Source organism: Schistocerca gregaria, chromosome 7 (assembly GCF_023897955.1).
Source record: "Schistocerca gregaria isolate iqSchGreg1 chromosome 7, iqSchGreg1.2, whole genome shotgun sequence".
In the NCBI taxonomy this organism is placed as follows: domain Eukaryota; kingdom Metazoa; phylum Arthropoda; class Insecta; order Orthoptera; family Acrididae; genus Schistocerca; species Schistocerca gregaria.
This window is the reverse complement of record NC_064926.1, coordinates 201,736,469-201,808,557: the sequence shown is the minus strand read 5'-3', so window position 1 is coordinate 201,808,557 and position 72,089 is coordinate 201,736,469. Positions and strand designations below refer to the sequence as shown.

The window sequence follows — 72,089 nt, the reverse complement described above, 5'->3', positions numbered from 1 at the left end:
ACCACATTCCATTATCCTCGTTTTGTTTTTGTTGATGTTCATCTTATACCCTCCTTTCAAGATACTGTCCATTCCGTTAAACTGCTCTTACAAGTCATTTCCTGTCTCTGACAGAATTACAATGTCATCGGCGAACCTCAAAGTTTGTATGTAATGCATGTAAAAACATTCCCGACGTTATTATAGCCGCACGATGGGAAGTAACAGACTTTGAACACGGAGTGGTAATTGCATTTGTTGTTGGATGGTTGTTTGGGAAAGGAGACCAGACCGCGTGGTCATCGGTCTCACCGGATTAGGGAAGGATCGGGAAGGACGTCGGACGTGCCCTTTCAGAGGAACCATCCCGGCATTTGCCTGGAGTGATTTAGGGAAATCACGGAAAACGCAAGTCAGGATGGGCGGACGCGGGATTGAACCGTCGTCCTCCCGAATGCGAGTCTGGTAATTGGAGAGAGAGGCATGGGACATTCCACTATCGGAATCATTAGGGAATTCAATCTTCCGAGGTCAACAGTGCAAAGAGTGTGCCGAGAATACCAGACTACGTCTCATCACGGATAACGGAGTGGCCGAAGGTTCAAATGGCTCTGGCGACTAAGGGACTTAAGATCTGAGGTCATCAGTCCCCTAGAACTTAGAACTACTTAAACCCAACTAGCCTAAGGACATCGCACACATCCATGCCCGAGGCAGGATTCGAATCTCCGACCGTAGCAATCGCGCGGTTTCAGACTGAAGCGCCTGAAACCGCTCGGTCACAGCAGTGGCCAAATGCCTTCACTTAGCGACAGAGAGCAGCCGCGTCGTGTACAGCAGTCAGTCTTAACAGACAACCAAGACTGAGTTATATAACAGCAGAAACATTGCGGGTCGTACGAAGAACGTATCTCTTAGGACAGTGTGGCGAAATCTGGCGTGGTCATATTGGTTGGACCCCAGGTAACTGGAAAACCGTGACTTGGTCGGGTAAGTCCCGATTTCGATTGGTAAGAGCTGATGGTAGGGTAGGGTAGGGTAGGGTAGCGCAGACCCCACGAAGACACGGACCCAAGTTGTTAACAAGGTACTGTGGAAGCTGGTGGTGGCTTCATTATAGAGTGACTTCTGTTTACATGGAATGGAATAGGTCCTCTGGTCCAACTAAACTAACCGCTGAATGGAAATGGCTATGTTCTTCTACTTGGAGACCATTTGGAACCTTTCAAGGACTTCATGTTCCCAAACAGCGATGTAATTTTTATGGATGACAATGAACAATGTCACAGGGCCACAAGTGGTCACGACTCGTTTGAAGAATATTCTGGACAGTTCGCGCGAATGATTTGTCCATCCAGATCGTTCCATCTAAATCCCACAGAATGTTATGACACTCAGTCGAGAGGTCCTTTCAGGCACAAAATTCTAAACCACCAAGGACGACTATAGAGGTAACACGCACTCCGTCTTCAGGCCACAAGTGGCCCATCGGGACCATCCGACCGCCGTGTCATCCTCAGTTGAGAATGCGAATGGAAGGGGCATGTGGTCAGCACACAGCTCCCCGGCCGTTATGATGGTTTTCTTTGACCGGAGCCGCTACTATTCGGTCGAGTAGCTCCTCAATTGGAATCACGAGGCTGAATGCACCCCGAAAATGGCAACAGCGCATGGCGGCCTCGATGGTCATCCATCCAGGTGCCGGCCACGCCCGACAGCGCTTAACTTCGGTGATCTGACGGGAACCGGTGTATCCACTGCGGCAAGGCCGTTGCCATAGAGGCAACATGGCTCCATATTTTTGCAAGGGACATCCAATGACTTGTTGTGTCGGTGCGACGTCGAGATGCTGCAAATAGAGGCCAAACTGTATTTTAGGTGGTGTCTCATGACTTCTGTCACCTCAGTGTAATATAAACATTAATTTCAGTTTGTTCCATGGCTTACTGCATGGCTGTGATATTATCTGCAGATTTATTCTTTCGCAGAAGTTAGTTATGTGATCCATAGATCACATTGGAACATGTCTATGAACAAGACCTGAAAAAAAAGTATATGTGCTCGGCATTTAACGGTGGTTTTTCTCTGTAAATGCGCAGTGGACCTTGACGCTGTGAGGTGGCTTGCATACCTCAATGACAGGGTTGGCTGAACTGTAGATACGACCACTATGGAGGGATATCTCTGAAGAGGACAAGCTAACTCATGATTCCCAAAGAAGAGCAGCAGCCTTTTCAGTAGTTGTAGGATCTAGAGCATGGAAGACTGACTGATATAACTCATACCTTTAGTCAGCACGGACCTCCCCCCACCCCCTTCCTTGGGTAAAATATTCCTCGCGTAAATTAGGTCCCCATTTAGATCTCCTGGTGTGGGTTACGCAGGTGTGGGGCAACATCTGGAAAAACAAAGCTGACATTATAGAGGCTAGAGTATGGAATGTTAAATCCATCAATCTGGTTGTCAGGTTGTAGGATTTGAAAACGGAAATGGATATGTTGAAATTAAATTCACTCATGCTTATAGATTACGGATAATGCTGATACATGGTGAAACAACGCCGTGGTGGGCGGTTTGCGGGTTTAAATCACCTCGGGGGATGACCATGCGGTGCATTTGAGCTGCAGTCGTCGCACGGTGGAACTGGCAGCAGTCCACATACGCAAAGGGTGTGTTGGTGCATGTCAGAGTACAGTTCAGCGAGTAAGTCTGCAGACGTTTTCAGATGTGCTAATGGCGACTGTGTTTTGAAAATGGCTCAAAGAACACATATTGATGGTGTTATGAGGGGTAAAATACTAGGGCGACTGTGTGTCTTGTGGTGTCTTGTGGTGTTCTACACTGTAAACGTCCCGTACTATAGCGCCTGGCCGGCCGGGGTGGCCGAGCGGTTCTAGGCCCTACAGTCTGGAACCGCGCGATCGCTACGGTCGCAGGTTCGAATCCTGCCTCGGGCATGGATGTGTGTGATGTTCTTAGGTTAGTTAGGTTTAAGTAGTTCTAGGGGACCGATGACTTCAGAAGTTACGTCCCATAGTGCTCAGAGCCATTTGAACCATTTGAAACTATAGCGCCTGGACACGTTTCCTGACCAGTCAAACGGGGCAGGTCGTAGCACGGGCTCTCTGTGTGCCACAAAGTGTGATCTCGAGATTACGTCAACGATTCCAGCAGTCAGGAAACGTGTCCAGGCGCTACAGTACGGGACATCCACAGTGTAGAACCTCACAAGAAGACCGATATCTCACTATCAGTGCCCGCAGACGGGCACGGAGTACTGCAGGTAGCATTGCTTGGGACCTTACCTCAGCCACTGGAACAGCTGTCTCCAGACACACAGTGTACACACGAATGAACAAAAATGGTTTAGTCGCCCAGAGACCTGCAAGGTGCTTTCCGTTGACCCCTGGTCACAGGAGAGCCCGTAAAGCGTGGTGTCTAGAACACAGTACATGGTCATAGAAACATTAGTCCCAGGTTATGTTCACGGACGAGTCCAAGTATAGTCTGAACAGTGACTCTTGCCGGATTTTCATCTGGCGTGAACCAGGCACCAGCTACCAACCCCTTAATGTCCTTGAAAGTGACCTGTATGGAGGTCGTGGTTTGATGGTGTAGGGTTGGATCATTATTGGTGAACCTACACCCCTGCATGTCTTTGACAGAGGAAATGTAACTGGTCAGGTGTATCGGGACATCATTTTGCACCAGTATCGGCCCCACCGAGCAGCCAACGTGGAGGAGTACCTTGAAACAGAAGATATCAGGCGAATGGAGTGGCCTGCCAGTTCTCCAGACCTAATCCCCATCGAGCACGTACGGAATGCTCTGGGTCGACTTATCGCTGCACATCTTCAAACCCCTAAGACACTTCGAGAGCTCTGACAGGTCAGTGTCTACTGGTGCAAGAATGGGAGGCTATACCCCAGCAGCTGCCCGACCACCTGATCCAGAGTATGTCAACCCGTTGTGCGACCTGTGTTCATGTGCATGGTTATCATATCCCATATTGATGTCGGGGTACATGCGCAGGAAACAGTGGCGTTTTGTAGAACATGTGTTTCTGAACTTATCACCAATACCGTGGACTTACAGATCTGTGCCGTGTGTGTTCCCTATGTGCCTATGATATCAGCCCCAGTTTTGTGTTGTGCCACGTTCTGTGGCACCATATTCTGCAATTATCCTCAATTTATGAGCATGAGTGTATGTTGGTAATTAGTGAAGTGCAGTGGCAGGAAGAACAGGATTTTTGGTCACGCCAGTAGAGGGTTATGTACACAAAATCATATGCGGGTAATACATGAATAGGTCTAACATTGAATAAGAACATAGGAATCCGAATATGCTACTGTAAGCACCGTAGTGGATGCACTACCATAGCAAAGGCAGACACAAACCCAACGTCCACCACAGTAGGACCTGTAGAAATACTTGAATAACACAGGATATAGTGAACTGATGAACGGATGAAATATAAAAATGAGGCTAATGATACAGGCGAAAAGGAATATACATATCTTCAAATGAAATTGAGAGAAAATATAATCTGGCTATGTCGGACTGGCTGAGGAAAAATTCTAAACTGTAGAAATTGTACGATTATGGGTAAGATAATGCTGCCTATAGAAAATTAATGAGATCTATGGAGAATAGGGAAGCAGCTACATGAATGTCAAGAGCTCAGATGGCAATCCAGTTCTAAGCAGAAAAGGGATAGGTGAAAGGTGGAAGGAGGATATGGGCTCCCCATCCAGGCCTTGAAAGCCCAATGGAAGCCGACCAGCTGCCATGTCATCCTCTGCCTTGCAACATCACGCGGATGTGGTTTGGAGGAGCTCGGGGTCACCACACTGCTCTCGCACCCGTTTTGCAGACTCTTCATTCAATTGGCATCACAAGGTTGAGTGCACCCTGTACCTGTCCTCCCTCCAGGAGTATACAAGGTGAGACAGCTGCCCCTACCGAACAGTTAAAAGCAACGTGCAACACATTCAGAAGCCACATTATCATACACTACCGACGGGTATGCATTGGACAAATGTATTATACTAGAACTAACATGTGATTACATTTCCACGAAATTTGGGTGCATAGATCCTGAGAAATTAGTAACCAGAACAACCACCTCTGGCCGTAATAACGGCCTTGCTATGCCTGGGCATTGAGTTTAACAGAGCTTGGATGGCTTGTACAGGTACAGCTGCCCATGCAGTTTCACCACCGTATCACAGTTCATCAAGAATAGTGACTGGCGTATTGTGACGAGCCAGTTGCTCGGCCACCACTGACCAGACCTTTTCAATTGGTGAGAGATCTGCAGAATGTACTGGCCAGGGCAGCAGTCGAACATTTCCTGTACCCAGAAAGTCCCGTACAGGACCTGCAACATTCGGTCGTGCATTATCCTGCTGAAATGTAGGGTTTCCCAGGTATCGGATGAAGGGTAGAGCCACGGGTCGTAACACATCTGAAATGTAACGTCCAGTGTTCAAAGTGCCGTCAATGGGAACAAGAGGTGACCAATGGCACACCATACCATCACGCTTCCGATGTGCGTTCACCGCGATGTCGCCAAATACGGAGGCGACCATCATGATGCTGTAAACAGAACTGGATTCATCCGAAAATATGACGTTTTGCCATTCGTGCACCCACGTTCGTGGTTGAGTACACCATCGCAGGCGCTCCTGTCTGTGATGCAGCGTCAAGGGTAACCGCAGCCATGATCTCCGATCTGATAGTCCATGCTGCTGCAAACGTCGTCGGACTGTTCGTGCTGATGGTTGTTGTGTTGCAAACGTCCCCATCTGTTGACTCAGGGATCGAGACATGGCTGCACGATCCGTTACAGCCACGCGGATAAGATGCCTGTCATCTCGACTGCTAGTGATACGAGGCCGTCGGGATCTAGCTCGGCGTTCCGTATTACCCTGCTCAACCCAGTGATTCCATATTCTGCTAACAGTCATTGGATCTCGACCAACACGAGCAGCAATGTCGTTGTCGACCTTTATCAAAGTGGGATAAGTGATGGTACGCATTTCTCCTCCTTACACGAGGCATCACAATAACGTTTCACCATGCAACGCCGGTAGCTGCCGTTTGTGTATGAGAAATTGGTTGGAAACTTTCCTCATACCAGCACGTTGTAGGTGTCACCACCGGCTCCAAACTTGTGTATCCTCTGAAAAGCTAATCATTTGCATGTCACAGCATGTTCTTCCCGTCAGTTAAATTTCGCGTCTGTAGCACGTCATCTTCGTGGTGTAGCAATTTTAATGATCAGTAGTGTATGCTCACACTCTCTGTGGAAGACTGTTAGTCCTACAGTAAAAAAATGAAAAGGACCTTTTTGTAGGAACTATAATGAAGGTAAATTTTGCACTGGGATACATTTTCGCTGGAGGCCACAGTTTTCGATTTATTGAAGAAAAATGTGTTTGAAGGTCACTTTTGTACGTTTTTCTTGAATAATTCAAAAAACTAAAGCCTCTAGCGAAAACGTATCCCAGTACAAAATTTAACTACATTAATTTTCCTACGAAAAGTTCCTGCACATTTCTTCAGTAGAACTAATAGTTTCCGTGTAGCGACAGAGAGAATATGAAAATCTCGCGTATAGTACTTGGAGGCGTTGTAGACTGTATTAAAGCCTCATGTAGTGGCACCTGAATCGTGTTGTATAGTAGGTCTATACAGGGCGATTCCGTGATGATGATGCAAACTTTCAGAGACAATGGGTAAAGTCAAATGTATCAATTTGAGGTAAGAGATCCTGGACCGTGTCGAAAATAATAAGCGAAAATCGTTCTGATACCTCTGACAGTGGAATACCTGTATCAATACCGTTGGTGCTAAAACAGCAGGCTAGGCAACTTTCAAAGGTGGTAGCATGGGCCAAAATAATTTAAAAAATCTGTGCTAAATATGGGCTCTAAAATGCATGCTTTGAACACCATGTGCATTTGTTCATCTTCTAAATTATGGAACACATCTCTCTTACTGGAAAATCTTTAATTTCCACCGTTTCGGAGGAGGAAGTGTTGATCAAAACAAGAAAAAAAAGTCCAGTAAATAAGGGCTCCGAAATGCGTACCTTAAGATCTATGTGCACTTTTTTCCGTAGCAGAGACGTTCCTCACAGTACCAGATATTCAGTAGAAGATGTGTGTTTCACAGTAGCAAAGATGAACAAGTACTCATAGCTCTTAATGTATGCCTTTTAGAGTTCTATATTTATTGGACATTTTTTCTTGTCTTGGCAACAAAAGTTCTGCCGGCCGCGGTGGCCGAACGGTTCTAGGCGCTTCAGTCCGGAACCGCGAGACTGCTACGGTCGCAGGATCGAATCCTCGGGCATGGATGTGTGTGATGTCCTTAGGCTAGTTAGGTTTAGGTAGTTCTAAGTCTAGGGGAGTAATAACCTCAGAGGGGACTGATGACGTCAGATGTTAAGTCCGGTAGTGCTCAGAGCCATTTGAACCATTTTGGTCGTGGCCCGCGTTATGCTTATTGTGCTGCGTGTGAGACATACTTGATCAAATTCATAAAATGTGGTGATGCAAACTAACAATGCAGAACTGACTGAAGTTTACCAGTGCAATTTCGATGATAAACTGAAATGTCAAAAGGTTTCAGAAATTATACTGTCCGATAATTTTCTGAAAAGTGCTACACTTCTGAAACTTTTTTATCGAGTTGCTGAATTACACTATTAATTCCAGGTGGAGTCTGAATCATATCAACAGCATTTTCGTCATACTGCGAAAGATGGGTCCTTACGTCCAAGCCAAAAGTCAAAGAAAAGCAATGAATTTTCTGAAAATGGTAAGAAGATATTTAGAACATGTAACGTGGATAAATATTCCGAGTCTCCCAGATTTTTCTTTGTCGACTACAGGACTTTCGCAAGTAAAAAGTCATTCTTTTTAAATTTTGGGCCTAACTTGCCTTGATGTTCCAGAAGGCAAAGATAAACCTGCGGAGATAGTAATCCACTGATAAGTATCACTGGCATTGTTGTATACGAATGTATCATAGCATTCATCAACTGCACGAGCGCCTTATTGATTGGCTTTATATGGAGCTTTTATGGGAAAAGAAGAAACTTCGTCTTGAAGTCAGCTACGAATTTCTCTGCAGTATCACCAATTAATGACATCTTCTCTAGACTTTTTCTTGAGGTGAACTCCGTAATTTTGCCACTTCTTTTTCTATATAATTTTCTAAATATACGCAGGTTTGAAGGGAAAATAAAAGGCTTCTTCACATCTTCTATGAATACCTCTAAAATATTCTTTCACAAGTATTAGAGTTTCATTTTGGCACACATTTCATAGTTAATGTAAAATTTTCTTGCATTTATACAATTCAGATTAGGATTTTACGAAACTAAGCAGTCTATGTGCACTGCTTAAGTGTAAGCGTTTTTTCATTCCTTCGTTTAGCCAAAAAATTTACAGACCTTCCTTTTTCTCTGAGAGCTATGCGGTACAAGTTTCTTTGGAATTGGTAGGTACTCCATTTTTGTTCTGGACTTCAACTAGGACAGCAGTCACCATTTGAACCACAATTCACGGAGTTGTCCGAGTTTTTCCTGTTGACTCTAATATCTCCAAAACAAAATGTCGACATCAGTGGAATGAATGTACAAGAAATTAACTAATAAATAAAACATTTATAGATCTTCAGGGGAAGTAGGTGATTTCGATTACATACCACGGAATTCGTATTTTATCTTTGGAAAGTTGAAAATATTAATTGGATTACAAGTTACTGTGAAACTCTAGAACTTGCACAGATACATGTTATTAGCTAGCATATACCAAGACATCACAAAGTAAATTAATTCATTTTTATCTCCATTGTTAACATTTAGCTGTACCGCAAAGGCAACTGCTATTTATTACGGATATGAAATGAGTGGAAAATTCGAGAGAAAAATTACTGTGAGCAAAGTGTCAGAGAAACTATCAACGGAAACAAGTTCACTTTACGAATTACGATCGCGGTGTGCAGTGTGATTTGTTTACCGACGTACCGTCAACCAAGGACATGTGCTCGCCATGTTGGGTACGCATAGCCTAGTACAGCTACAGCAGGGGTGTACATTTCGCTAGCTGCCTGGCGAACTAAGAATTTGCCAATTTTCAACTTTTTTTTACGCACGTGAGTGTGTCTTAGCATTTAAAATTTTGACACTGCTTTTATTTCAGTGTACTGTTCCAGTATAAAAAAATTTCAGATTTCGACGTGTAGGACTGTAAAGTTCTGTTGTTACCAGGCGATATTCAGGCGGTTGCACATGACAGCGTACTATGGTCAGCCAACCGTATGTAACTGCGGCGAGCATCGATTTGGCGTTTTGGCGTGGCAGAAAGCGCGTCTTGTATAGAATTTGTTGCCGTAACCCCCCCCCCCCCCTTTCGAGGAAGTTCGGTCGCCTGGTACGAGTCCTTGTAGTTGTGACACCACGAACCCAGCGCCCCAAGATCGAGAGCCGTCACCGCTAACCAAAAGACCACGAGTCGCCAGAAAGTGTCCCTTACCTTTTTCGGCAACTTTGTCTTCCAGGGCGATCTCGTCTCGTTCTACAGAGCGTGACTGTACGCACGATTGACCGGCAAAAGTTTATCATCTGGTCGATCAAATTATTATTCAACATCCTTGTGAAATATACTGCCAAAAATTCTTACGGTTGCACAGGTGGACAACATGCCACTTTATTTTAGCTGTACGTCTTTCACTGGGAAAAGTGCATATCGCCAGTCAGAATGGACGTCTCGTGTCCCGTGGACTTAGGCGCCACCTCTGCCCCCGCATCTACGAAAGTCTGATTTCATTCCATCTTGACAATGCCTGTATCGGCTGGTGATCGTTCCCACTATTCTAACAGCAGCAGACCACCCACAGACCCTAAAAAGGGCATTTATAGCGAGTGGTCCTTCCTTAGAGTGCGGCCATTATATTTTGGCAACGTTATGTCTAAGGGCGAATCCATCACAATATATCTTGGCAACACACAACTCTGTTGGGAAATCTTCGTCTGCTAAATGCGATAAAAAGGATTTTGATGTATAAGGCAGACAGTACATTTCGCCCCACAAATGCTTTCGAATAGCATCAGAAAGACCGTTTCTAAAATACCTGTCAGGCCAACTAGATTTATATTGACGGTTATTTCCTGCAGGACATCCACTATTCCAATGTAGTCTAACATCTCCTACTAAGGAGGCTGCCTACACTGCGCTTGTCTGTCCTCTTTTAGAATACTGCTGCGTGGTGTGGGATCCTTACCAGATAGGACTGACGGAGCACATAGAAAAAGTTCAAAGAAAGGCACCACGTTTTGTATTATCGCAAAATATAGGAGGGAGTGTCACAGCAATGATACAGGGTTTGGGCTGGACATCATTAAAAGAACGCCTTTTTCGTTGCAGCGGAATCTTCTCACGAAATTCCAATTACCAACTTTCTCTTCCGACTCTTTTGTTGACACCGACTACATAGGAAGGAACGATCACCATCATGAAATAAGGGAAATCAGAGCTCATACTGAAAGATATAGGTGTTCATTCCTTCCGCGTGCTATACGAGATTGGAATAATAGAGAATTGTGAAGGTGGTTCGATGAACCCTCTGCCACGCAGAGTATGCATGTAGATGTAGATGAACATTGCACGAATAGGGTGAAACTCTAGATGAACAGAACCAACCATCAATGTTTCTGTGCCTTACATCTGCAACGTAAGTCTATTTGCCGAAGTCGGTGTTTCATACCCCAGTGATGGTGGTTCCAACCAGACATGTTACGTGACTACTTTACCCTATGCCTACTTCTTCGGTTCTTCAGCGCGCATGTAGCACTGTACGTCGCACCAGAAATCCAGAACTTCTCATCATAGCTGTAGTACAAGGTCTCACTGATCTAGTACCCTAGTTGCGCGTATGACACATACCATCGGCAAACTCTTTCTTTGTTTCTGCTCTCCGCCTGTGAAACAGCTACCATGCGCACTGCGCTCAGTTCATTATCCTGTTGCATTTAAGAAATAGCTGAAACACTTCTATTTCCCAACCTCTGCTGCATTTAACAAAAAATGTCAATGGCAAACAGAAATTGCTTCTATGTACATCCCAATTAAGGCACCCTCCTCTCAATGTTTCTCAGTGAGTCACGCAACTACATTCCTGTATTATTTTTGTCTTCTTTACTGTGCTTTTTATGAATGAATAAAAACTGATTCCCATCTGCTGTTTCGGTTATCTGTTTCATATTTATTTGTAACTGTGTTATTCTAAATTAGCATCTGTCACAACTGATGTACTTTAAAATATATGGAGAATGCCTGGTGTGGTGTGAAAGATTTCATATCCCTTACATTACCAGGATAAATAAATCAGTATATCATGTCTGGAGAAAGACATGTCTTTCTTCTCTGATACGTACTTGTACTTTGTAGCTAATTTCCTCATCATCGACGAGGTATGAAACCTTAAGCATCATTCTCTCTTTCGACAGGTCGGTAAGGGATCGCCAGAATCACTATAACATATCTGACAGATCTATTTTGTCTAAAACTGACATGGTGAGACCGTGGCTGTGTACAATTAATGTAGGTTGATTCTTACAGAGAAGAAAACAGCAACCAGCCACTATTAATACTGCTATTTATTTAATTGAATAGCGCTGTTAAACCGGTTTCGAACTGAAAAGTTCATCTTCAGACGGCTGTTCACAATATTTATAAGACGCGCTTTACATAATTATCAGTTTTTGATATTTATGCTTCCACTGCAGCGAAATATTCTTGGTTTGTTGGTGCCCTATGGTAGAAAACAGTGTTATGAGCGTCCTACGTGAACATACTAACCTCCAAACGATGAAATACAGAGTAAACAAATATGTGAGGTTAAGTGTTACAGTACTTACATCGAAAATTCCGCGAAAATTTTTTGCGAAGTTGCAGGATTGCATTTTTTCAAATATTGTATAATATATGCGGCACTTATTTGATTTGCAAATGACCATATTGTGCAAAGAAACACACACACACACACACACACACACACACACACACACACACACACACACACACACACACAACCCAAAAAGTATTTGCACATGTGTTGACACAAAGATTGAAGGTTTACAAACACAACAGTGCCAGAGATGTTCTCTATCAGAGATATTCCAATATACAGATTGTTTGATTTCACAGTATGTTATTAAAGAACAGACATAACATAATGAAAATTGAAACACAAGGAGCTTCTATTACAATATAAACATTGCTTAAATTTGACAGTGGACACATTTTTTTCCCTAAAAGAATCAAGGTGACAGTACAGGTATTTATATTACAAAGAATAAATGTTACATTGTGAGCATACCATATTCTGTGATCGTCAATTACAATTAAATTGGAAAAATGTGGTGGCAAGTTCGTATGAATGTTACTTACATGGCATTGTATAAATACTATGCCATAAACAGGCAACAACAACATATACATGAGGTACATGAATAATGTGACAGTAGTATTCAATTAAATAAATAGCAGTATTAATAGTGGCTGGTTGCTGTTTTCTTCTCTGTAAGAATCAACCTACATTATCTGACAGATATATTACTATCGACAGTGTCATATGCCTCTACTCAAAAAGACTTTGTGAAATGATTTAGAACTTAATCCCGTGTTATGCCACAAATATTGTTGGTAAAAATTATGTATACCACTAGTATTCAAACCAGCTACGTCTGCAAACATACCGAGAGAGCTTCCGCAGTGGCTGACACATTAGATTCGCAGTCGGCAGGGCAGAGGTTAAAATCACCATCTAGCCAATTAGATTTAGGGTTTCTGTAGTTCCCTTAAATCGCTAAAGGTAAACACAGCGATGACTGCTTGTGCTGCATAATTCAATCAACAATGTCAGACAATAGTGGAAGGATAGAAACCTGTAGTGACTAGGGAGAAATCACAATGGAAGTCCGACAGACTTCAATTTTGTGTCCACCTCTATTCCCCATATATGTAATGAGCTCCCACTTCTTGTAGACAATACTAGTGTTGTCATACGTCCCGTAAGAGAGAAGGTAACAGATGAGGGTTTCAATGATGGCCGCACGGGGTAGCCGCGCGGTCTGAGGCGCCTTGCTACGGTCAGCGCGTCTCCCCCGGTCGGAGCTTCCAGTCCTCCCTCAGGCATGGGTATGTGTGAGTGTGTGTGTGTGTGTGTGTGTGTGTGTGTGTGTGTGTGTGTGTGTTTCCTCAGCGTAAGTAAGTTTAAGATAGATTAAATAAAGTGTAACCCTAGGGACCGATGAGCTCAGCAGTTTGGTCCCATAGGAACTTACCACCAGGATGCTAATGATGTTTTTTAAAGATATATTGTGTGGCTCCCTGAAAACGGATTCTTCCTTAATTATCATAAAACATACGACTATCATTTCCGTACGAAAAATAGAGTCGTACAACAATTGATGTAGAACAAGTACAGGATTCAGTAAATAGGATAGATTGCTGCGACTTTTTCGGTGTACACACTGATGACATTGAAACGGGACGAAACACATTACTGAGCTTCTCAAACAATGAAGTTCAGGTATTCTTGCTCTTCGTATAATCGCTAGTCTTGAAAAGAAACAAATTAACCTCCTAACATATTTTGCATATTTCCAGTCAATAATGTCTTCCGAAATAATTTTCTGAGGTAATTCGTCAACTAGAAAAAAAGAAATCAGCAACCTGATGTAAAGTATGTCTTCCTCCGAATTTTTCAAGGTTAAATAAGTAATACTACACCTACATCTACATACATACTCCACAAGCCACTACATGGTGCGTGCCTGAGAATACCTTGTACTACTACCAGTCAGTTCTTTTTCTATTCCACTTGCAAATAGATCGAAGACAAAACGATTGTCTATACAACCCCTAATTTCTCTTACCTTCGTGCTCATTAGGCGGAATGAACGTTTAAGGCAGTAGAATCGTTCTGTAGTCAGCTTCAAATTCCGATTACCTGCATTTTCTCAATATTGTTAATCGAAAACAACGTCACCACAACGATACAGGAAACCCATCTGCGTTTACGAAGCATCTCCGTAATACTTCAATATTTTTCGAAACTATCGTTAAGAAATCCGGAAGCCCGCGTCTAAATTGCTTCGATGCCTTCCTTTAGTCCGTCCTGGTTCAAAATGGCTCTGAGCACTATGGGACTTAAGCACTGTGGTCATCAGTCCCCGAGAACTTAGAACTACTTAAACCTAACTAACCTAAGGACATCACACACATCCATGTCCGAGGCAGGATTCGAAGCTGTGACCGTAGCCGTTGCGCGGTTCCAGACTGAGGCGCCTTGTCCGTCCTGGTGTGGACCCCAGATCCTGGAGCAAAACTCTAGAATGGATTGCACTGCTGTTCTATACACGATCTCAATTACAGATGAATCATACTTTACTAAAATCCCAATAAACCGAAGTCCACCATTCACCTTACATTCCTTTCATGCTCGTTCCATTGTATATTGCTTTGCAACGTTACTCCTATATATGCAATCGATGCGACTGCGTGAAGCAGCATGGCGAAGACACTGTACAAGAACCTTAAATGTAATCATTAAGCTCCTCAAAGAAGCAATTTTCAAATCAGATATTCAGCAACAGCCTAAAGACTTGACAAATAATGCAAAACAAGAACCATTTCTTGAATAATTAAAATTCAGAATGAAAGAACACAATCAAGAGAATAGAAGAACAACGCACAGAACTGCTTTACACTAGATCAAGCCAAAGAATTACAATTTACAATGACAAAACAATATTTTCTGATAAAACATCAGTGCTCATGTCCCCAGAACAGCAATCGTAATTACGTAAGACTAACGCCCAAATTCACAGAATACCTCGAACAACAGGGAATTACATGCATTGAGAATTTAATAAAATAACGCATTCAGAATGACTAGCTAAGAGTCGAAATCTGGATTTGCACAATAAAATATAAAAAGGACGACGTATTGGTGCACTCTATAATTTATAAGTCACATACAGTCGCTGAGTGTATCCAGTTTCCGAATGGAAGGTAACCTGATACCTCGTTGCGTTCAGAAGCCGCACGAATTGACACAGTGAAATGGGCATCACATTTAACAACATAACCGTGACTAGTAATTTAGCCCTCAAGATAATTTTATCGTCCACATGCAAATGCATAATAAACCCACGTAAACAAAATTTCCTTCACCAAATACTCTAGCAACGACTCAAATATGTTACCTACAAGATTTACAACCCGGAAAACCGAACACAAACAAAAATAGTCAAATGCATATCAAGAATATGGACAACTTTGCACAGACACACTGCTCATTTACGCTACCTAGAACTAGAACAGCTACCGACATGAATAACTTAGAAGTGTACATCCTCGATGCAGCGAAGCATCCTAAATAAGTTAATAATGGCAAATGTTCGAGTCCACATTGTATATGAACTATGTTCCTTTCAGAGTATGCTGATACTGTGGCTTCGTAGTTAGCAATCATATACAACCTCTCGCTAGACGAAATATTCGTACCTAAAGAATGGAAAATTGCACATGTCATACCAATACTCAAATAAGGAAATCGAAGTAATCCGCTGAATTACAGATCCGCATCACTGTAGTCGATTTGCAGTTGGATTTCGGAACATATACTGTATTCGAACATAATATCGCTCTCGTGAAAGAGAATTACATCTTTATTATCACGAAGTAATGCGTGCTATTGACACGGGACCACAATTTGATTTCATACTTCTATATTTCTAGAAGGCTTTAGACACCGTACCTCACAAGCAATTTATAATCAAATTGCGTGCCGACGTAGTATCGTCTCAGTTGTCTGACTGGATTCGTGATTTCCTGTCAGAAAGGTCACAGTTTGTAATAAGTGACGGAAAATCATCGAGTAAAAGAGAAGTGATATCTGGAGTTCCCCAAGAAAGTGTTATAGGCCCTCTGCTGTTCCTTATCTTTACAAACGATTTAGGAAACAGTCTGAACAGCCTTCTTCGATTTTTTGCAGATGATGCTGTCATTTACGGTCTATAAAAGTCATCAGATCGAAACCAGCGGCACAATGATTTAAATAAAATATCTGTATGGTGCGAAAAGTAGCAACTGACTCCGAAGAATTAAAAATGTGAACTCATCCTCATAATTACCAAAGGAATCCGCAACATTTCCGTTTTGCGATAAATCAATTATAATGACCGTAAAACTCAACTAAATACTTAGGGATTACAATTACGTACAACTTAAATTGGAACAATCACATAGATGATGTTGTGGGAAAGGCGAACCAAAAACTGCGTTTTTTGACAGAATACTTAAAAGATGCAACAGATCTTTTAAAGAGACTTTCTACACATAATTTGTCTCCTTTTCTGGTTTCTATTGAATGATATGGCAGTCATACCAGACAGGATTAACGGAGCACATAGAAAAAGTTCAGAGTAGGGCAGCTCGTTTTGTATTACCAAATGATTCAAATGACTCTGAGCACTATGGGACTTAACATCTTAGGTCATCAGTCCCCTAGAACTTAGAACTGCTTACAGCTAACTAACCTAAGGACATCACACGCAGGCATGCCCGAGGCAGGATTCGAACCTGCGACAGCAGGCGCGCGGTTCCGGACTGAAGCGCCTAGAACCGCTCGGCCAACGCGACCGGCTTTTGTATGATCGCGAAAGAGGGCAGAGAGAGACACGGATATGATTCGTGAGTTGAGGATGTGGTCATTAAAACAAAGGCGTTTTTCATTGTGATAACATCTTATCACGAAATTTCAATCACCTACCTTCTCCTCCGAATGCAAAAACATTTTGTTGACGTGGACATACACATGGAGAAATAATGATCGTAAAAAGATAAGAGATATCAGATCGAGAGCGGAAAGATTAAGTGTTTGTTTTTACCGCGCGCTTTTAGAAAATGGGACGGTAGGGAAATAGACTGAACGTGAATCACTGAGCCCTCCGCCAGGCACTTAAGCTTGAACTGCAAAGTAGTCACGTAGATGTAGATCTAGTGCCTCTACTATTACTGCTACGATAATATCGGCTGCACAACAGGTAGACTTAAAAACAAGTTGGAATATACCCTGTGAAGCAACTTATGTACAGCACATACAAACATTGAATGACGTCCGTGGCTTGTGGTCTCGTAGCAGCGTTTTAGCTTCCCGCGCACGGGATCCCGGTTTCGAATCCCGGCGGTGTCAGGGATTTTTTTCTGCCTCGAGATGAGTGGATGTGTGTCTTTCAACATCATTTCATCCTCACTCGCAAGTCGCCGTAGTGGCGTTGAAGAACTTGTGGAGCGGCGGCCGAACCGCCCCGCGAGGGGTCTCTAGGCCACTCTCATTATTATTACAGCAAAAGATGCCGCCCTAGTTCATGCTCTCCAGGGACAGCAATGAACAGGCTACCGTCCACCAAGGCACCGGATGTCCCGCTCTCGGGGTCGTTGGTTCGTATTGTCTGTCGCCAAACATCTCTCGGCTGCTGAGAACCCTCTTAGTCTGTGCTCTTCCGTTGCTGCAGAACAAACTAACTTCCAGTCACCGCGGGTCTTCGCTCGTTATTTCCGGGTGGCGCTGGTGATACCAGGACGAGAGAACTGCAGAGGCCTTGTAGCCAACTGCTGAACGGGGCGGATACTGCTCTGCGCTGCCACAAAGGCCAGATATACCACTGTAGCCACGTAAAACGATCCGAGAACAGAGTACGCAGAAAGATTCTAACCGAAAGGGACCGGAAATGAGTGTCTAGCCCTGTAGGCGACAGTCGGATTCAATCCAGACAGGAAATGATGCTGTCATTGAACGTACGTCCGCGCCAACCAGTTTCTGGGATTATTTGATGATCTACAAACACGCCATATAAAACGTCGAGGCCATCTTTTGCTTGAAATTTCACATCTCTCACGCACACCTTTCGTTGGATGAAATTGCACGTTTCGATATTACATCATTCTCGAAGGCGAAGAAGTAGTATATACATGGTGTCAGCAATAGTTAATCGTTACGTTAATGTCACAACGGATCTGATAAATAGTAGAAAAATGTTTTCAAATATTAAAAATACAAAATATATTCATGCTAAAACACTATTTACATTACTCACATATGGGTACATCGTGTCTCGTCATCCGCTGTGAACTACAGCCAAGTGAAAACTAATCGTAATGCTACATGGTCTTAATTCAAGACGGTCACAAGAGGGTGCTAGTGTAGTAATATGTCTGCCAGTTATCTGTGACTTCTACATAAAATTTTTAATAATTTCGAAAAGTGCATTGTATATTGTCACTTTCATTTTTCGTACATTTAATTGCATTGTGACAACAGGTGGTCCTCCATCACAGAAGAATAGATGGCATTACTTATGAAGACAAAACTCAACATGAGAAATAAGAAGCAAAAAATACCTCTCTTAATGCAAACTACTTGTATTTACAAGTGCATAGGACATAACGAAAATATCTGAAACTATGTATATTAATAAAAAGAGTGAACTAGCTTCCAGCTATCATATTATAAATGAAGATAGTGACATTGCTGTGAAATATATGCAACACAGTGAACTGCCTAATCTATTGTTCATCATGGACAAGTATCATGAACTTATTTAAATTACATGAATTCTTCATGTATCTCAGTGGGTTTACACAGGTCACTGCACATAAATGTAATTGGGAATGTACTAGTCCCATGGTTGCTTTGTTAATTATTGAAATCTTCTGCATTTCACCCTTCCCTTACCTCGTTTACCCCTCTCCTCACTGTTGGCCCCTCCCCCCTCTTCAATCTTCTTTCTTCTTTCTTATTGAATTTACCTTTACCTCACCTTCTCTCACCCCTAACACCGATCCTTATTTTACCCCACCCCCACTCCACCCCCATCCTCTCCCCACCCAAACTCCCTTTTCCCGCTCATAATGTTGTCAACGACGAACTACATATAGTAGCCAGTGTTTACAATGAGGCTAGGCTGTATAGATTTAAAGAGTAATGTCACCAACTTTATATCTGCGCTACTACATTACACCCATGAACGTCAAATGAAGAACTACACTGTTACATAAATCTGTAGGTGAACGATGTAAAGTGATGCTACTCATTTCATCACTGCATTTTTTGCAGCTGCATCATGCCACATGCTTTTGTATATAACTGTAGGTGAGAGACATATCGTGAGCTTTGAACTTACTATACACATACATGTTGAATTTTGTCTCCATAGATAATTCCACCTACCAGTTTTTCATGAAACTCCACTTAGTTCTTTTGATAAACGTCACGTAGAATACGGAAGCCGATGCGCAGCGAGCAGTTTTCGTCCAAAGAGCTGGGCAACTTCATTCGTTTGTTCAGAAGGGTAGGCCGAGAACCACATTCACCTTTCGGCCGGTAGGCAAAGACAGAAGCGCTCGCCCTGCAATCCTTCTCAAACGATTTTACAGAGACTAATAAATAAGATATTTCATTTTTGCTTTACTTGTAGCGTTAAGTGCCAGATTCCTTATGATATGTCTATCATTTAGTTAACTGTCCTAATTATTGTGACATTTACGTGAAAGTAAGACACTGCGCGAAATTCGAAAAAGTTCGCAATGAAAAATAGGGTTCGCTATGATTATGCGTCTGGTGCACATTACATAATATGCTGCTGATCGTTAAATTTAGCTAACATATTGAATTTTTTCTTAGACTTGTTTGGAGGTCTCTATCTGTCACCGATAACGAGAAAAATGGTCTGACATAGTGCACTCATTTGCAATCGCACCGCGCCAGCGATAAAGCCACAATGAAATATCCACATCATTCCTCATTTCATAAACAATTTGAGATATCAAAATAGGCTTTTGGCAAATGATAGCACACAGAGAGGAGAATGAAATTACAATGAAATGAACACCCTTAGCAGCTTACAGGCGTTGACATACGTCAACGGGGACAGATGAAAATGTGTGCCCTCATCGGGACTCGAACCCGGGATCTCCTGCTTATATGGCAGACGCTCTATCCATCTTTTTTTTTTGTAATCTCATTTTGTTCGTTATTGTTCGTTTCAATTGTTCGTGGCGGACGTCACCTGACGCCCATTGAAGTTCGTTATTGATCCATTCACTCAGGTTTTTTTTTTTTATTACAGAGGGCAGCTAACCCTCTGACCGAACACGCTGAGCTACCGTGCCGGCTAACCATCTGAGCCACCAAGGACACAGAGAATAGCGCGACGGCAGGGATTTATCTCTGGCACGCCTCCCGCGTAACCCACATTCTCAACGTATTGTCCCGCAGTACATTCGTAATGCCCCCGCCCATTATACTCATTATACGCGGCGCGTTGCCGATTCCCCTAAGAGTTCGGGCACTGTTTGTGCATGCGCACACAAGAAGAAGATGGTCAAGTGGCCGGTGAACCTTAACTATATATATACTAAGATGGTATCTGTTCTTTCGGACATTATATACTTTGTTATTCCACTGACTGCAGACTTATCCGGTGAAAGAATGTAATTTGTAAGGGCAATTGTTAGCTGGTGAAACGATAAATGCTATAGGGTTTGGAACAACATTAGTGAAGTCAGTACTCGTTTATTTTGTATCAAGGATTTGCTTTTACATAAGATGCTGACCTTACTTTTCCTCAGTTCCTCACTTATTAAATTTAATAAACCACTGTTTCAGAATTCTATCGCAACTGCGTCGGTACAACATGTTAGTTAGGCGAGACTGTGTAAACTCCACTGTGTTTTGGCAAAAGAAGCCAATTTTAATATCGCAAAAAGAGAAATGTGTAGGTTTCACTCAAAATTCCCCACTAGTGACTCTTCTCTGAAAGTTACAAATGGTTAACAAATTGGGCGAAAATAAATCGCTGCATTTTCGGCGGATTTCTTTTTCGATACTAACAGAAGAATAGGTGACAGGTCTTTTTGAATGTTCAATTTGCAAGTGTGGGCGTGTAGGAGCCCAGCTTAATATTTACGAAAAATGTGAGTGTATGCCTCAGTTTATAACGGCACTTCCCCTACAGCGTTCTGAGCACCGCCCCACCACAACAGCTCTCCCCATGCTTCCCCAGCCAACTGCGCATCTAGCGGTGACGGATTTTTCGCGCGCTATACTGCGTGATTCACGAACGATATGCAAATATTTCAATATGTTATTCTACAAGTAAAACTAAAGAAAAAAGTTCATATGAACATAGGTTCGCAAATGTTTAGTTCGGAGTTACGGCTAATAAAAAATTTTGGCTGAAATTTAGCAACTTCGCTAATATGAAACCATCACAAAACTGTACGAGGTTAAAGCAAAGCACGATTTCTATTTATTTTGTTGTTATTGATCTGGTGATTAATGAAACAGGGCCCAGACGTGTATCTGCAGTGGTTTTCCAGAACATCCTCCCATAACATTCCAAATACTCCACTAATGGTTCGTGCATTCCGGATCCTCCGAGTTGGATAATGTACGTGATATCCATTAACTGCAGCCGGAGCATTGCCATTACATTTTCCATAAATAAACAGCATATTACCGTATTCCTCTGTCGTAAATTTGAAAGACATCCCTATTTCATAGATCTAGAAACTACAACAGTTACTATGTGTTATTACTTTCTTTCACTGAACAATACAGAAAACTATCAAATAGCTTCCGGGAATTCAGCCAGGTAACACTTTCAGCGACCGCCCGTATTTCGGCGGGAGAACATCCCACAATATTCAAGGCAAACTACAGCGGACAGACGACGTATATGCAAATCTAAAACCTCTGTTCTCGGACTGAAGCAGGAAAGATAACACACACACCGAACACTAGTGCCACCAAAGATGACCAAAGTCAGAGCTATCGATAGTGAGACTATGTATTCGCAGGTGAGGTAGCATTGACTCTGTCCCTCAGTTTGTTGACAAGGGAGAGAGCCGCATTCCAAATAGAGTTTAAACAAAAACCTCCATCCCTGTTAACGAGGTTTCTCGATAATTTAATCTCAACTGCATTCCTAATAAAACTGTCCCAATAGCTGGATGTGCATGTCAATCTCTCGGTGTTATTATATAACATGGGGTGACCAGTTGCAATATTGTTGTATTAATTTGATGTGAAAGCGGTGCTGATAGACAATAAAAGCGGGTTAAAAGCTGTGAGCTATCTGAGGAAGTTAACCTTGCATTACTGAGCAACTGTTTCACCAGGTATCCAGTCTAGCTTACCAAATTTCCAACCACACTAACATTAATTATAATCTTTTAATAGTCATACGAAAATCGGTGATACATATATAAAAAAGAGTTTAAATAAAAAGAAATAAATCAGTTTATATTTGGAAATTTATTTTAACATTGATCATTGAAATTTCAGCATGTTAAACTTGAGTCATAACTAAGCTGGTGCCTTATTTAGGATTGTGAAAATGTGAGTTTGTAATCTTACTGAGCACATCAAATATGGAGCCAAGATTGGGAGACTGCATACAACACTGCATTCATAAAATAACCCACGAAGAACGTTGAAACATATGCAAGAGGAAATTAACCACAACCAACCGATTCAATTTTCACCCAAAGAAGTTACGTTCGTAGCGCAATCCTGTCCGTCCTGTAATTACCACACACTGGTATACTAAATTCATACTAACTCTCTGTGAAATCTTCCCGAAAAGAATAGCAGAGGACTACTTTGATGATTACACCACATGCTTTACGTGGTCAACTTGATTTACACAAAGAGTGCAATCCACAATAATTTTGATAATTAAAATAAATTAGATCGAAAAGCAATTTACAAAAGAAATACCTCGAACTGGTTACTATCGTCTTACTATTAACTTGATGGGTCAAACAATTGTATAAGCACGAGGTACTGGTCTCACAAAGTACACCCCACGTGGGTTGAACATAAAAAAGTTGCTACATTGAAAAATATTGTTAAGACGAGACGTTATAATCTCACACACATTCGCATTCAAGATTGATGATCTTAGTTAGCGTTACAGATCAACACGTGGTTCCACTTTACTCACAAAGTAGTGACAAAGCAACTACTGGAAGATATTCTGAAGTTCACACTCGAAATACACTGCGTTGCAATTTAAGATAACATTTGATATTTTAGGGTTAAACCTGAAATAAAGGTGATAAAATATTCGGTTAGGCTGAATTTAAGAAATCCATTGTCCTGCGGAATTAGCAGACACGCGCTTAGCCGGAGATCTTACCACTTCAGACGCTCCCCGCGGACAGACTGACCTGCTGAGCTCCTACCGAGCGTGCTTCACAAAATCAAACGGAAGTGACCAGAGAGGCAGCTTCCTATACCAACAAGACAAGGGACGGACAGGGCCATACTAGGAATAGAACCCTCTTTGCTTCTAGAAAGCGTAGCTACCTGTTCCGACGTTGGTCCTACTGTTCTCTAGCAGACAGGATTGTCTGCTACCCTCAAGCATGCAACTAGAAATACATTTGCTCATTCATAGTCTCACACAGAAGGGAAGGGGGATGACAGTATCTTATAATATACAGTATATAAAAGAAAGCGGATATAGGTTCCGTATGAGACTGTGTGACGTGAGTTACATATAAACTGTGTTTTAAAGTGTAGTAGTGTGACAGATCGTTCTTGTTTATGTGTAAAAGTAACACGTTCCACTACTCAGTCTCCTTCTAGATAGTCAGAAACGCCACAGTAAATTTAGAAGAGGAATTAATGCCGTAAATGACAACAGATTTAAGAAATCAACATGAAATGAATCCAACAGAGACCTTTCATAACCCCAATGCTCCGGGAAAAGACTGTGCAGGGAATTTTCTGGCCATGCTAGGACATTCCCAAGCAGACTTCTCACACCCAACTTAAACCAAAAATGTAAAGAAAAGGCAAAAGGTCACCAGCTACATGCTAAAACACAATAATTTTAACACATCTTTAGAATCTACCAATTTCAAAGAGAGAAAAAACAATCTGTGACACCTATTTAAAAGATAGTGTAGACCTAATTTGGTCAGCAAGTAAAAACAATGGTCCTGTGTCACTAATATGAAAACAATTTCTGGTTGTTACCCTTATGGAGTTTACCAGTATTTGCTCATTGCAAGAGCCAACTGATCACAGGAAGATTTATGACTGTTCGTTAACAAGTAAAATTTATGAAAATAGCAAAGGTGCCACAGCAATTTAAAAAAATGAAAATAACATCAGTATTATAAAGCAGAACATTACAATGTACAATCCGCAAAAGCAAAAAATAAATAAAAAATAAAAAAATAAAAAATAAAAGACAAGAGAAAAAAATATGTTATACAAAGTGGTTATCGCAATAAAATTGTATATCTTATAAAACTAAAAATTTGTAGAATTAAAATAACTTTGTGGCACTAATTTAATCACTCTACTGTATTTCAGTTAGTTAGCAAACAATGATTAATGTGTCATTATACTGAAACTACAATTAATTATGTGATTGTTACCCTTAAGGGGTTCCTCACTATAAATATGCCGCATGCAAAGGCTAATCGATCACAATCCAATTAGAATGAATAGCTATCTGACTGATAAACGAAGCAATGCCACAGGAATGAATTTACGAAACAAAATATCACAAATCTAATACTCACACAAGGACAAACACTGATCAATAAAACAGCTCTAAAAGTACAATAGTCAACGTCTAAAAAAAAAAAACACCTATAAATAAAACACCCGCAAAATACAAGAGTCAAAGTCGAAAAAAACAATAAATAGAACACCTGCAGAATACAAGAGTCAGTCTAATAAACACCAATAAATCGAACCCCTGCAAAACACACGAGTCAAAGTTTCTCTGACAGAACACACTTATATGCATTGGTCTAAGAAACGTATAATCACTTTCACTGACACACTCAGTAGTTCCACTGTTCCGAGGCACAAAATAAGGGGGTTGGGGGGTTCGTCGCCACAGCTTCCAGTAGGGATTTTTTGTCCAGCTGTTGCGTGCAGTCCCACCGTCTCTGCCCCCTCATGAAGTTTCTCTTGGTGGCCCGTGTCACGTACATCTCGATTTGGTTTGTGTTGTCAAATTCATGCGATATCCTCATTTGACACGCCAGGTCGATATTCCTGGGCAAGGATGACACTTAATGGCTCTTCTTTGTGCCACCCTTAGCGACCAGAGAACATCGAACCATGAATCACTGTCGCTTGACAGTGGGCATCCGTCAGGAAATGTCGATAGGCGTCGTTGACGTCTGCAAGTTTCTCTGGACACTACCTGTCAAAAGGCTCCACGCCCCTTTATCACCTGTCTTCTGTCGTTTCACCGCGGCCGTCTCGTCACGGTCGCGTGCGTGTGGTGCGTTGCCAGCAAATGGACTTCCGCGCGGTGGACCGATCGGCTATCTCAGGTCATCGCTTCCACGGAGGGTCCCACTGGCGCGGCCGGCCATTAGCTCCGGGTGCAAGGGAAAGTGTTTGCCGCGTACCCTTCTTTTTTGGTCGACCGCGCTCCCGAAGTGGCCCGGTTGACAGTGTGTCCTGCTGGGAAACCCGCCAGTTTACAACTAGACCTCCTCCTCGCTGCTCCCGCTGTCTCGTAAGAGTTTAGCCGGTTCGCTTTCTCGTTCTCAACTGCATTCACAGAAATTGTTCATCATAGTTACGTGATTACAAAATGACATACATAATACCACTTTCACAATTTTTAGAACAAAAGTGAGACTTATTCTGTTTTTGTTTTGTTTTGTTTTTCCAAATAAAAAAATTAAATGAATCGACAATATAAAAATAAAAGTAAATGACTTGACAATATAAAAAAGAAAAGTGAAATGACTTGACAGTATAAAAATAAAAATTAAATGAACTGACAATATAATATTTAAATCCACGTCACTAATGTGGTTCACTTACGTTTTAATAAATCAAATGCTGCTTATTAATTCACTAAAATGAATAGGATTATGCCTTGTGCAAGTATAGGTCAGGACAGCATACGGTTCACATGTTATTTACACACACACATGCACATCTGTTGTCTATTCTACAAACTAACTACCCATGCATTACTCAAAATTTTACTTCAATCCACTACTAGTTAATCCAACAAGCTACTTCAATGCTACTTCAACACAGTGTTTATACCACTACAACATTGTTCTAATTCGTCCTCTTCCTGACGCTCGCGGCATATGTCTTGTTACATGATAAATATGGAGATGGAGACACTTTCCTTAAACATACACAGTAAAAAAAAAGGTTATTTACACGCCAAAACATTTATACCAGTTGACACACTTGAAAAGAGACTCACAAATATACATTTATCATACTCATATATTCACACATAAAACAGTAAGACAATTTCATCTAAAATTACTTTATCACAAGAATTAATCACACAGATGACTCTGAGAAGGTAAAGATATTTTCATTATTCAGGTTATACTACATTTTCTTACCCATTTCGTTCCTTCTTTAAGTTACCTTTCGCTTCCAAATCAGTTATTTCGCCTGTGGTGGTCATTCTGGATTCATTTTTCATGAATGGCAAAATTGTGGTCACCTCTATTCTGTAAAACAGTTTCATCTTAACATATTGAACATACAACATACACAAAAGATCCGAATCCTCCTGTAGTTTAACTGACAAATGTTTTGCTTCATCCTTATTACATTAAACCAAGCTTTCCTTTGGTCCCATAATCAAAATTATTTAAATCTTCCTCTACCTTCAAGAGGGAAATTTCTTCAGTTCAACCCATGTAGGCTGCAGTGCATCCCGCACCAGCGAGAACAGTAAGCTGTAATGCTCACAGCATCAGCAAAACACATAAACGCCGCTTTTCTAGGACAAGTATTAACGCAGAATAATTTTTCAGGCTCTGGCTCAACATCAGTCAAGACTACAGAAAGGATCCATACTTCTGTTCCATTCCCCATTTGCTGAAAAACTGCTCGTATTTGGCTACCACAATAATATTTCAGGGCCACGTAAATTACGCAAACCACAATTCTTCTTTCACCTTGAACAGAATCAATATACTGACGAAATCCATAGACAGTACTTTACATAATCAGCTATAAAGAACAAAAAAGACATGTATCATCAGTATTAACATATCGTGGCGTATTGGGAAGCCAATGGTTAAACAATCGTATTATTGCATCCTGTTTTTAAGATTCTAAACTTACTCATTCCTTTCTCAGAGTTCTCCTACCTTAAAATATTCATACAGCACGCATACTATAGTAAGAGATCCTCATTTATACTGACAGATATAGAATAGTAATAAGATAGATAGTAGCATTGAAAGCAGAAAATAGGAAACAAGTCTACTAACAGCTGGGGACCTGGCTTTGCCAGACCCATAATACCCACAGATCGGATATTCCCCTGAGTTTTGCATTAATTCACCACAGATCTTGCTTCCCCCAAGAGCGACTCTTTTCAATTTACACAAAAAACCATAAACAGCATTTCACTCGTTCACAAAGAAACCTTTTATCTTCACATTTGAACCAACCTAAATTCTAATTGCACAAGAAAAGAAAAAAAAACACGAACATCACTTCAATCAATCACATAGAAACATCTTTATCATTATTTTTACCAACATATTATTCAAAATGCATATGTCACAAATGTAAACTAATCAGTTCTTTCTCCTCATCGTCCTCTCCATATACCCATGTACTCATTTGCCATGTCGCTCATTTGTTCCGATTGGGCGCCTTCTGCGCTGATCGTTTGCCATTGCCGGTTTTGTTCATTTTCATTTGCTGGATTATGTCTAGGGTGGGCCGGCCGAATTTCAACATCATGTGGTGCTCCGCCTACAGTCCTATTCCCACCGTGTTCACCGTAGTATCGATTCTGGTTGCCGTAACTGTTGCGTTCAGGATCCTGTCCACGTCCTCGATCATTTCCGTTGTTCCACCTGTGTTCGCGACTGTTACCCCAGTTTCTATACGGCCGGTCCCGATTATTGTTCCGCTCGCGTCGCGACGAGCAGTCACGCCGTTTATTAGTACTACGGCCACGACTGCGGTCGCGCTGCTGTGCCCCGTAATAACTTTGTGCCTGATTAGGCGAGCATTCTGCTGTATTATATTCCAACTCTTGGAGAAGTGACTTAAACGTTTCCACGTCCTCTTTGTATCGTCCCGCAAAAATGACGTGGCGCAAGTGCATCGGCAATTTGGTGATGCATATCCTAATTAGTTCCGCAGGCCCGTATGGGTCGTATAGAAATTGATTTGCCTGCAGCATGTGGTCGAATAGGCGTGCTGGGCTGCCGAAACCAGACTGGTTCAAATTTGGCAGCATAATTATGCCATGCTTGACCCTATTTTGTGCCGCTTCCGACCAATAGGCGGATAGAAAGGCTTGTCGAAACTCCCGAGTGGAGTTGCAGTGACGCGCTGCCGACCTCATGCGAATCGCCCGCCGGTTCGGCTTCCAAATAGCCACACATGTATTCTATCTTATGTGAACTTGCCCAGTCAGGGGGAAGACAGAACTCAAATTGCTCGAGCCATGCTCGTGGATGTATTCCTTTTTGCGAATTTCAAAATATCTCAAACTTTCTCACCGCATTTCCTCCCGGCGAGGCCCTTGAATGTTTCTATTTTTCTCATGTCTGTCCCTCATCATACATTCTTCCCTGTCGTCAAAATCTCCCTCGTGGCCCGAGTCCCTCTGCATTGTTCGTACGGCTATTTTTGGTGCTATTGGCGAGTTCGGAATCACACCCAATACGGCTTTCCAGATGCGCCACGCGTTCTTGTAATTCGCTTGTTACAGTTTTGTGCCGCCTGTTCACTTCGAACTGTCCCTTCTGAAATCTAAGAAGCGAACGCACTTCTCCGGTCTCTGCGACCGCTACCGGTGTAGTATAGTTATCGCTCTCCGTCACCTTCATCATGCCTACGATGTCCGCTAACGCGGCAATCTTATCATGTATTTGTCTGTTGTCCTCCGCCCCAGTCTGCTCCAATTGTTCTACTTGCTGTTCGAGTGCGTGAATCGCTTGACTGTTGTCCGCTACTATGTTGCCCACGGACGCGGGACAATGCGTTTCCGCCTGCTGGACCCTCGAGAGTACCTGCTGGTGTTCTCTTTGGCATTCTTCTCTCAGCGCTTGGAAATTCCTAAGTAGCTGTTCTTCGCTCTCTTTCGATTCCGCATCGCGACTCGGATTGCCCTGTTCTAAGGCTTGCAGACGGTCATCGATTTGTTCAAATGTACGGCCTAATTCTTTCATGATATCACTTTTTATTTCACTTGCCAGATTGTTTATTTTTTGTGAGATACCATCGGACACTCTCTGTATCGACTTGTCGACTTTATTTGTCTGCTGGATTAGTTTTTCGTCTATTTGTTCGCCTAGCTCCCGGATCGATTTTTCAGATTTTTGAGTCATTTGTTCGCCTAGCTCAGGCATCGATTTTTCAGATTTCTCTGTCATTTGTTCGCCTAGCTCACGGATCGATTTTTCAGATTTCTCTGCGTTTTCTTTATTTTGTTGCAATAGGGCTTTCATGAGTTCTGCCAAATCAATTTGGTTAGTTGGAGGCAAATTAATTTCTGGCTCTGATGTGAGCCCGTTCGTCCTGTTTTGCATTTCCTCTGAAGTATTCCCCATTGCATTTTCGGAACCGTCCGACGAGTTAATATTCGAAATCAGATTATCCCCTTGGTCCATGTTGCTTAAGTTGTTGGACTGCCTACTTTTAGCTTGGTTACGTGTCAGCATTAGTTCAATTTACTATACGCGGTACGCAACACGGGTTTGAACCGTCTATCCAAATGCGAGTATAGTGTGCTAATCAGTGCGTCACCCCACTGTGTAGCTCCCTAAGTTTTGTCCACATCAGGCTACTAGTGTGCTATTCACTGCAGCGCTGTTTGCGGCGACCTGCTCGCCGGGAATCGGCGCAGCTTGCGCACGTAGACACTTTGGCGATTGGAGGACGCTTGGTGGTAAACAAATCTCTGACCATTTTTTTTTAAGTCTTATGGGACTTAACTGCTAAGGTCATCAGTCCCTAAGCTTACACACTACTGAACTTAAATTATCCTAAGGACAAACACACACCCCATGCCCGCGGGAGGATTCGAACCTCCGTTGGGACCAGCCGCACAGTGCATGACTGGAGCGCCCCAGGCCGCTCGGCTAATCCCGCGCGGCAGAGAAAATGTGTGGGACTATTCGACACAGGAATGAACACTCCTGGAATTGAGCTGCTCGGGGGAACAAAATGGTAAGTTTCGAGATACAGCGCTTCTAAAGTTTCAGTTGATCTGCAAATCTGAATAATTTTTTTGAACAGTCCTTTTATTCTATAGTGATTCTAACATCTTCCTTCTACTATATAGACATAAATGAAAGTCAGAACTGACTAAAACAAATAAAATATACAAAAATTATTACATTACCATTCACCATTAACAACACATAGTGATAGAACATTACGTATTAAATTTTACAGTAAGTCTTCAACACTTTACTGAAACTGCAAAATCATTCATCACGCTCATTACTAATGTCTTTTTCATCTAAAACTGTTGGCTTTAGTGACAGGAAAAATCCATTGTGGGCAGGTGGTATGTAATTTAGGAGCGAAATGACGTCAGTAACTTCCTTCTTTTCAATAAGCCTTGGCTTATTGTATTTAAGTCGAAGCGTAGGAACTGGTTCTTGCCTTCCAAGTTTCCTGAAGCTTATTTCATGCCAAATGTCATGGCAAAATGTCTCGCTGATGAATAAAGATGATTGATATTCGGAGGTTACCTTCCACCTACATATTTTCCTTAGGTTGACATCTCGATCATGAACTGTCTTCTTTGTGAAGACAAACGCTTCTTTAGAGTGTCGTATTTGATAGAAATCCTCCCTTTTCGTATTGCATACAAGCCGACATCTTGATGATCTCGCACCACCGATCTGAACTGTACACATCTTGTACTTGTCGACGAACGTAATTTTCAATTGTACTTCAGGAACATAATGGGATGTATATGCACTTACCATTATGTTCGTGAAACGTACTAAAGACAGTATATTTACAAAATTAACATACCTCTGAGTCATCTGAATCGTGATGACTGTATTCTGGATCCCTCTCGAAGATATTAGTATCATTGGAAGTATATTCCTCGTCTTCTGCCTGTTCACTGTTGCTATGTTCTCAGAAATGTTTTTTCTTGCCGCCATTCTCTCTGTCACTTACCATTATGTTTCGGCAACAGATGGACAGTGGCGCTTACCATTAAGCTCCTCCCTGACATATGTTGAATGAATTTGGAACTACTAGAAAGGTCACTGCAACGTGCATCCCACAGGTGGTGCCATTAGCCATCTACCGCAAAATACACGGCGATGGCGCTTACCATTGTGTTCCCACGAGCAGCTCAATTTAGTAGCTCTGTCGTATCTGGTCATTAATGAGTGGCGCCAGCTAGCTAAGACATACATGAAGGAAGTTATTGACTCACTTCCTTGCCAAATTATGGGTGTTATGAAGGATAGAGGTGGCGCTTCACAGCACTATCATGATGTCTCCAGGTGCCGGGGGAGCACTGTAGTGGAATTTTTTTTTTCCTCGTGTGGTAAATGTACTGCTTCGTATGTAGAGTTCCTTCATTGACATTTTGTTTCAGGAGTGAGGAACGCTGGTTCGTTCAGAGGATCGCAAACGACGGCAAACGTCTGGAGGGCGCGTTCACAGTACCTGGCGTCGCTGCACGCTGCACAGCTGCTGCAGGCCCACTTTGGCCTCGCGATCGCCTGTGACGTGGCTGCTGACCTCTTGGCAGTGCTGTACCACGTCGACTTGCTCGTCGGCAAGATTGCAGGCGGATGGATGTTGACGCTCACGCGGAATCGAGCCCTGCTGCTGGCTTACGCTCTGCTGCGACTCGCGCTGATCGCGGAGTCGTGCTGGTCGGCGGCCTCCCGTGCTGACGACGCACGCTGCCTGCTGACTCAGCGAGGAGCCGGGCAGCTGCCGCGCCTGCGCTTTAGCGCCGCCGGATTCTTCTCTGTAGACAGGGCGCTGCTCGTCTCACTCCTCAGCATGGTCATTACCTACGGTACAGTCCTGTACCAGATCCGTTCTCTCTGAAACGTCCCCTTAAAACAATTATACAACACTGTGCTTAAACTGAAACACAATATTTTTAGCGCAAAGCAATCTGACTTTCAAAAATCCCTACGAAAGAATGGCCCTGACTAACAATAACCTATACCTTTCACAAATCACTTACCTCACAAAAATCTTCGTTACTCAAGCTACTGCAATGCAGCGAGCGCCACTACTGCCAGCTAACTAAAAGATTCAAACTACTGAAGGCACTAACTACTGATAGGCATAGTTGGCAAATGAAAGATTTTAATACAGAACGAACAATGTATTTACCTTAATAGTCACAATATATATATCAGTTCATGACACCAATTCTTACAAATTTCAAAACTCCGCCATCTCTCTCCCCACGTCCACCACTGCTGGCGGCTCACCTCCAACTGTGCAACGCTACGCGCTGTTAGCATCCAGCTGCCGCTGCCCGACACGACAATGGCAGACAACAATGCAAACTATCCACAGACTGCGCACAGCACAGCCAGTGATTTTTCATACAGAGCGCTATGTGGCGTTACCAATAAGAAAACCTAAATAGCCTACTTACAACTCTAACCCACGCCAACTAGGCTCCATTATAGAAAAAAACCTCCATGAAAAAATCTCTTTCATTATTGAACTCGGAAACGAAAACCGCCAATTACATTATTTAGACTTGACGATTACAATCGAAGACAAGAACATCACTTTCAATATTTTTCGAAAAGAAATGTATACTGACCAAATCGTGCCCGCTTCCTCTTTTCATCCACAGTCTCAAAAAAAAGGCCTTTTGTCATTCTGTCGTCCACCGAGCCACCTCTATACCACTTTCAACTGAAAAGTTTAATGAGGGAGATTAATTTCCTTATAACCATAGCACTCAATAATGAATACAGGGTGATACAAAAAGGTACGGCCAAACTTTCAGGAAACATTCCACACACACAAAGAAAAGATGTTTGTGGACATGTGTCCGGAAACGCTTAATTTCCATGTTAGAGCTCATTTTAGTTTCGTCCACCTACGCTCAATGGAGCACATTATCATGCTTTCATACGGGATACTCTACCTGTGCTGCTAGAACATGTGCCTTTGCAAGAACGACACAGCATGTGGTTCATGCACGATGGAGCTCCTGCACATTTCAGTCGAAGTGTTCGTACGCTTCTCAACAACAGATTCGGTGACCGATGGATTGGTAGAGGCGGACCAATTCCATGGCCTCCACATTTTCCTGACCTCAACCCTCTTGACTTTCATTTATGGGGGCATTTGAAAGCTCTTGTCTACGCAACCCCGGTACCAAATGTAGAGACTCTTCGTGCTCGTATTATGGACGGCTGTGATACAATACGCCATTCTCCAGGCTGCATCAGCGCATCAGGGATTCCATGCGACGGAGGGTGGATGCATGTATCCTCGCTAACGGAGGACATTTTGAAACATTTCCTGTAACAAAGTGTTTGACGTCACGCTGGTACGTTCTGTTGCTGTGTGTTTCCATTCCATGATTAATGTGATTTGAAGAGAAGTAATAAAATGAGCTCTAACATGGAAAGTAAGCGTTTCCGGACACATGCCCACATAACATATTTTCTTTCTTTGTGTCTGAGGAATTTTTCCTGAAAGTTTGGCCGTACCTTTTTGTAACACCCTGTATACGCCTAACATAGTGGGCGATATCGTAAAAAAGAAAAGTGCAAGAACTACCACGCTCAGCACCTCATGCACTGAAATTAACAAAAAAAAACGTCTTTCTATTGCTTTCGTAGGACACATTTCCTATCAGATTCAGCGCATGCTTCGCAACAAATAGAACTGCAATGTTGCCTTCTCTACTAATAATAATCTGAAGAGAAACTTCATTCATAATTAGAAATCCATTCGCTCCCCTACAGAAAGTTCTAGCGTTTATAAGATCATCTGTGATGCCTGTTCCTCCTATTATATAGGGCAAACTGGATGTGCTTTCACCATCAGATATAAAGAACATCTTTTGAGAAACAACGGCACCAGTCCCCTAAATTCATCCTTCGCCGATCACATCTTAATTACTGGACACGTGCCTAAAGCCATAGGCGATAACAATATTCTGCATACCGAAAAGAATCGGCGTAGGTTAGATGTTTTAGAGGAATTGGAGATTTTCAAACGTCTCTCTCGTCATGATGACCTCATTATCAACCGACAGTTGCAACTGCGAAATAAAAACTTTTTCGACTGTATAAAGCCATTGCTTGATCTTTGATTCAGATTTCCTCATGCATTTTACCGAAATGTTGTTTTCCTGTTACATCTTTGCTGTATGTCATAACTGAGGTTTTTTACGTTACAAAACGTATCTCTGTTTAAAGCAGATAAATATGTAACTTCATCCTATTATTATTAGTACTTACGTTATGCCTGAATCAGCCGCATCACAATTTCATGTGTCCAATTTTTGAATGTACAGTTGCCTAGTTCTTTCTGCGGCTACTAGATGGCGCTCGTAGCAACACCATGTTTACTTGCCTACACTTTCTAACGTGGGCACCTCAGTCTTGTTGCAACCTTTCTTCACTCAAGTACGAGCAGCCCTTAGCGGCTCGCCATCTCATTTACAACTATTCAAGACTTCGCCTTTACGGCTTAGACCTTTTTTTAAAATGTACGTACTGCATCTCTCTCCAGTCAGTACAAACTTTAATTTTATTAATGTATTACATACCTAATATGTTTTAGAACAGTTAGTTTAATTCTGAAGACGACGCTCATAGTAGCGTCGAAACCTGGTCAATTTTGACTTAATATTTGTGACCAGAATTTGTGCCAGAATTTTAAACATTGCTCGGCAAAGCGAACAGAAGACCTGATCAGTGTGGCAGCACCGTCGTGTTTAAGCCAGAAAAACAGAGAAGGGAGATTATTATTATCACTGTATGGCGCTACAAAACGTACACTCATACACTGATGAGAAAGTACTATGACCAGTTGCATAATAGCGTTTTGGTCAAACACAGAGCGAGTTGGCACAGTGTACAGCATACTGGCCTCGCATTCGGAAGGACCATGGTTCAACTCCGCCTCTGACTATCCAGATGTAGGTTTTCCGTCATTTCCCTAAATCACTCTATGCAAATGCCGGGAAGATTCCTTTGAAGGACCACAGCCAATTTCTCTCCCCATTCTTGACACAATCCGAGCTTGTGCTCCTCCTCTGATGACCTTGATGTCGTCGGGTTAGTAGACCCAAAACTTCCTTCCTTCATGTTGGTCACATTTGGAACGGAATTCTGCATTGCATAGATTACACAAATCGTTGGTAGGCTTTTGCGAATTCTGTCGTACCAGACGTCTACACACAGGACACTCAATTCTTATAAGTTACTGGCCAGTGGTTTGTGTGCACGGAGCTGCTACATAACAAAGTTCTAACTATTTTCCTTCGGGTTTAGAGCAGGAAAATTTGGTGTCCATTAGCGTGAGTTATCCAGTATGCTCCTCAAACCACTGCAGTCAAATTCTGGCCTTGTTGCACGGTCTGTTAGCCTCTGAAAGATACCATCGCTGTCAGGGAAGATATCAAACATGGAGAGATTCAGGTAGTTCACAATAATATTAACATAGACCGAAAATGTACGTTGCCTTTGATTACTCCCGCTGGTCCAGAGGTAGCTCAGATGAATGACCCCACGGCATAAAACCGCGCTCCCACCAGCCTGCATCCGTGCTGTGGTGCATGTTTCGAACAGCCATTCACCTACGTGATGGCGTAACCGGCCACTACCATCGATTTACTGCAACAAAAGGCGTGCTTCATCCCGTCAAGCGATACGTTTTCACTCACCCACGATCCAATCTCGATGATCCCTAGCCCACTACAGTATTAGGTCAACATGTGGATCACATAGGAGTCGTCTGCTGCGGGTCTCGATATTCAACAGTATGCGCGGAATGGCGTTCTCTGCAACACTTGTGCTCGCTCTCGCGTTGTACTCTGTCATTCGCCCACATGCTGTCACCTACTCTGATTTGTATCTGAGTTCTATACACATCCCTGAAAAATGGGAGAACGGCTTCTCGACGTCTGTTTCACAATGAATGCATAAATATCGTGTGAACTCTGTACGTAAATCAGAATTTGCGAGTAGTCAGTTTAATGGACGAGGGAGACAGTATTGCAATGTGCGATAAGTTGGAGATTTCAGACAGTTAGGAATCGTGTCCGGATGGCCGAAGCAATTAAAAAAATGGTTCTGAGCACTATGGGACTCAACTGCTATGGTCATCAGTCCCCTAGAACTTAGAACTACTTAAACCTAACTAACCTAAGGACATCACACACATCCATGCCCGAGGCAGGATTCGAACCTGCGACCGTAGCAGTCGCACGGTTCCGGACTGCGCGCCTAGAACCGCGAGACCACCGCGGCCGGCCGAAGCTATTAAGGTAATCACTCATGAGAAGCGGTAAATCCGGGTTCGAGTCCAGTACCGCACAATTTTTCAATTTTCGCCCATTACATTTCCACAATGTGCCGTGCGGCTGGAAATCAACAGTTCTCACCCTTTCTCTTGCCTTCCCATTCCTTTATTTTATATATGCATTCTCAATAGATCATTTCTCATATCTTTTGTCCCGTTCAGATGCAGTTGACTGAAACTGTTTGATTCTGGTAAGCGTTACATTTAAGGCAAAGGCCTCAGGCACGGCCAACAGATTCGACTCCTACATTGTAAGTCGCTTGTGTACAACCCAAAATGAATGACTTTTAGGTATTTTGGCTCATCACCCATCCCCTCCTCTCCATTCTTGAGAAAACTTCTCCTAAAGTTTATGACAAGCAGTCAACTCAGAAATGGCGGAGCCGATAGATAATTGAAAACTGAGCATATTTCATCATATATGTGGTCTGAAAATGCATATTTCGTTGAAATCGAGGAAAGAAACTTTTTCGACTGGTGCTCATGTACCCATAAGGTATGCGCTGTTGGATGAAAGCGCTACTTATGTACCGACCAAGGCTTTCGGCTATGGAACAGAGAACATATGCATCAAAATTAAGAAAAAGGTTTTTTTTTTTTAAATGTAAACCGAATTTGTTCCCCCCTCGAATCTTCGAGAGGAATAATGTAGCTGCGCTAAGATTGGGTTAGTTAGATTTTCCTGGTGCCGCGAATAAATTAGAATGTTGCAGAATGGAACTGTTAATGGAACACGCGTTCTTCACTCAGCTGCCAAACGCCTCGTCGCGACACCAGCGGTGCTTTTGTTGATGGAGGTCGAAAACGTTTCTTTCCTCAGTGTCTCGGAAAATACGCGTTTGCGGAACCAACATGTATGTTGACGAAAAATGCTGACTTTTCACTTACCTGTTAAATTCAATGTCGATTGTGCATCATCAAGAGTAATTTCCTCAAAAGCGGGGGGTTGTTGAACCAGAATACCTTAGTCTCTCATTTTAGGCTGTGGAAAAGCGAACTTCCAAGAGCGAAGCGAATTCATTGGGCTTGTTGTAAGGTTTCGAGGTCACAACAACAACTGCGTAAGCTGTAAACATTTTTGGTTTAATGATGCAATCTTATCACAGAAATACACGCATTTACACAGTTTACAATGTGACAATGTCACGACAGTTATCGAACGAACGTACCTCATCCTCAGAAAGTGAAATAACGCTAAACATAACAATGGGAAATTTTAACTGGAAGTTTCTTTACAAAATTATTCTTAGGATTATATAATGATGGTGACCAGTACTACGATAAATCATCCAATTCCGGTTCAATGTTCGCTACTATTTAGTAGGATGACACTCAAGTATATGGAGTCTTTGTAACAAGTTGAGCAAAAGATAATGGCTTTTCTCGACCAATAGGAGCATTCCTTTTATTTTGTGGAAACTGTCTCTGCCAATCGCAAGGGTCCTACCATTGAACTGCGTCGAAATCTTGGAACTTTACTCCTTCCTAGTTCATTTCCGCCAATCGGACGTTTTGTGCCTGCCACAGACGCCTAAAAGTTATATGCACACATCACATGTGTACCAATCGTTGTTCACATGATCAACTGGAATTCCGAAACGCAGTTTTCTGAAGCTTCTTTCTGTCCTACTTCTGGTGGCCCATTACTTGCTCCCCAGAATGCATCACCTGTCCGGTCGCTGACTCCCGCCATGAGACACCCCCTAAGAGTTTTTGTGGTGTGGCTTCTGCTTCTGCCTGCACTTGCTTCCACACAAAACCCTTCCTCTTGCTGTTTGTTTCACCTTCTGCTCATTGACACTCATTATATAGGAGCGGTGTGTTAATGCCGTCGATTGAGTGTCTCCCTTTTGCACTACATACTTACATGCAAATCTTCTCTTGGCCGCCGAAGTTAGTTAGGTGTCATATTCAGCTTCCCGTTACGATGCATAAAACTCTAATGTAAGGTGCGAAATTGACCTTCATTTATTATGCTACCTTACACTGTTAGAAATGAATCCTTATGCAATGCTACTGTCTTAAGAATTTGTACCCTGGCAGCTTTTCTTTGGTGATTTTGAGGGTCAATACTGGATAGAAAAGGCAACCACTGAATGCAAGTAGATCTCGTAGTACCAGTAATGGTACTCATGATCTCATTCAGACACTTATCTTAGTCGGATGTGCACTAGTTTTCCATGCGGGGCATGATGGTGGTTGAGTAGACAAATGAAGTTGCAACTTTGTGTAGCGTATCTCGGTGTGCTCCCCATCTGTTTCCTACTATTTCGTGGAGTAGATTTATTCTTGAGCCAAACTTCCTTGACAGGTTCATGCTGCAGAAATGACAGTATCCGACAGAGAGTGAGACCAAGATTCTTGGGGATGCAGTTTTTGGGAAACTTCGGCCCTATCAAAGAAATGTGTAACTTACTTTGTGCCTTATTATTATGGAGGTAGAAGACTGTTACCTCTGGTTTATTTGTCTTTATTTGGAGTCTCCATTTGCGATACGGGAGGCAGTAGCAGTGAACACCCTAGTATTCTTTCAGGTGGGGCACATATTGAAAGTCAACACATCATTGTACTCAAACCTTAAAAATTAAATAGCCATTGGCAGTTTTGCTTATCAATTATCAGCTTAAAAGCATTCATTCACATTGTAATACGGGAGAATCCACTTTCAGTTTGAAAAAACTAATGTCCGTTTTAAAAGCTTTGATTCTGGCACTTCACTCATTCGTAAAAGTCTAACGTAGCATGCCGTTCTTTAATATTAGTCATCTCGATATCACATGATGAGTCATTTATTCCGGAAGTTTTTAACATAAAATCCAAGTGGGAGAACATTTTTATAGAAGTTTCCTAATTACGTGGAAAATCAGTATGGTACTGCAAAATCTGTGAAGTTTTCGCTCAGTTGATTTTTCGTGGTACTGATCAGAATGTTGTAGCAATTTCGGCCCTATCAAAGAAATGTGTAGCTTCCTTTGTGCCTTTTTATTATGCAGGTAGAACGCTGTTACTTCTGGTTTATTTGTCTTTAACTGGAGTCTCCTTTTGCGATACGGAGGCAGCAGCAGCGTACACCATAGTATACTTTCAGGTGGGGCACACATTGAAAGTCAACACACCAATGTACTCAGACCATAAAAATTAAATAGCCATTGGCAGTTTTGCTCATCAATTATCAGCATAAAAACATTCATTCACATTGTAATGTGACAGAATCCACTTTTAGTTTGAAAAAACTAATGTCCATTTTAATTCTGGCACTTCACTCATTCATAAAAGTCTAACGTAGTATGTCGTGCTTTAATATTATGTCATCTTGAAATTACATGGTGAGTTATTTACTCTGGAAGTTTTTAATACCAAATCCAACTGGGAGAACAGTTTTTATAGAAGTTTCTTAATTAGATGGAAGATCAGTATGGTACTACGAAATCAATGAAGTTTTCACTAAGTTGATGTTTCGTGGTACTGATGAGAATGTAGTAGCAATTGCCGACTAACAATTAATTTATCTGTATCATCGACGAGATATTTATTGTGTGTACTTTCCATTTTGTTCTTAAGGACTAATATTTAAATCTCACTCCAGTCAGCACTGGCTCCTTCCAGCATTAATTTACATAATTTGCGTTCCATCGACTTATTAATCTTCAAAATTCTCCTTCCACGATTCATCGCCTATCTCTTTCACACTACCAAAAAATTAGTAGGAAGATATTGCACTTGCCTCCGAATACATTATCCATGATCACTTTTATATCCTTACACTGAGGTATATCAAGCTGGCTGTTCCTGCGAATAAATAAATAAATAGTTACGTGAACAAGTTAGTTCACGTTTTTCCAGGTCAACCATTTGCTTTATCGAGTAATGTGTTCACAAATTGCGTATTTGTCAGATAATGATTTAAGAAAACATACAAAGGTTGCTTAAAAGCACGGACACGTGTCTTGTATAATTCTGATATTCAAAATCTACTTCTATCCTGGAACCGACGTATACAAATATTGTATGTACATCTCCTAGAGCGAACTGAAAAGTAATGCATCTGAATGTTCTATGTGAGAACTCTTACAGCTTTTTAAATAAAACAGACTATATTAATATTCTACATCTTTATTATTCACGTCAACATATTTACAGCCCTCTGCCACTAGAAAGCTGATAATTGTAGCGTGTAACATGGCGGACTGTATGTAACTATGTCGGTGCGTGAGATACAGACTGCTGTAATAAAGTTTCTAACCGTAGAAGAATTCGTCCACACATGGAGCACACACTCCTTCAGCATGATAATGATAGACCACACACGAGCTCTGCGCAATCTGTAACAATGCGACGCCTCGGATTCAATGCCATCGATTATCCTCCTTCCAGTCCAAACTTGATCCCATCCGTTTTGCATCTGGTTCCAGAACATAAAGAACATCTTCGAGTTCTCCAGTTACATAGTGATGAAGCATTGCGAACAGTGGTAAGATTGGGCTCAGTCAAGGAAGTCTAACGTTCTACAGTGACGGTATCAACAAAATGGTCTCTGGATGGAAGAAATTTGTTCGTCGTTAGGCTCATTATGCCGAGAAAATAATATGTAGACATAAGGCTAAAGATGTAGAATGTTAATAACGAGCCGGCCATGGTGGCCGAGCGGTTCTAGGCGCTTCAGTCTGGAACCGCGTGACCGCTACGATCGCAGGTTCAAATTCTGCCTCGGGCATGGATGTGTGTAATGCCCTTAGGTTAGTTAGGTTTAAGTAGTTCTAAGTTCTAGGGGACTGATAACCTCAGCTGTTAAGTCCCATAGTGCTCAGAGCCATTTGAACCATTTGTTAATAACGTTTGTTTTATTTAAATATTTTGTAAATGTTTTCACACAAAAATTCTGAGATAGTACTTTTTAGTACGCCCTCGTACATCTACATCTCTACTCCGTAAGCGAACTTTTAGACTGTGGTGGAAGGTATTTCCAACATCACTTTCATTCACCACATTTCCTGTTCTATTCGCTTATAGCGCCCGGTAAGAACGACTAAGCCGCTGTGTGAGTTTCAATTTCTGTTATCTGAAGAAAAACAGCAACTAGCCACTTTTCAGGTAGCACTATTTACGTCAAGTCGCGTTTCAGGATTTCATCCGTCTTCAGTTGGTGTAATACATTTATTTCCTCATCAGTACATCCCTCTGTCGACTGCGGTTTGTACGCTGCAGCTATATTTTATTCTGTAACATGTAATTTCTTTTTTTCACATTTATTTGCGTAGCACACACAATTTTATATATACAAATGGACTGGTACAAAGCGAATTGTTCGCTATATGAAATAGTGTTATAGTTTTAGGAAATAGATGTCAACAATTGTTTCTGTGTTAAATAAAAGTATTTCGTTAGAGTATGTGGACGTAGTGTGAACTCCATAAAATATTCGCACACTTTAAAACAGCATAAAATTTAGACAATGAATCTTCAACGTATTGTTTCTTGTGTAACACTTAAATGAATTTGGAAATTAAATGCTTGATTCGTGTGCAAGGCTACAATTCTTTTATTTATTTGTTTTATTTACCTTCTAAATACGCCCTTCTTTTTGAAAGGTACTAATATCATATGTTTCAAGAACCAAATTTTCACTCTGCAGATGAATTACGATACAGTTAATGGTTCTTAAACTGTGAAACTGTGTGCCGTAACGGTATTCAACACCAGATGTAGATTATACCATACAAAACTCCATAATGTCTCTAGTGCTTACTTGATGCTGTTGCTATGTTGCAAAGTGTGAGAGCTTTTTGTCAACCATTCGCTTTATCGAGTAATGTGTTCACAAATTGCGTATTTGTCAGATAATGATTTAAGAAAACATACAAAGGTTGCTTAAAAGCACGGACACGTGTCTTGTATAATTCTGATATTCAAAATCTACTTCTATCCTGGGACCGACGTATACAAATATTGTATTTACATCTCCTAGAGTGAAATTTTCGTTATTACTTCTGTGTCTTATCGAAGGTGTATGATTATGCTACGACCATAGTCAATATCGTTCGCTAAGGAAACCTTCACAAACCATGTTGAGATTCCTGACGGAAGTAATTTGTGTTAGAGTATCTAATGATCCTTATCACGTCATTAAACAAATACATAGGAATATGTTACTGATTTCAAACAATAATTATTCGAAGTCGTAACAATATGGAAAGAAACAGAAATTCTTCTCTAGCTAGAAACGATTATTCGGAACATAATTTCTTACGTCATAGCTAACTGTCATATGATCTGTGATGCAGTTATTGAGATATCAGTATTACTTGCATCTGATCGGTATTAGATTCGTCCATAAGTTTTTGTTATGCATATTGGTGTTCTGATTGCTTTGAGAGTTTCCGTGAACTGTCATTTTTTATTTGTAGCTCACGTTTGCTATTTGAGTTTACATATCGTTGTTTTGTTTCCTGGAGATCGTGTTTTTAGCTGTGAACGCTAGAAATATGAGTAACAGGTGGAGAAATCAGAACATTTCCTGTGGTGTCACCGCCAGACACCACACTTGCTAGGTGGTAGCCTTTAAATCGGCCGCGGTCCGTCAGTATACGTCGGACCCGCGTGTCGCCACTATCAGTGATTGCAGACCGAGAGCCACCACACGGCAGGTCTAGTCTAGAGAGACTCCCTAGCATTCGCCCCAGTTGTACAGCCAACTTTGCTAGCGATGGTTTACTGCCTACATACGCTCTCATTTGCAGAGACGACAGTTTAGCATAGCCTTCGGGTACGTCATTTGCTACGACCTAGCAAGGCGCCATATTCAGTTACTATGAATGTATTCTGAACAGATAATATTGTGCATCATGTAACCGTCAAGAGCGACGTTCATCATTAATGGATTAAAGTTAAGTATCAAACTAATTACGTCCGCTTTCTGAATTCTCATTCCTTGTCATGTTCCAGAACTCACGTCAGTATAGTTCTTACCTCCTCACGCCAGCGTGCGTGAGCTAAAACGCGTGCATTTCGGCCTCCACTAGTAACACGGTGTTGGCTCTTCTGCTAACACACAATTTCCGATATATTCTTACGTTTGAGTTCAGTAGTGGAGTGAAAACAGCGGATTCAGCCAGAAACCTTTGTGCAATTTATAGGGTAACGCCATTGGTCAGAGCACGACAAGAAATAGTTTTGGCGTTAGTGACTCTCCAATACAGGAATATTTTCGGGGATTAATGATTGTTTAACCGCATTAGTCGACAATAATCCATGTCAGTGTACTCGAGAACTGGCAAATGTGATTAACAGCGATTACTCGTGCATCGGACGATCGCATGCTCCAAGTCAAAATCACAGAAATTTGCGGGTGACCATATGTGCACCTCAGGAGGCCCGTCATCAATTGGCTAGTGAACAGCATCGACCATTCCTATACTGTATCGTTGCGCTTCAAGAGATATGTCTTTATTCTACACTAATGACCATTAAAATTGCTACACCATGAACATGACCTGTTACAGACGCGAAATTTAACCGAAAGGAAGAAGATGTGATATCCACATGATTAGCTTTTCAGAGCATTCACACAGGGTTAGCGCCGGTGGCGACACCTACAACGTACTGAAATGAGGAAAGTTTCCAACCGATTTCTCATACACAAACAGCAGTTGACCGGCGTTGCCTGGTGAAACGTTGTAGTGATGCCTCGTGTAAGGAGGAGAAATGCGTACCATCACGTTTCCGTCTTTGATAAAGGTCGGATTGTAGCCTATCGCCATTGCGGTTTATCTTATCGCGACTTTGCTGCTCGTGTTGGTCGAGATACAATGACTGTTAGCAGAATATGGAATTGGTGGCGACATCGCGGTGAACGCACATTGGAAGCGTGTATTCGTCATCGTCATACTGGCGTATCACCCAGCGTGATGGTATGGGGTGCCCTTGGTTACACGTCTCGGCTATCTCTTGTTCGCATTGACGGCACTTTGAATAGCGGACGTTACATTTCTGATTTGTTACGACCCGTGGCTCTACCCTTCATTCGATCCCTGCGAAACCCAACATTTCAGCAGGATAATGCACGACCGCTTATTGCAGATGATGTACGGGCCTTTCTGGATACAGAAAATGTTCAACTGGTGCCCTGACCAGCACATTCTCTACATCTCTCACCAATTGAGAACGTCTGGTCAATGGTGACCGAGCAACTGGCTAGTCACAATACGGCAGTCACTACTCTTGATGAACTGTGGTATCGTGTTGAAGCTGCATGGGCAGCTGTACCTGTACACGCCATCCAAGCTCTGTTTGACTCAATGCACATGCGTATCAAGGACATTATTACGGCTAGAGGTGGTTGTTCTGGGTACTGATCTCTCAGGATCTATGCACCCAAATTGCGTGATAACGTAATCGCATGTCATTTCTAGTATAATAAATTCGTCCAATGAATAGCCGCTTATCATCTGCATTTCTTCTTGGTGTAGCAATTTCAATGGCCAGTAGCGCAACATAAGGGAAAGAAAGTAATGGTTGAGTCGAAACAAAACGGCAACTCGCAGTAGAAACACCTGTGCGCAGCTACAAAAGTTAATTATCCATAAAAATTTCTGGTGTGTAGCCGCATATATTTGGCTTCTTCTTCTAATAATTCGGCTGAATACCGTCGCTCATATGCGTTATACGTAAATTTGCTTTACGACAATAAGAACCATTTACAAAATTAGCTGGTCTCACATTCTGTGACAACTGTACTACAGTCATAAAACTATTGCAGATAACAGATCGCAGTTATGGAAATACAAGGACGCAAAAGGGCAGCAACAGTTGAGAAGGGGATATGTAGCCTGTCACTGATGTAATTTAATTCGTACATTCGCAAGCTGTGAAGGAAAGAAAGGAAGTTGGAAAGGAAGAAAGTTCAGGAGACGAGACGAAAACTTTGAGATTTGCCAGTGACATTTCAGTTCTACAAGAGTTGGCAAAACATCTAAACGAGCAGCTGAACGGAACAGATAGCCTCTTAAAAAGATGTTGTAGGATGAATGTCAAGAAAAATAAAATACGTGTAATGGAATGTAGTAGTATTAAAACAGGCGATGTTAAAGTATTTAGATTATGTCATAAGATACTAAATGTAGCAGATAAGTTTTACTATTTAGACAGTAAAATAACTGACGTTGGCTGAAGTAGGAAAAATGTGAAATGCAGTGTCATAATTGCAACGAAATCATTTCTACGAAGGAGAAATTTTTTAAGTTCGACTGTTACCATAAGTGTAAGGAAGTCTTTCTGAAAATATTTGTCTAGAGTGTAGCCTTGTACGGAAGTGCAATGCGGCGATAAAAAGTTCGTACAAAATGAGAAGAGATGCCTTAAAATGTGTTGTTGCAGGTGAATACGTATGATTAAGTGGATAGCTCAAGTAACTGAACTGGAGATACTGAAGAGAAATGGAGGGCACGGTGGGAGAAATAAATTGAACAGCTTGACTATAAGAGGGTATTGGTCGATAGGCCACATCCTAAAGCATCAAGGAATCGCCAGTTTGGTGATGGATGGAAGCGTGTGTGTATGCCGATGATAGAGATGGGGAAGGATAAAAATTGTAGCGACAGATCGAGGCTTTGTAACAGTAAGCGCAGCAACGAGCTTGGGATGGATGTAGATTGCGGTACGCACGCAGAGATGAAAATACTTCCACCATGTATTCTGAGACTTGACACAAACTGCCACTGCGAAAGAAAACATAGCTTCAGTATGTAACTTGCTTTGAATATCTATCGAGATTTTAATTCTTGAATGTAATACAGGGTCGTTCACATATGACGCAAATGTTGTCTATGTTGTCGACTTGATCGCCGCATAAGCTGTGGTCCATTCCTGGAACTTTGGCAAGAGGCAAAGGACCCCTTGGATAGAAGTAGGAGCAAGTCGCAGAGGTAGTCAATATTTTTACACTTATCGCTATCTTTGATACAGGGCTATTCAAAAAGAAGGAATAGATATGAAACATTTATTGTTTCTAAACTACAAAAGATAGAAACACAATTCCAACATTTCTGGAAATAGAAAGTTCAAATTTTTATGCATGCAATGAGAGCATCATGAGTTACACCACAAATATCAAAACGGTGGCTCATTTCCTGTCACACATGAAGCAGCTGGTCTCTCGTTGTTGAATTCACAGCTTCAACAATGTGATGTCACGGAATTTCAAGAGCTTCAGGCATTGGGGGATAAAAACGCGGTCTGGAGACCTGGGAGGCTAGCGACGATGAAGTTCAGTTTCTGCTCTTCCTCTTTCTTGTCGGACGTGCTTAGAGAAAATCTCTAAGAACGTTCGACGTTAGGTGATCGACACCATTCCAGGACGTTAGGTTGGAAGAGGAGAAACAGAACATGAACTTCATCGCCAGTGGCCTCCCAGGCCTCAAGATCTCACAACTTGTGACATTTATCTGTGTGGTTACGTAGGAGACCGTGTTTTTATCCCCCCTGTCCCTGACACTCTTGAAAGTCTGCGACATCGTATTGTTGAAGTTGTGAATTCGATAACAAGAGACACGCTGCTTCGTGTGTGGTAGAAAATAAACGACCGTTTTGATATTTGCTGGGCAGCAGGTGTACCAGTTTATTTGGCTCTTCAGTGTTTGAATGAATGGCGTTGTTTTTCTTCTTCTGAGGAAGGCTGTGGCCGGAAGCTCAAAATGTCTTTTAATTGTGCGTTTCAGCAACTTAACGTGTATTCTTTATGGTAAGTAGCAATCTATCTTTTCGTAAATTGTTAAAAACTTTTCTCAGGTACATATAATAATCCCCAAAGGAAATGTTGTCATTTAATACCTTTACAAACATGGGATTAGTGTCGATTTCCTTCAGAACAAATTGATTATTACTGATTCAGTATGTTAAGATATATAGTTAAAGATATTCATGAATAAATAAATCTCAGTTTGCCAGTGATTTCATAATGTATAAAATGTACTTGCTGTGCTGTAGAAGACCATCAGATCAACCGCTATCACGTTGTTGATGAATACCTAAACAGCAAGCTTACTTAAACACATGATAAATTTCTCATGGTTTCTGAACTAAAGCCCATATAGCCTGAGACAATCTAACTCAATCGTAAAGACGCTGAGCTTTCCTTCGAATTCGGTGTAACCTGAAAATTTTTACTGTGTATTGCAGCTACACTATGTGATCAAAAGTATCCGGACACCCCCCAAAACATATGTTTTTTCGCATTAGGTACATTGTGCTGCCACTTACTGCCAGGTACTCCATATCAGCGACCTCAGTAGTCATTAGACAACGTGAGAGGAGAATGCGGGGCTCCGCGAAACTCACGGACATTGAACGTGGTCCGTTGATTGGGTGTCACTTGTGTCATACGTCTCTACGCGAGATTTCCACACTCCTAAACATCTAGGTCCTCTGCTTCCGATGTGACAATGAGGTGGAAACGTGAAAGGAGACGTACAGCACAAAAGCGTTCAGGCCTACCTCAACTGTTGAATGAGAGAGACCGCTGACTGTTGAAGAGGGTCGTAATGTGTAATAGGCAGACATCTATCTAGACTATCACACAGGAATTCCAAACTGCATCAGGATCCACTTCAAGTACTATGGCAGTTAGACGGGAGATGGGAAAACTTAGATGTGATGGTCGAGTGGCTGCTCATAAGCCACACATCACGCCAGCTAATGCCAGACGATGCCTCACTTGGTGTAAGGAGCGTAAGCATTGGACGACTGAACAGTGGAAAAACGTTGTGTGGAGTAACGAATCAAGGTAGAAAATGTGGCGATCCGATGGCAGGGTGTGGGTATGGCGAATACCCGGCGAACGTCATCTGTCAGGGTGTGTAGGGCCAACAGAGGCGGTGGGTTGTGGTGTGGGCGTGTTTTTCATGGAGAGGCTTGCATTCCTTGTTGTTTTGAGTGGCGCTATCACAGCACAGGTCTACATTGATGTTTTAAGCACTTTCTTGCTACCCACTGTTGAAGAGCAACTCGGGGATGGTGATTCGATCTTTCAACACGATCGATACCGGGCCTGTGGCGGAGTGGTTACACGACAATAATATGTATGTAATGGACTGGCCTGCACAAAGTGCTGACTTGAATCATACAGAATACATTTGGGGTGTTTTGGAAAGCCGACTTCGTGCCAGGTCTCACCGACCGACATCGATACCTCTCCTCAGTGCAGCACCCAATGAAGAATGGGCTGCCACTCCACGAGAAACACTCCACCACCTGATTGAACGTATGCCTGCGAGAGATGAAGCTCTCATCAAGGCTAAGGGTGGGCCAACACCTTACTGAATTCCAGCATTACCGATTGAGGGCGCCACGAACTTGTAAGTCATTTTCAGCGTGGTGTCCGGATACTTTTGATCACATAGTGTAGATCGCATAACCAAGTTCAGAAATTAGCTTTAAAGTATTTCAGACGCACGTTTTTACTATTACACCACAAGAATCGTTTATTACACTTCTGCGCTGTTCAAGAGATATCGAACCCTGTTAAAAAAAATACAGCATTCCTATTAAAAAGCCAGTATTTGCTTCATTACCCAAGTGAATAAATACTAGGGTAATTCCGAAAATAATGCCTTCTATTTTTTTGTGGATACTTTGAACGCCCGCGCCAGATGTCGTTGGTGTAATGATAATGCTTGAGCCGTCCTCTTTCGTTCTTTCGTTTGCAAGTGGTTCCGTTGTTCTCCAGTAGTTGGGGCCAGCAGTGGAGTGTTCAAAAATGGAGTCTGATAAGGATCCGTGTATAAAACAGCGATGCGTAATTCAATTGCTCACTGCTGAAGAAATTGCGCTGATTGAAATCAATCGACGCTTGCTGAAGTTGTATGGAGACGATACTGTAGCCATGATCGATGTGTGGAGGTGGGTGCGGCACTTTCAAGGTGGTGAGAGGGTGTACATGACAAGCCACAGCCCGGTCGACGCTGTACAGCTGTCATCCCTCGCAACGAAGTGCGTCTTGATCAACTCATCCGTGCTGGTTTGCGAAAAACGACCGGAGAATTGTATGCAAAGCTGTACGTCTACTGTAATGCCTTGGAAACAATGTTGGAACATCTTGGTTATTGCAAAGTCTGTGAGAAATGGATCCGACGGTTGCTTACAGAAGAACAGAACACTCATCGAATGAAAATTTGTCGATACCTGCTGGACCAATATGAAGCTGAAGTTGACAATTCTCTGAATAGCGTCGTCATCGGAGATGAGACGCGATGACAACACTACGAGGCTGAATCTAAAAGGCAGTCCATCGAATGGCGACATACAGATTCTCCGTCAAAGAAGAAATTCGATGCACAGCCGTTTGCAGGCATAGTGATGTGCATAGTCTTCTGGGATAGCCAGGATGTGGTTCTTTTGAATATCCTGGACCCTGGAGAAACTGTCAATTTAGCACGGTGCAAGACGACACTGCCTAAGCTGAAAGTCCAAATCTCCAGGGCAAGAACAGAGGAGAAGACAATCCTTCTCTTGCAACATGATAACGCCAGGCCCTATACCAGGACTGCGACCACACAACTCACTGCAAAATTCGGCTAGACTGTCTTACCACACCCGCCGTACAGTTCCGATTTAGCCCCTTCAGACCTCCATCTCTTCTGGCTTCTGAAAGATGTACTAAGTGGCGAATATTTTCAAGACTCGGATGCTGTTGTTAAAGCTGTAAGGAAGTGATTAGCCTGAGCTGATTCCGATTTTCACAAGCGCTGCATGCAGGCTGTGGTTCATAGTTGGCAAAAGTGCATAACGCATGATTGAGCCTATGTGGAAAAATAACAGCTGAAATACTGCTCTATTTAGCTGTTGCGATTTACGTACCTCCTGCAGTTTCCATAAATGAAACTAGGAGGCATTGCTTTCGGAACGACCAGCGTAGTATTAAATACCGATCTAAATGTATGCCATTTGCGCGATATACATTCCCGAAAATCACTTTATAATAGCTTGATACATTTATAAAACGCTGCGAGTGTCCACGGTACGTGTATTCGTCGGCCATCTGCCACATGATTTTTATGCTTTTATAATTAATATATCTCGGATTTTCACTGACATTTACTGGCCCAGTACGTGTACATAGTAGTACAGTCCAAACGTATCTTAACCTTATATTTACTGACATATTAAATCATTCTGCAGAACCTGGATTGGAACTCAAACTCTAATATTTCGCGGGCAACGTTCTTTACGGCACACTCATGAAGGATCCTCAACCATAACTATAATTCTGTCAGCATCTCTCATGAGCATCCCGTCCTATTTCGTAGGCTGCAGCAAGCCATTTGAAGAGTTGCTATGTGCCCTGTACTTATTAGAAGCTGTGCGCCTTGGTTCAAATGGCTCTGAGCACTACGAGACTTAACATCTGTGGTCATCAGTCGCCTAGAACTTAGAACTAATTAAACCTAACTAACCTAAGGACATCACACACATCCATGCCCGAGGCACGATTCGAACCCGCGACCGTAGCAGTCGCGTGGTTCCGGACTGAGCGCCTAGAACCGCTCGGCCACCACTTGACACTTAAAATGTGAAATTACAGCTATATGTTGCTGTCTTTAGCTCACCATTCTTCTTTCCAAGTGAACGTCGATGGAAACATCTCAGGGATACCAAGAACAGAAATTAATTTTCAATTCCAATATTTTTTTGCAAAGCAAAATAGGGTTGTAGACGATAATAAATTTGAAACCTGTTGGATCCAATAAAATTTTATTTGAAGTCTCTGCAGGCACTATAGTAAAAACAAGTAAAATAAAAAATAAAAACCAAACAAAATCTCGGGAGTTAAACTTGATCTAAAAGAACCAATATCGAAATAGAAATCGGACGATCTCACATAATCAACTAAATGAAGTCTTTAATAAGAGCTTCGGCTGTCAAGTAACGCTTATTTCACTTCTAATGGTGATCTGTTAGGTGAAAAGTGCCAAACAGTACCGTGGTTCGAAGTCTATGTTGAACTGTAGGCTGAGTAAGTGAGTTCAGAGTTTGGAAGAAGGCATTGGGAGCTCCCCCTGAAAACGTAATTGTTTAAATAAAGATGCAAGAGTTCCTACTACACAGTATACAGTCTGGACTTGAACATAGGGGAGTAAGTCGGGGCGCCGGCACGGGGGCGCATGTGGGAGGCCTTTCCCCCCGGTGCTTGTTTAAATAAAGAAGCTACTGGAGAGATTCATGAGTAGAAGCAGTAACCATACACCTTTGAGTGAACAGTATGTTGGGGAAACATGTTAATTACGACATCCTTTGTCCGCCAGACACGTCTATTCCTGCACAAACATCCCTTAGAGGGACTGTGGCAGTATCTCTAGTCTGGACCAGTATGGTGGAATTCCATTCTGTTATAAAATTGCCCAACAGGTCTTAGCAAAATTATGCCGCCAAAGTTAGTGTCCTCGTATTCTACCTCTGTGGCGGTATACCAGAATTATACTCTGTTATAAATAGCGCAACAGGTCTGAGCTGGATTGTGACGTCATTGTTGGGCTGGTCCTCGTATCACATTCAAATGCCATGATGTTCAAATCACAATTTAATATCTTCATAATTTTTTTACTTATTTTTTGTCTACATCTGACGACTTGTTGCAGTGCAACAGAATGACAGATTCGGAAATTCTGAAGATGGCTATTTCCTAGCCGAAACCGGTGATTTTATTCAAAACACTTTGCAATCAAGACAGTCAAATAAAAAATATGTACAGTGTGATCACTTTCCACATTGTCGCCTTATACCAAATTCTGTTCAATTCATCTTTCAACAAATTATCTTTTATAATTATTTTACATTTGCTGCAACATCATTAGTGGATCTATACTGCTTCTGTGGGGACAAGAGCGAAGGAACTTTGGAGAACTGAGAGTTGCCTGCTCACTTGGCAGTTTCCTTTCGGCCTATTAAATTTTGCTTTTAGTATGATCGCAAGATTTATCTTTGCAATATTTTACGCATGTCTCCTGTTCTCTCCTTCGATTAATAGATGTAATCACTGTGAGCAGCCACACTGCATGGTAGCTGCATGTGACTTTGCATCATAGGCGAGTCGGTACGTTTTCCGACCAATAGAAATCCTTCATGGCTGAAAACATGATGATGGCCTTGTATGAAATCGGATTCGCCATTCTAGTGCGAGTTAGGACTTCTTGATGCCGTATTTGGAGTAGTCCGGTTGCATGTTCGAACGTTTGAGGAAAAATTTGGAAATTTATGGTAAGTACTGTGGGTCCAAACTGCTGAGATCGTCGGTCCCTTACCTTACCCACTACTTAATCTAACTTAAACTAACTTACACTAAGGACATCACAAACCCATGCCCGAGAGAAGACTCGAACCTCCGACGGGGGGAGGTGCTCGATCCGTGCAAGGCGCCCAAGACCGCGCGGCTGAATTTTGAGGAAAATTGCCTTTCTCTGGTGGCGATCTGTGCTGGTAAGGATATTCTCCAACGATGAAAGAATCACGTGGGGCCATTTCAATTACTTTCCGTGGCGAAGTTTCGGTAAACTGTTTAGGCTAATTCGGCATTGCTTGGTCACTATTACTCCGCGATTAAGGGATACGGCAGTGTGATTATGCGTGATAAAATGAAAACTCGAGAGTTGCTCATACTTGATTGAATGGAAGCTGATTACAGCGCCGTAGATTGGTCTTTCAGTTCGTCGTTTTACAACCTTAAATTTGACACCCTCTCCTAAATGAGGCAATAGACACTGCTTCATTTACAGCCATTGACTGGGAAGGTAATGTTCACATTATTTGTCATAAAACTGCATATTGGATCAGTTTCTTCGATGACCCAGTGGGCGTGTGGATTACTAACCTGTGTTTAGTCGCAATATATACTATTATTAATCTACTTCTTCTGGAATAATTTCGATATAAATGACATATTTCCGTGTTACTAATGCATAACATAGTTCCACGTTGGATGGGCGCTATCTTGTTGTACTTCGTGACTTCGTCTCAAGATCCACCGAATTTATGGCACGTCGGAAATCGGATAGTGAGTTAGAATCGCAAAACATTTGTAACAGTTAACTTTTGCTTCAATGTTATAAGTTTTCAGATTAAGACAAGACGGGTCGATGAGTACTGTTTCGACGATTGGTGCTTGGTAAATATTGTGCGCAGTGATCTCGAATTTTACTAGGGTGTTATGTGGAAATGACATTCACGAAGTATGTATTGGTTCTGGTAGCAGCTTAATGATTCCTTGTGTCTAAAGTAAATGATTACAAAACTGAGAAAACGCTTTAAATTGCTCGGCTGAATGCAAGAAGGGAAAGCTAACAGTTGTGCGGTTTTGGATCACTGTATTGTTGAATCATTACTTAGTGAGTACACTGAAATAAAAGCAAGGCAAACCCATTTTTACAGTTGCGCTGGATTATGAAACTCGGTGTGTGTGTGTGTGTGTGTGTGTTTATAGCCATGTGTGTATGTATGTGCGTGTTTGTGTGTGTATTTGTGTGTGTGCTTGTCTACTTCTACTAAACTTCACGAGAAAGATAGCGGTTACAAATTGTTTTGTGTGGAACAGTATTTATACTTTTCATAGCATAACGGTTCCAGAGCTTAACTATCGCCTCTTATATACAGCGAATCAACTAAAACTTGCACCGCAAATATTGTGGAAAAAATTGGGGAACTTTTTTTTGTGATGAATATTTACTGTGTATGCTGCACATATGTCATATCCATTGCAAAAGTTATTTTGAAGCTATTGGTTAATAAATAAAATAATGATTCCAAATGGCATCATTAGAAATTACATAATAATTACTCAAAAAAATGCATACATTACTGTATTGTAAACTTACCGTATTTCTTTCCCTTGCCCTTGAGGAACTACGTAAAGTTGGTTCCATAACCAAGAATTTCAGCATGCAGAGAATAAATCTAAACACAACAGTTATTGTTCACTCACAAATGCAGTAGCACAACTCACGACACTTCTCTGTTCTGCACTTCAAACAAACGGCGAGTCACGAAAGCAAACGCCACTGTGATCTGTTGGCCAAACTTGGAACTACGTGAAGCGATGCCAAACGGTATCATTGAAGCATTGGGAAGTTCAAAAAAGTCAGGAATACTTACTGATGTCATTTGCAATCGCAGACGCAGAAAGGGTTCATGTGCGGTTTTCACATAACAGATTGGTGGTCAGGGGCTCGTATTATTAGCCAATACACAGATTGTAATAATACTTAGAAAGTTTTTGCTCAAACGTACATGTTTTTATATAGAATAATAAGTTGACTCTAACAAACTAAAAGTAGGCTAAATTGGAACATAAGAGTGTCTGTTGCAGGATTCTAGTTTGAGTCGTTTATGAGATATCGCATTTTTAAACGTTCCCACACCGACATTTGTTCAATGCCTGTGGTAGAACACAATAAAGAACAACACAAGTGCATACACTAGTTCCTGTGGGTTCTCACCAGTAACGAGACAGTTGAGCATCACAGGTCGTGTTCAAAATGACCGCCAATAACGTCAATACACGCTTCTGGTCTGCTATGGAACTACAGCTGCACACGTGCTAGCATTTCAGCTGAGCTGTCCGAAAAAGCTGCAGTAATACGTCGTTGCATGTCATCGACTGTAGTTGATATGTCTTTGCTCACAGCGTCTTTCAGCTTCCCCATAGAAAAAGACTCTATAGACATCAAACGCGGAGAATGGGCCAGCAAAGGTACAGCACGTATTCTGCGTCCAGTCGAACGATTTTGAAACAATTCGTAAAGACATGCTGTAGTACTTTGTGCCCTATGGGCCGGACTGCCATCATGTTGGTACGACAGGGTCCTCCTAGTCTGCAGAGGAACGTCTTTTAGTGCCTGTTGAAGATGGTCTGTTAGGAGGTTGCAATACTTGTACGTCTTAGGTGTTCCGTCTATGAAGGACGGGCCTATGAGCCAATGGCTCACTACTCCACACTACACGTTTACTCTCCACGGACGCTGACATTCCACCTTCTGAAGCCAACGGGGATTGTCACCAGACCTATAGTGCATATTTTAGCAGTTTACCTGGCCATGATTGGTAAATGTAGCTTCATCACTGAATACGATACATGATACAACTGAAACAGCTGCCGTAGTGGCCATGTACAGAACACGATTCTCATAATCGTTTTCACCTAGCTTTTGATAGAGTCAGGAGTGATAGGGATGGAACCTTTATCGGTGGAGAATGTGTAGGACACTTGACGAATATGTGTCAGTTCCTCGTGCGATTGTGCAGCAGCTAACGTGTATATCAATTGCAACAGCAGCAAGAACATTAATTTCCCCCTCTTCTGTCTGTGACTGTGGAAGTCGGGATGAGGGGTTCCCTTAGCATGGAAGGTCAAGGCCCCTATAATGTCAATCCTTAAATACAACAACAACAACCTAATCAATAAATTAACCATTTATTCAAAGACAATATTTATAAAACAGCTAAGAGACAATCAACACGTGGCCATCTTTAAAACAATACCAGAATATCACAGATACCTTGCTTCTTAAGGAAGTCAGGAAAAAAATTACAAAACTGACTTAAAGAGATGAGCAACAATGATTTTAATACTGAAAAGAACAAGAAATCACAATCTGGAGGTGATTTAAAGAAATGTAGCACATACATTTTTTTAAAGAGCAATAATTTGCAATATGAAAGTTATTTATGAAACGCACATCAGTTCGTTAACAACCCAAATAACACAGGCAGCAGAACAAGTAACAAATTAATATCATTCATATCCAAGCAAATAAAACATACCTTATTTTAAAAAATATACATGAAACACTTAAAATGTTTACCAAACGGGAGGTGCTGCCTTGGTAAAAGGTGACTTAAAATGCCGGAAGCAGCAGACCAGCCGTCGAAAGCAAGACCTAAACGCTGGGGCCAGCCGGGAGTCACTTCCCGTTAGACGTCAGGTCACAGCTTCTGTGCACCGAAGCGAAGCGTGGCGGCGCTCCCACGCACCCGAACTCGGAGAAAACAGGAACGCAAACAGATCGCAGAAGACACGGCAAAGACCAACCAAACATCAATTAATATAAGTTAAGAGATCAATAACTAATACTGAGTGAGTGCATTCAAATAAATGCACGTATATCAAGGAACTACGTATAAATGACTAGCTTTACAGAATAAGAGTCTTTACGAATAACTGAGTGAGTGCTTTCAAATAAATGCACGTATGTAAGTGACCCAAATTTTAAAGCAATATGCAAGGGACGTCGACTTGATGGCAATCAAAATACACTGAAAATCTCATACAGACAATACATAAACTTCTGGATACTGTCCCAAAAACCCAAAATATATCACACATACCTTCGTGGTAATCAGCTTGATAATAGTAATCCAAGTAGTGGATTTTTACAAAGAAGTGGTAACTGCTGGTCTCCATGCAGTCAAACACTCTGCCGGTTGCTCTTACTTCAACAACGAGTACACTACTAGGGCAACCAAGCAACAAGTATACTCGATGGAACGCCAGTGGATCAACGAAATGAAGGCACCAAAACCACTTGCACCTTCGATGGAGAGCGCTGTTCGAGATGGCCTCCACGGATGGGTCCCTCCGAGAAAACAGACACCAAAGCAATGCGACGAACAGCGCCCGGTGCTGACATCAGGCAGATCCACCACAAACTCGCGACCGACGTAGGAGGTAGACCGGCCGTGCTGCTGCTGGCCTAGCGCTCGTGGTTTCCTCTTTCATCCACGCCAGCACGTCCTTGCGAGTCCAACACCAACTGCCGCGAGCGCGAAACACCCGCGAAATCACAACAGGGGCAACGATCCTAGTACAGCCGCGTAATGGATAGTGTCGTGCCAAAGAGCTGATGTGCCTGCTGTTACATTGTCTAAGTGTGAGATTACCACTTCCACTTAATTGGTTGAAGACGTTTGTCGAGATGGTTGACGTCTATTGGTTTATTTTGCCGCCAAAGCTGTAAAAGAACGAACTACATTTTTTCCAACACTACATACATAATGAAGACATCAGCTTTTTCTGCATTTGCAAATTCCCCCATCCACTCACGACCTACTGCTCGGACTGTGACACACTAACTGACTAGCAAGTCGCAGTGCACTAATTGAACACACAAACACACTGTTGCGGCCACACGTAGTATGCGTTGCTTCACGCAGTGTAGAATGGCAAAACAGAGGCATGCCGGCGACCGAGGCGTTGCGAAGAAGGCAAGCACAGATAGCCTTGCTGACAGCAGCAGTCGACCAACAGGCTGACACAAGGACGCACACAGACCGAGCGCCGAGCGAAGCCTGGAGAGTGCTGAGTAAGGGGGAGTGAGGCCGGCACGCTAAGTTACGCTGCTATATACTGCGGGAGTAATAACAAAAAGCTACCACCGAAGTTGGAAAACGTCTTCCTGCCGTATATAAGCAGTGGAGCGCAGGCAGCAACAGACAGAAGCAATTAGAGAGCAGTTCGGATCTGAGGACGAACGTGGTCCGTGTCCGAATGTTCAATCTTCGTAAGTGACGATTCCGGAAGTCTGTTCTAGCTCACTGGAGTCATCCGTTCGCCGCCAGATGTCAACTTCAGCTCTAGAGGTCGGCACCGTGGCTGACTGACTACAGTGAGAACTTCCAGCAGGACCGGCTGCAGTGCTGTCTCGGTCACAGGCGCCGCCGGGGACTGACGCCCGGACTTCACGGCAACCCGGCCACGCAGCGCATGGTCCGTCCATCATGGGACCTCGCGGACATCGCGACTGACGGCTTCCCAGCCGCCGGTGCAGCAGGCGTCGGCAGCTGACCTCACGGCGACGCGGCTCCTCGGGCGTGCCCATACTGGGGCGCCGAGCGGCGACGAGTTCATCTCAACCACAGGGCACCCTGGCTTCAGCGGAACACTGGTGGCCTGAGGCTCCCGAGTGCGATCAGCGGCGCGCGTTGCGCGCATTGTCGGAGAATCTACACAGCAGCAGCAGCCAGGCGGAGGGATCCCCAGGGCTGGGCAGCGACGACGAGGGATAAATTGTAAAGAAGTTCAATAAATAATCGGAAAATTCCACGCTGTCTCAGTCTTTGGCGCAGCCACTGCGTCTGCTGCTAACAAGTGGTGCAGAAGTCGTAACAACACTGTAAGCAAATGTAAGAGCATAGTGCCTAGCAATTACGCAGGTTGAATCACACAAACAAGCATCAAAGTGGAAACGTTTTAAAATACGATACCTTGCAAACGACTCGTGCTAGCCTACGGTGGTCTCTCGGTTAAGGCGCTCAGTCCGGAACCGCGTGACTGCTATGGTCGCAGGTTCGAATCCTGCCTGTGATGTCTTTAGGTTAGTTAGGTTTAAGTAGTTCTAAGTTCTAGGGGACCGATGACCTCATAAGTTAAGTCCCATAGTGCTCAGAGCCATTTTTGCTAGCCTCCTGTAAGAAGCACCATTGACATTCTAATTTACGCTACTTTTAGTTTGTTAAGGTCAATAGGCATTGTCCCATTTAAAAAGTGTATGTTTACACCAAAAATACACTTTCTAAACGTTATTACAATCTGTGTACTGGCTAACAGTACGAGCCCCTGCCTACCAATCCATTCTTTGAAAACAGCGCATTTTCGCAGTATTTGCGGGGGGCGTTTTAGGTGATTCACCCTGTATAGTAGGAATCATTTCTTTTTGTCACACCATACACCTTCCAGAAAGTTCTCAGTTTTCTTTTGTAAAATCATGGTATATTATTAACGACTTATACACTCCTGGAAATTGAAATAACAACACCATGAATTCATTGTCCCAGGAAGGGGAAACTTTATTGACACATTCCTGGGGTCAGATACATCACATGATCACACTGACAGAACCACAGGCACATAGACACAGGCAACAGAGCATGCACAATGTCGGCACTAGTACAGTGTATATCCACATTTCGCAGCAATGCAGGCTGCTATTCTCCCACAGAGACGATCGTAGAGATGCTGGATGTAGTCCTGTGGAACGGCTTGCCATGCCATTTCCACCTGGCGCCTCAGTTGGACCAGCGTTCGTGCTGGACGTGCAGACCGCGTGAGACGACGCTTCATCCAGTCTTAAACATGCTCAATGGGTGACAGATCCGGCGATCTTGCTGGCCAGGATAGTTGACTTACACCTTCTAGAGCACGTTGGGTGGCACGGGATACATGCGGACGTGCATTGTCCTGTTGGAACAGCAAGTTCCCTTGCCGGTCTAGGAATGGTAGAACGATGGATTCGATGACGGTTTGGATGTACCGTGCACTATTCAGTGTCCCCTCGACGATCACCAGAGGTGTACGACCAGTGTAGGAGATCGCTCCCCACACCATGATTCCGGGTGTTGGCCCTGTGTGCCTCGGTCGTATGCAGTCCTGATTGTGGCGCTCACCTGCACGGCGCCAAACACGCATACGACCATCATTGGCACCAAGGCAGAAGCGACTCTCATCGCTGAAGACGACACGTCTCCATTCGTCCCTCCATTCACGCCTGTCGCGACACCACTGCAGGCGGGCTGCCCGATGTTGGGGCGTGAGCGGAAGACGGCCTAACGGTGTGCGGGACCGTAGCCCAGCTTCATGGAGACGGTTGCGAATGGTCCTCGCCGATACCCCAGGAGCAACAGTGTCCCTAATTTGCTGGGAAGTGGCGGTGCGGTCCCCTACGGCACTGCGTAGGATCCTACGGTCTTGGCGTGCATCCGTGCGTCGCTGCGGTCCGGTCCCAGGTCGACGGGCACGTGCACCTTCCGCTGACCACTGGCGACAACATCGATGTACTGTGGAGACCTCACGCCCCACGTGTTGAGCAATTCGGCGGTACGTCCACCCGGCCTCCCGCATGCCCACTATACGCCCTCGCTCAAAGTCCGTCAACTGCACATACGGTTCACGTCCACGCTGTCGCGGCATGCTACCAGTGTTAAAGACTGCGATGGAGCTCCGTATGCCACGGCAAACTGGCTGTCACTGACGGCGGCGGTGCACAAATGCTGCGCAGCTAGCGCCATTCGACGGCCAACAGCGCGGTTCCTGGTGTGTCCGCTGTGCCGTGCGTGTGATCATTGCTTGTACAGCCAACTTGCAGTGTCCGGAGCAAGTATGGTGGGTCTGACACACCGGTGTCAATGTGTTCTTTTTTCCATTTCCAGGAGTGTATGTTCCTTTTAGCGTACTGAAAGTGTATGTAGTTTACTGTTACTCATTATTTGCCAGTATTTATGGATGTTGTGCCTGAAAAACCTGTGGGCACGTCGCGATTACACACATCGCACTATTTTACGTACATAGGGCGACATTGTGCACTGAAATTATGTGACGTACGGTATGTAATTGTTTTAGCTGGATGACGTGGTGGAGTAAGTATGGAGGATCTGACAGTATCTGCCGATGACACACACATTTAGCAGAGGTGAAAGCTAATAGAAATTCACACGGACTCACTCGTTCACAGAGAAACTGGACCGAACCTAGAGTAAGCACTATGCAATCGGTTGCCGGTAGTGAGAGTTATAACTATACTAATAAACAATAATAATAATAATAAATATTATTATTACTGTTAATGCGCAGCATGAATAACGTAATCAGATGACGAAAGCGCTATTAATTTTGCATGAAAATCGTTTTAGTTAGTTGGTTGGTATAATTCATGCTGAGCAGATGCGTGGAGTGTTCGAATACCGTACTGAGAATTTGCATCTGTCAGCTGAGTAGATAAGTATCCGTCGGCTCTGGTAATTCAATGTAAGGTTTCGTTAGAATTCTGTACAGTAAGGACAGTTATTTTTCTACCGATTGTGGTCATTAGGAAACGAGCTATTACGAATCTTTAGCTGGTAATATGTATCATACACACTCTTGAATTAACGTTTAGTGAGCAACGGTTGTAATCAAATGTAGTCTCAAAATACGAACAGTACTATCATATTTATATGAGGTAGAATGTGGAACCATCTGTGTACTATATGAAGTAGCCTGAGAACTTGTTTAGATAGGAAGCTAATGCCTGAAGTGGTAAAAAAACTATTTTTGTTGTAGTAAAATGTGACGTTAGCCAGTAATGATTTTTGTTTTATTAATTTTTGTTATCATTAATGTTTCACCCCAGACTAAGCGCACGGGTAACGGGGTTTTATGGATGATGATTTGCAAGTTCGGGTGCTGTAAGGGAAATGTTGAATAAACGGATTTCTTTTGTTTCAATCTAAAATATTTTATGTTTGTCTCTTTATTGTATTTAATGAAAGGAAAGAGCAAAGTGTATGTAATCATATTTTGAAGGAAAAAAGTGCAGATCAGAGGAATAAATAAAAGAAGGAAAGAAAAAGAAATAAATATGTCAATTATTTTTGAATACATTGTGGAAGTGAACAATGGTCACTGTTCACTTCCACAATGTATTTAAAAGTAATTAATTTATTGCCAAGTCAGGTATTTGGAGATTACAAGACGTTTAGACGGTTACGCATTAAAATTATGAAACTTAATTCCAAAATATCATTTAACAAACAATGCCTAATGAATCATGTGACTCATTGGTAATTCATCATTTTATAACTTTATAACTTTATGTATTTTCTTTCATGCATCTAGTCCTCTAATTAAATCTTTGTATACGACTTGTAGGTCTGAAGATGACCACAGTAGTTGTCGAAACCCGTCACTGTAATAAATAAATTGTGATCAAGACTGTTTTTGATAGTAAATATATATGTGTCCTAAACAGAATAGATAATATAACGATCTTTTCAGTTCCGCTAAGAAAAGTGTAGAAAGGTATCGAAGGTACCTATTCCAAGAATAGTGCAACACAATTAAGGTGGGTTAATGATGTCACATTGTCACGAAATTTCACCACAAGTGTACCTAACGCCACCTTGTCCATGTCGAATGCTAGAAACGTCGTCGCTTGCCCTCGTACACACATTTCAGCCTGTTTTCGAAGCCTCTTCGATGGAGTCCACAGCCGCGAAACGTTGAAATCACACGGCTTCCTTACGGGCGACGAGGAAAACATTTCAGACAACCGACGCTCAGAATCGATACGAAAGGCCTCGGGGAATTGGATAAAGAGCGCCACCTCTTTCCTTGAGGCGTTGATTCCCACAACATACCGAGTTCGAAAACAAAGTTCGCAGTGCGGCGAGCAACAGGGCCACGTTTTTGACAATATCTGGTACTGCTGACGATCCATGGATACTTCAGCTTACAGCATCGTGAGCCGCCAAGCCAAATTAACGTAATCACACGCCTTTGGAGTGCAGTGTGACAGCACATTTTACCCTGGTGTACAGTGTGGAACCAGCGGGGACCGCTGAAAGCCGTTCGACAGGATTATAGTGCGACCCGAAGCAGCAGAGGGTGGTTATGTTGTTTTCCTCCCTCCTGTTCACACTCTCCTGTGGCGTAATTACAGAGGGGTGTGACATTGAGACATAAGTGAGTAAAAGAGCAAAGGGTCCCTCTAATACCCCACATTTAGGCAACATTCTCAGTGTCAATCGCCTATATTTGCTGAGCATTTTAAAAATGTGCCTGTACAGAGAAAATCCGTGACGAGAATGGAAGGCACCAGCAGGCAGGCAACCGCTTAACACCCCTCCAATCCTGCATGCCTACTTGCAGGCAATTAGGACTCCCTCACATGTTGTCTCTGTACACAGATACTTTTTAAAGTGCTCAACAAACATGGGCGGGTGGCACCAAGGGTGTTGCGCGATCTCAGGGAACATTTGTGGTTTTACTCACACAAGTGTCGATCTCGTACACCAATGTGATCACACCACAAGAGAGTGTCAAACAAGAAGGCTGAAAAAGCATAGGTGCCTTGATGCTTCAAATCGTTTTAAAATGTCGTCAAATAGTATTCAACGCTCTCTCGTGATTCCACATTAAACATCAAAGAAAAAATTGCGGTCAATTTGCACTCCCGTGGGGTGAAATCATTTTCAATGGAGTTGCTATCGTACGATGTTCGTCGAGAAGGATTTAAGCGTCAGTGGGCTGTCAGCAGTGTCAAAGATTGTCCAGAACGTCGTCCTGTTGCTGTCTGTCAATTTCGACCGCGAAGGGTGTGGAAGTCAACGTCTCCAAAAAAAAAAAATAAATAAATAAATAAATAAATAAATTTTGACGCTGAGTGTAGCTGGTCTGGCCTTCATTGAGGAGGCGTAAAAACAAGGGGTGAAATATCGGTAAGAGGGGATGTGACGACCTTTCCATCGAGGGCCATGTCCACGGTGGCCTTGTGCAAAGTTGTGCTGAAATTTGGTGCCAAGCTGACATCATTGCCATCTTGCGCCTCACGTGAAGTTTCCAGCTTTGGTCTTTTTTTCGCTTGTGTCGACACCTTGATGTTTGAAGATCCGGCAAGCCCGAGGGCGACGTCGCAGGCTCCACGCTTTTGCATCATTTAGTGGAAGGTTGTAGGCACCTTTAACCCAATTTCAAACTTCTAGGTCACAATGGGAAACAATTAGTGGGTCCCGAAAAGGGATTCTTTAATTTATTACGCAGTGTATTTGGAAAAATAAGAAAAATTGAAGATCCAAGAATGGGATTTTCACTCTGCAGCGGAGTGTGCGCTGATATGAAACTTCCTGGCACATTAAAACTGTGTGCCGGACCGAGACCCGAACTCGGGACCTTTGCCTGTCGCTGGCAAATGCTCTACCATCTGAGCTACCCAAGCACGACTCACGGCCCCTCCTCACAGCTTTACTTCCGCTAGTACCTCGTCTCCTAATAGAAAGGATATCTTTTCTTCCAGGAGTGCTAGTTCTGCAAGGTTCGCAGGAGAGTTTCTGTGAAGTTTGGAAAGTAGGAGACGAGGTATCCCCGGCACGATAGATCAGCGTTTTCTGTCAGAGAGCTGGTTGGCCTCTGTAATTAAGAAACTGAGTGGAAGGATGAACAAACGAACTTGAACGGATGTCATGTGACATTCGCAACGACCAAACACAACGATCAACAGCGTAAAAAAAGATGATAGAGAGAACTTTCCCGCGAAAGCAAAGGTCCCAAGTTCGAGTCTCGGCCCGGCATACAGTTTTAATCTGCCAGGAAGTTTCAAAATTCAAGATAGCGCTCATATCCATGTAGTCTTCAGAAATTATATTTTGAAGAAAATATTTGCAAAAGGTATTAATAATAATTACGAGAGATATTAAAACTCTCATAATTTAGGTACTCAGTTTACAGAGATCTAATTTAACACGAAGGTAATTGCCGCAAGGATCAGACAGAGTGATTCAAAAAGAATACCACAACTTTAGGAATTTAAAACTCTGCAACGACAAAAGGCAGAGCTAAGCACTATCTGTCGGCGAATTAAGGGAGCTATAAAGTTTCATTTACTTGTACATTTGTTCGCTTGAGGTGCTGTTGATTAGGCGTCAGCGTCAGTTGATGCTAAGATGGCGACCGCTCAACAGAAAGCTTTTTGTGTTATTGAGTACGGCAGAAGTGAATAGACGACAGTTGTGCACCGTGCATTTCGAACGAAGTATGGTGTTAAACCTCCTGATAGGTGGTGTATTAAACGTTGGTATAAACAGTTTACAGAGAATGTGTGTTTGTGCAAAGGGAAAAGTTCTGGACGGCCGAGAACGAGTGATGAAAATGTAGCACGCATCCAGTATCTGGAGATGTTAGAGAATTAGCTGTTCCCTCAGCTCGAACAAGAAGCACAACAATTTATGTTTCAACAGGATGGAGCGCCATCACATTGGCACTTATCTGTCCGTAACTACCTGAACGTCAACTACCCGAGGCGATGGATCGGCCGCCAGGCAGCCCGTGACCGAGCACTTCATCACTGGCCTCCAAGAAGCTCTGATCTTACCCCTGCGACTTTTTTCTTATGGGGGTATTTTAAGGATATTGTGTTTCGGCCACATCTCCCAGCCACCATTTATGATTTAAAACGAGAAATAACAGCAACTATCCAAACTGTTACGCCTGATATGCTACAGAGAGTATGGAACGAGTTGGAGTACTGGGTTGATATTGCTCGAGTGTCTGGAGGGGGTCATATTGAACATCTCTGAACTTGTTTTTGAGTGAAAAAAAAATTTTGAAATACTCTTTGTAGTGATGTATAAAAGAAGGTTACATTATGTTTCTTTCATTAAATACACATTTTTAAAGTTGTGGTATTCTTTTTGAATCATCCTGTATAACATTTAGCAAAATATTCACCTCTGCTATGGCACTCTCAAAATATTATAAAAATATTATTTGTTTATTACCTTTGAAATATGTCCTGGAAGAAAGGAAGTTTGAGTATTCATACATGCAAGTATGACAAATTTTTATTTGAGCTGTAAGTCGAAGTACGTGAGTACTCTTTGTACTATGTGTATTTACACTGAGATGACAAAAGTCAAGGTATTTGCGCATACACAAATGACCTTATTACCACGTACGCAAGGTATAAAAGGGCAGTTTATTGGCGGAGCTGTCATTTGTACTCAGGCGATTCATGTGAAAAGATTCCCGACGCGATTTCGGCCGCACGACGGAATGATAGTTAAAGCTAGACGGATGGGACGTTCCATTACGCAAAGCATTTGGTAATTTAGTATTCCAAGATCCACTGTGTCAAGAGTGTGTTGACATTGCGAAATTTTAAGCATTATCTCTCACCATCGACAACGCAGTGGCCGACGGACTTCACTTAACGACCGAGAGCAGTAGCGTATGGGTAGGTTTGTCAGTGCTAACACACAAGCAGCACTGCATGCATCACCCGCACAGATTAATTTGGGACATACGACGAGCGTATCCCTTTTGACAGAGCGGCGAAATCTGGCGTTAATGTGCTTTGGCAGCAGACGTCCGACGCCAGTTTCTTTGTCAACAGCACGACGTCGCCTGCGCCGAATCTAATGGGGTCGTGATCGAATCGGTAGGACCCTAGTCGACTGGAAAATCGTGGCCTAATCAGATGAATCCCGATTTCAGTTGGTAATGGCTGCTGGTAGGGTACGAATGTGGCTTTGACCTCCTCTGGTCCAACTGAACCGATCATTGACTGGTAATCCTTATGTTCGGTCACCTGGAGACCATTTGCAGCCATTCATGGATGAAATTTTTATGGATGACAATGCGCCATGTTCCCGGCCTGCAGTTGTTCGCGATTTGTTCAAAGAACGTTCTGGATAATTCGAGCGGGTTCAATCCTGCCTCGGGCATGTATGTGTCTGACGTCCTTAGGTTAGTTAGCTTTAAGTAGTTCTAAGATCTAGGGGACTGATGACCTCAGATGTTAAGTCCCATAGTGCTCAGAGCCATTTTTTTTCAGATGTGATAGTGAAATGAAAATGTGAAGGGACACGTACAGCACAAAAGCCTACAGGGCGACCTCGCCTGTTGACTGACAGAGACCGCCATAGGTTCAGGAGTGGGATTGAAATTCATGATGAAAGAATTTAAGTGAATATATTTGCTGATGACGTTGCTTCCATGGTGGAGGCGAGCAAAACCAAACGATATACTGAAGGAAATGAGCAGTCTTCACAGGACGGAACATGGACTGAAAGAAGATGGAAGAAAGCCGAAAGTGATGAGTTCAGATGGTTCAAACGGCTCTGAGCACTATGGGACTTAACATCTGAGGTCATCAGTCCCCTAGACTTGAACTACTTAAAGCTAACTAACCTAAGGACGTCAGACACATCCATGCCCGAGGCAGGATTCGAACCAGCGACCGTAGCGGTCGCGCGGTTCCAGACTGGTGGCCGTATCATTCGCTCGAATTATCCAGAACGTTCTTTGAACAAATCGCGAGCAACTGCAGGCCGAGAATATGGCGCATTGTCATCCATAAAAATTTCATCCATGAATGGCTGCAAATGGTCTCTACTACTTAAACCTAACTATCCTAAGGACATCACACACATTCATGCCCAAGGCAGGATTCGAACCTGCGACTCTAGCAGCCGCGTGCTTCCGGACTCAAGCGCCTAGAAGCAACAGAAAGGTAGTTAGTGATAAAATGAACAGCAATATTGAGGACTACGATGTAGATGAAGTGAAGGAACTCTGCTACCTTGAAAGCAGACCAACGAATGACAGATGAAGCTAAGAGGACAAACAAAAGCAGACTGGCGAAGGCCAAGAGACCATTCCTGGTCCAAAGAAATCTGCTAGTATCAATCATTGACCTTAATTTGTGGAATAAATTTCTGAGAATGTTCACCTGGAGCACATGTTTGTATGGAAGAGAATTCTGGCCTACGGGGGAAGCTAAGAAGAAGAGAATCGAAGAGTTTAAGATGTGGTGCTATAGTAGGATGCTGAAAATTAGATGGACTTTTAAGATAAGAACTAAAGAGCTTCTACGCAGAATCGGCGCGACTAGAAGTATATGGAATATACTGAAACGAAGAAAGGACAGGATGATTGGACATCTGTTAGGACAACATGGAATAATTTTCATGATGGTAGAAACAGCTGCAGAGATAGAAACTGTATTAGATCGGAATATATCCAACAGAGGAACCTTGGTGTTAGTGTTACTATGAGATGAAGGGATTGGCACTAGAGAGGATGGCGTGGTAGGCCGCAAAAAACAAGTCATAAGGCTAATGAGCCAAAATGTCACAAAGTGGAAACAATACAGTGCGTAACAAGTACAGGTATATATTTTTATATGTGTCATCTTAATATGTACATACATCTGTGTGGTGGTTGTTTTTTCTCTGTATCGAACACTCTTCCCACAAACACGTCATAAACTTTACTACCTGATGGTTTTCTGCATGGCTGTAATTACACCACAAAGTGGACTACACCTGTCACTATAGACTAACAGTTTTGCGTCCATTTGTCCACAATTCAGCACATGACCTGCCACCCAAGGGAAACTATAAATTAATAGGTTACTCGTGTCACGCGTATTTGAAGGTACCAATCAACCAAAAAACATACTACTCCTAACAGCTATAATTATTAGACTGCAAATGAAAGTAAATACTTATGTAGTATTGCTCAGGACACCGTCCTCAGTCACCAATGGAAATACATGCACTTACACCCAATACAACCCGTATAAAGAAAGTTCTGTATTGTTGTCGACAAATTTGTGTCACACTTCCTTTCGAACAAGTTCATGTCTTCAACCAGAAGTCTTAGAAAAAGGCAAAAGTACTGCGACATTCTGGAAGAAGCCCACCTTGATAAATAGAGGTTTATATTAAGTTCGTAAATTAACGCAATTCAGAGGACCAGCTCTTTGAACAATAAATACTCGTTACTCGGCAACTGAATTGGCGTATTATATTATCCCACGTGATATCAAAGAATGATTGTATGCAAAGTAAACAAATTTCATTTGAGTGCTGACGCTGAACATTGCAGTGCCATGAATATTTACGCTGGGAACCGCAATCTCTTATGCATGAGGGACAACAGGCGAACTGCTAAAACAAATGCTACCAGTAGTAAATGTTTAATTACAATTAATATCAATAGTTTGATTAATATTCCATTGTATTTCCCGTAACTGATGCAACTGTGTTTGTTTTGTTTCAAATGGAGCACGAGTGACATGACAATACCGCAACAGAATCCTACTGTTTGAGACGCGAAGAGATGACCAGAGCAATGTTAAATTTTATCTAAAACCCAGCACACATCCGAAGATCCACGTCTCATTATTATGAGATGTTACGTTAATCACCTAATTAAATAAAAATTTGAATTATTTATTCATTGAAAAGTGACATTATGAAAAGGCAAGGTAAGCTACTTCGCATAAGAATTATTTTCTACTCAGTGATGCTGCATGTGAGCCACATACACAATTATTAACTTACGACGTATTACAGCATTAAGTTACTGTGAGTATTGGTTATTTTCTGTCAATGTTTCTGTTATTCGCGGAGGTAACATACGAATTATTTAATGCATGCTAAAGAGTGTAGTTATTTCATTAAATGTGTGGACGGAGATTTCATACGGGGAAACCATTATGTAATATTGAGCAAAATTTTGTTTTGTCTTAATAATGCTTAATGTGCCCTAAGGAACTGAAGTTTAAAAAAAAAAAAAAGAAGAAACGAAAGCGTTATTGCAAATTTAAAAAAAGTGCTTAGAGGCGATTGTAATATTCAAACAATTCTCTGTACTTAGTTGGAAAGTGTCCATAATTTTTACAGGATATATTGTTCTGGGGAAATATAGGTTTTGAAAAACCATTTATACTTCAGAAACGAGCAAGAGCGATTATAAAGTGAGCTACCAGTAGAGAATCAAGCAGAAACTTTTCAAATATTGTAAAATTATAACATACAGTCCTAAGAGCTTCGAGATTAGATTAATTAAAAATAGAGACCAAGTGAGGTGGCGCAGTGGTTAACACACGGACTCGCGTTCGGGAGGACGACGGTTGAAACCCGCGTCCGGCCATCCAAATTTAGGTTTACCGTGATTTACCTAAACCGCTTCAGGCAAATGCCGGGATGTTTCCTTTGAAAGGGCAAGGCTGACTATCTTCCTCATCCTTCTCTAATCCAATGGAACCAATGGCCTCGCTGTTTGGTTCCTCCCCCGAATAAAGCAACAAAAATATAGAGAAAAGTTAAGGTAACGGTTTTAACTTCAAATGTTGTACATAGTCTGGCTCAACTTGCGTATAATCCACACAGCGTTCATACAACCGTGTGTCACTGCCAGATAAGTCCATCTTATGTTGGTCAACTTACCCATCACATTCACATCTTTTTCGATCTTGGCAAACCATTCTGCTTGTAAGAGGTCCATAACTAAGGAATTTATTGTTAGCTCGCTCGAGCAGATGTAATTTTGATTGGTTGCTCACGCGCTACCTGCGAATCTCAGAGCAGTGTTGGCTGCAGTAGGAACTGTGTAGCAGTAGGAGTAAGTAGTAGCTAGCAGTCGTGTGAGTGGAGTTGCCCGGGCCGGTCGTGGGGAAGCGATGGAGGTGCCTAAGGTAAAAGCAGCCTCGCGCACATGTACTGTTGTTATATCAAATCCCATGTAAATGTTTTTAAAAAAGTCTCTTAATAATACCCTTTCTTATAAAAAATTAACTTTTGACAATCATTCATCTCAATTTAAAGAATTTACTAATTTCTCCAATCCATGGTCATCCCGATTATTGTAAAGAAAAATCAGTTGTTTCTTTTCATACGTGACAAATCTATCGGCCAGCATTGCACTGGGCTGTGCCAGAAAAAATTCTTATAGGAGCAGATATACACGCGCTATCCGGCGAACTTATTGAGGTAAGAATTTTCAATTTATTCAGAATGAATTTTCAGGGCCATGACGCAGCATTGCTGACGTTCAAAATTTAACAGTTTAAATTCACAATTTATTATTGAAAGGTTATATATGAGTCACATTTTTTTATTAGGAGATTAGTCACGTTATTATTGCGAGGTTATTGAATAATAAACTGTTGCTAGGTTACAGTGAATGTGAGTGTTATACTTATTTTTTTTCTGTTGGGAGGTTACACTATAATTTTTTTTATTTTTTATTTTTTATTTTTTTTGTTGCGGGAGGTTACAATCTCTTTGTCGTTTTTTGCTGGCTTCGTATTGACAGCACGAACTCTCGTTTCCATAATGATTTTATCCTCAAAAGAATTGTCCACCATTTGCATTTAAGTCAGGTCGCAGCTTGTGCCAACGCGTCGTCGTGTTTATTCATGAGTCAACAAATTTCACATATACACTTGTCTCTGTTTCAAAACACTCTGGACAGTGTTTCGAACACTTGATTTAGAAATGTGCAGTTCGTTTCTCCCTTTTCATTTGTGGTACAACAATGATGAAACACTACGGTCGCATGTCCATTGTCTGCTCAAAATCATGGAGGTAAAAAAAGAAGGAAGTTGACATTGCGCAATATACTTGAGGACGACGACCGCCTTCTTATGTAGCCCAAAACCTTAGGTTCACCGCATTTATACCTCCACGGCTCACAGCGGTGATACTTCCCGGTGACGTCACTCTCACGTGCCTGTTCTCAGTTTCGACCGTTGGGGATACCTGTTCATTGTTGTGATCTTTTCCCAGAGAGCATCTGGCGCTTTGATAACTGTGGAGACGTGGATGTTTCGTCAAAAATGCCACTTTGTGTCTTTATTAGTGTACTAATCGATCCGATCATAATCTAAAGTTCGAAGGAATCACAATTCGTTCGTAAGTGGAGCCGTTCAAGTTAATATTTTCTTTTGTATACATGAATATTGCTTACGCTATTTGCTTTTATGTAGTGGTCTTATTTCTGTCACTTGACGCTAGATTTCCTATCAGCCCCTATGTAGTTCTGTTACGTTGACATTTCAATAAAAAATGTTCACATGTCTGTGAAATCTTATGGGACTTAACTGCTAAGGTCATCAGTCCCTAAGCTTACACACTACTTAACCTAAATTATCCTAAGGACAAACACACACACCCATGCC

At 42.3% G+C, this 72,089-nt stretch overlaps 1 pseudogene; it reads right to left on the bottom strand.

The window, feature by feature from the left end:
* Positions 1–1,637: 1,637 nt before the first annotated feature.
* Positions 1,638–1,755, bottom strand: LOC126282541 (5S ribosomal RNA; annotated as a pseudogene).
* Between the last annotated feature and the right edge of the window lie 70,334 nt (positions 1,756–72,089).